The 60,948-nt window shown below is 38.5% G+C and overlaps 6 protein-coding genes and 1 long non-coding RNA gene across 10 annotated transcripts in view; 3 read left to right on the top strand and 4 right to left on the bottom strand.

Annotated features, from left to right (window-relative positions):
- The first annotated feature begins 3,180 nt into the window (after positions 1-3,180).
- LOC134626948 (adenosine receptor A1) lies at positions 3,181-4,967 on the top strand. Its single transcript, XM_063472852.1, has 2 exons — positions 3,181-3,533; positions 4,323-4,967. Exons 1-2 carry the CDS (start codon positions 3,181-3,183, stop codon positions 4,930-4,932), a joined length of 963 nt encoding a protein of 320 aa, XP_063328922.1. The 3' UTR covers positions 4,933-4,967.
- A 337-nt stretch (positions 4,968-5,304) lies between these two features.
- LOC134627452 (uncharacterized) lies at positions 5,305-6,987 on the top strand. Its single transcript, XR_010093904.1, has 2 exons — positions 5,305-6,221; positions 6,332-6,987. It is a non-coding gene; the product is annotated as an uncharacterized LOC134627452 (long non-coding RNA).
- Positions 6,988-8,023: 1,036 nt separating this feature from the next.
- Positions 8,024-10,064, top strand: rplp2 (ribosomal protein, large P2). The gene is made up of 5 exons (XM_063473532.1): positions 8,024-8,144; positions 9,316-9,439; positions 9,515-9,563; positions 9,655-9,750; positions 9,932-10,064. Exons 2-5 carry the CDS (start codon positions 9,317-9,319, stop codon positions 10,006-10,008), a joined length of 345 nt encoding a protein of 114 aa, XP_063329602.1. The 5' UTR covers positions 8,024-8,144; position 9,316; the 3' UTR covers positions 10,009-10,064.
- Positions 10,065-12,113: 2,049 nt separating this feature from the next.
- Positions 12,114-16,228, bottom strand: LOC134626947 (uncharacterized). Its single transcript, XM_063472851.1, has 6 exons — positions 15,918-16,228; positions 14,770-15,366; positions 14,532-14,642; positions 14,223-14,284; positions 12,991-13,251; positions 12,114-12,710 (listed from the first exon to the last, which is right to left on the bottom strand). The coding sequence occupies exons 2-6, from the start codon at positions 15,356-15,358 to the stop codon at positions 12,672-12,674; spliced, it is 1,062 nt and encodes a 353-aa protein (XP_063328921.1). The 5' UTR covers positions 15,359-15,366; positions 15,918-16,228; the 3' UTR covers positions 12,114-12,671.
- Positions 16,229-22,729: 6,501 nt separating this feature from the next.
- On the bottom strand, positions 22,730-33,510 carry LOC134626946 (potassium voltage-gated channel subfamily A member 10). 3 transcript variants are annotated; one of them, XM_063472848.1, is made up of 4 exons: positions 33,327-33,510; positions 32,696-32,789; positions 27,267-27,400; positions 22,730-26,024 (listed from the first exon to the last, which is right to left on the bottom strand). In XM_063472848.1, exon 4 carries the CDS (start codon positions 25,858-25,860, stop codon positions 24,169-24,171), a length of 1,692 nt encoding a protein of 563 aa, XP_063328918.1. In that variant the 5' UTR covers positions 25,861-26,024; positions 27,267-27,400; positions 32,696-32,789; positions 33,327-33,510; the 3' UTR covers positions 22,730-24,168. The 3 variants fall into 3 exon arrangements, with proteins under 3 accessions (XP_063328918.1, XP_063328919.1, XP_063328920.1); XM_063472849.1 differs by lacking the exon at positions 27,267-27,400; XM_063472850.1 differs by lacking the exons at positions 32,696-32,789; positions 33,327-33,510 and having other exon boundaries at positions 27,267-27,539.
- Positions 33,511-42,922: 9,412 nt separating this feature from the next.
- Positions 42,923-50,311, bottom strand: LOC134627442 (potassium voltage-gated channel subfamily A member 2). 2 transcript variants are annotated; one of them, XM_063473509.1, is made up of 2 exons: positions 49,685-50,311; positions 42,923-48,722 (listed from the first exon to the last, which is right to left on the bottom strand). In XM_063473509.1, the coding sequence occupies exon 2, from the start codon at positions 48,583-48,585 to the stop codon at positions 47,089-47,091; it is 1,497 nt and encodes a 498-aa protein (XP_063329579.1). In that variant the 5' UTR covers positions 48,586-48,722; positions 49,685-50,311; the 3' UTR covers positions 42,923-47,088. The 2 variants fall into 2 exon arrangements, with proteins under 2 accessions (XP_063329579.1, XP_063329580.1); XM_063473510.1 differs by having other exon boundaries at positions 49,839-50,311.
- An 8,986-nt stretch (positions 50,312-59,297) lies between these two features.
- The window catches only part of kcna3a (potassium voltage-gated channel, shaker-related subfamily, member 3a), a 2,281-nt gene continuing 630 nt past the window's right edge, over positions 59,298-60,948 (bottom strand). The window contains exon 1 of the mRNA XM_063472847.1: positions 59,298-60,948. This exon is cut by the window's right edge and continues 630 nt beyond it. Coding sequence (XP_063328917.1) covers positions 59,930-60,948 — 1,019 coding nt within the window. The 3' untranslated portion in view covers positions 59,298-59,929.

Genomic DNA, 60,948 nt, shown 5'->3' with positions numbered 1-60,948 from the left:
AGTTGGTCCGCGCAGGACCTGACGACCCTCGAGCTGATGCCAAAAGTCGAGACGAGACCAAGACAGAGACTGAGACAAAAAAGTCTTTAAACTGCAGCCAGATGCTGCTTCGTTTACGGGTGTCAGGCATATTTATGTGTTTTTGCGATGCACTCGCACAGCCCTCCTCACCGCTGTCTACTGTCTCACTCATTTACTGAGAGGACAGACGCACACTCCACTTGATTGTCGCGTCTCTCACCCTCTCTGTTTTTCACATAATGATAATATCCTATATCCTCGCATGTGATTGGCCACAATATGGAGGGATTGAAGTATAGCTGAGCCACTGTGTGAGAGCTGAGCAGCGAAAGGAAATTAAGTTGGGCTTTTGCGCATGTCACATTATCAAACGTTACGTTGTGTGTCATGGATACTGTTGACTCCAAATCTCCCGACCACTATGTCGATCTGAGACAGCAAGACCGAGACAGTGAGACCAAGACAAGACCGAGGGATCCGAGACCAAGACCAAAGTCCGTCAAGACCAAGACAAGACCAAGACCACGTAAAAGTGGTCTCGAGCCGGTCTCGAGACATCCAACTGTAGTGTGAGGCAAAGAAAGAAGCCTGTAAAACCAATGTGTGACAACTTGATGGGGATAGATAACCATGACTTTGAATAAATAAATAATGGAACCAAATACATGTTTCTTAGGCATGTTACATTAGCTTTTAATAACCACATTGCCACTAAGGATTAAATTTACTTTACTGGATTGTTTCACGAGAAAAAGAGGGAACAAGCAAACTGCCATAAGAATATGGATAAACAACAACAGGGTTCTATGTTACAGTACTCTGTATTGACCTTCACGGTTAATTCCTCAGTACTGATAATGTGTATAGATTGATTATGGAGTGACAGAGGCCTGTAAGTCTGATTCAGTGTTTTCTCACAAATGTCCTAATGCATACACTCAGGCCTGAGATCTTAGGCAACTGGCCAAAACAACATCCAGAGTCATCACTTTCTTTAAAGTGAAGTGATCTTACTGAATATACTTATGGGCAGACATTCAATCTGCTTCCTTAAGCAACTAAAGACCATCTCAGTGATTGCTCGCTCAGTAATGCTGCCAAAGTCTTTGCATCCTTGGATGGACAATTAAATTAAGCTTTATAAGTAAATGAAGTTTTTTCTACTACCTGTGGGTAATTCATGTTATAGAAAAGCAGTTCAAAAGAAAGACCTGGGAAACAGTTTGTGTTTTAAACTTCAAACAGTCAAATGTTTATTAGTTTATTTCCACATAAATGTGCATTCTTACATTTAAGCTGCTCTAAACTTAAGAGGCATTTGCAGTAGACTGATTGGAATTATATCTGTAAGTGAAATGAGCAATACAAGAGAACTTGACCTGTCAAAGTGTCTTTGTTTATATAAATCTCTCTTTTGAAACAAATGATAAGCATTTCAGGTGTTTTCTTTATTAATTTATGCAGTATAATAAATATACTATCAACTTAGCTTTCCTGTTAGCCAAATTTTGGATACTAATGTTGGCTAGTAATAATTTCTGCATTAGCAAACTCTGTGACTAATGCTAACTGAATGCTCAGACAATGTCATTGGTCAGTTGCAATGTTGATCCTGGACCAATGATGATGTAGGAACAATACAAACACAGGGATATCAGATCGTCCATATGTATTTGTATGCTAGCAATAATTTCCACCTATACAGTCTATGAATGCCCTTTGCTAAGCTGGCTAAAATAAGCTGATAATGTAGCACTCCACACCCTGATCCAAAGTGGGTCAAAGGCATGCCAGGTAGGCTTTATGCCAGTGTGCCAACACATGAAAAGCCAGAACTACAGACAAGACATTTCAGGCATTGCTGCAGTAGTATTTTCTGTAAAACTTTCCTACTCTCTTCTCTTTTCAGTTAAAAGGCAAAGGCATATTTGTTATAGAATAACGTTTCTTGAATTTTGCATTTGGCATTTTGTTTTTGTGCTATTTTCAAACAGTGCTTTTTAGAGGATTTTTATTACATTCTACAAAGCACTTCAACTTTGGTTGTAGGCTGATATATGTAAATCATTTTACAATACCATATTGTACCACTTCATTTATAAAGCACTTTTAGAAAACAACAAGAGGGCTGACCAAAAAGCAGAAAGGGTAAGAGATGCAGAAAAACAAAAGAGCTGTAGAAGTTAAACAATAAAATAGTACATAAAAAGTATCTCAGAATAACTGTTAATATCTCTCACTGGGTCAAAGGTCAGGGAGTAAAACTGTTTTTTTAAACAAAATTTAGAGAGTGAGAGTGACATATGGGTGCAGCAGTTCAGACAGATAAAATGGAGCATAACTGTTAAGAGACTAACAACTAAACAACTAAATGGATTTTAAAATGGATTTGTGAACAAACTGGATGTCAGTGAAGGAAAGCTAAAATTGGACTGATGTGCTCTCGCTTGCACCAGATAAATATTGAGTGGCAGTTTTTTTTTTTTGCACTAGCTCTAGGTGAGCAATACAGGGCTGGCTAATTTGAAAAAAAAAATTGCACTGCAGTAATAGAGATGAGACATTATGAAAGCATGCCTTAATGTTTCAAGGTGAGTTTCGACATAAGACCCTTAATTTTTGACAGGAGCCTCAACTGGAAAAAAGAGGATTTTACCACCATACAAGATAAGAAAAAATGAGTTCTAATGCAGAGCCATCTTGAGGTTAAAGCTCACTATTACTAACGCCCTTATGACAATATTTCCTGCCAGTTATTACAGACCACAGTTCCTCTCAAAAACCGCAAACACACACAGTCACACAGATACACACTTAATGCAAGTGAAACTCTTGCTGCAGGATGCTGCAGGAATCAAAGTCCCTCCCCTTGATTTTATGACTTGTGAGAGAGTGAGTTGGTGAGAGCGAGAGAGTAGAGAACGTAGAAGAGTGGTGATGCAGGGTATCCAGTCCTGTCCAGAGCTTGAATGACATTCTGAGGTTCAGTTCTTCACCATGCCACCATGAGCATAAGCTCCACTCACTTCAAAATGGCACAAATAGGAAATTCCTCCAGTCAGGTAAGGAGCATAAATAATGATAAATGGAAAGAAGTCTGAACTAAATGTATTTTTTTACAATATGAGTTAAGATAAGTGGGATCTGTGAAGTGTAATAATGACTTCCTGTCCTGTCCAACCTCACGAGCACATGGATATGATGTACATCTCCATTGAGACCACTATTGCTCTGGCCTCTGTGGTGGGGAATGTACTGGTGGTGCTGGTGGTGTATGAAAACCGGGCTCTCCGCAACGCAACCTTCTGCTTCATTGTGTCTCTGGCCGTGGCTGACATCGCTGTGGGACTTTTGGTCATCCCTCTAGCTATCGTTATCAGTGTGGGATATTACACTCAGTTCTACACATGCCTCTTCCTGTCTTGCCTGATTCTGATGATCACCCAGAGCTCCATCTTTTCCCTACTGGCAATAGCCATCGACAGATATCTGCGAGTCAAAATTCCTACCAGGTGAGGAATTGCTTTAAAAGCAATTGTTTGTGTGTTTGTTTTTTAGTGTTATTTGTTTTATCTGAAAAAATAAAAATAAATTGATTGGAATAAAGTAGTGAAAGTTCAGAATTACCGTATCAATGTAGTAAATGATGATCTGTTTACATTAAGAAGAACTCAATATTCATAGCAGAACACCATAGGAAACTGATGTCAGCATCCTCCTTGACTGATAACGACTGCCTGATCCAGTCCATTGCAGCTTTCCTGTCCAAAATTAATCATGCAAATTAGTCATCCACTGATCTAGGTTCTGTACAATATTCATCCTACTTATAAGCATAAATGTATTTCACAAACATTTTAATCGATATCACATTATATAGCATGTGTCTTTTGAACTTGAACTAGCAGAACATATGGTGTCAATCTCTTTTTAATTGTCTTTAGAGTCAGAGAGCCTAATATGTGCTCAATTGAGTGAATTAGGTTCTCCATCTTCATGACTGATATACAGCACCATATATCTTTGCAAGGTTTAATGCAAATAAAAAGCTTTTAAGCAAATTAAAATGTTCCTGTCTATGTAAACAACTGACAGAGGTAACATTTTTATGAAAGCTGGCAGTCTACCACACAACATTTTTATATATCAGTTGGATCCTAATGTCAAGTGTCAGTTGTGAAAACTTCTTTGAAAAATCTCAAAGGCTGACATTGGACCAATGAAACACTATAACTATAGTACTCATATGTGCATTTAGGTGAATTGAAAACCTGTCTTTTCTTTTTCATCATACTGCTCAGGTACAGCATCATAGTGACTAATGGGCGAGCGTTCGTGGCAATTTGTCTCTGTTGGATTCTTTCCTTCCTCACTGGATTGGTTCCGATGACTGGCTGGAATAACCGGGATACCATAAACCGCAGCAACTCCAGTGAGATATGCTGCCAATTCACCGCTGTTATAAGGATGGACTATATGGTGTACTTTAATTTCTTTGTCTGTGTGGCACCACCACTGCTGATAATGATCACTCTGTATGTGGAGATCTTTAGGGTAATACGGAAGCAACTTAACCGCCGTGCTGAGGCCACCTGTGATGGAGACAAGTACTTCCGGAAGGAGCTGAAACTAGCCAAATCGTTGGCCTTGGTGGTCTTTCTCTTTGCTTTTTGCTGGCTCCCAATACATATCATGAACTGCGTCACTTTATTTTGCCCAAATTGTATCAATCCGTTAGCCTCAAAGGTAGGGATTTTCATGTCCCATGTAAACTCGGCTCTTAACCCGCTGGTTTATGCATTCAAGATGAAGCATTTCCGTGCCACACTCATCCAAATCATTCGCCGTTGCATGTTATGTAAACCCGTAGAAGCGACTGCATACCCTACAAGCACAGTAGTTCTAAATTAGAAAGTGAATTTAAGTGTATAAAAAGGACTGCAATATTTCTGTGTTCTTGGCTTCCAGTGATGGTATATCAACAGTACTAATGGGATTACATGATATATGGAACTGATAAAGAAAATAAACCCATTAGCTGGAATAACACAGCACTTCACTGAGTCTTGGGAAACACCCATATCTTAACCATTTACATTTCTGTGAGTTTCATTATAATAAACCAAGGTTACAGCGAGAGGAAAGTTTTAACAAAATACATTCTACTCAGTGAGATGTTGCAGGTATGTCTTAGACATCGCCAAAGTTATTATATTTCAAGGACATTATCCATGTTTGTGCAAAAGCCAGTGGCATTCCATAGTGGGCCAAATGTTGCAATATGTGCCAAAGTGGTCGACTGACTTATAAATGAGATTAGATTCATTGCAAAGATTGAATTTGGAAAACCACATACTAGATGCTTGATGAGTCACATGAACACAGTCAGAAGAGTGAGGAGATTTACTGGCATAATATCAATACAGAGTGCAGTTTGTTCTCTGGGTTTCACATAAACAGTTCAATATATGCTGAGATGAAAAGGCTCTGCCTTGAATGCAAATTAATCAATTCAGGCACTACACCAAATGAGACAAAAACTCTGCCAACATCAAAGCCTTTCAGCCATAAGTCTTTATCACAGGATGCAGGGACTTCCTCAGCGAATTCACATAGTTGAGGCCATATTTCATAAGCTGTGGCAGAATGGTGAAAAGGCTCTGGCGCATTTGAAGAAATTAACAACAGAGCATTATGCTCAAGTGATTTATTCCAACTCCAAGGCTAAAGCTTCTGCTAAAGCCGCATCAGTTCTGCGTCGTCATCAGTTTGACCTCAGGACTACATCCACTCAGTACTTAATACATAAAAGCGGTATAATCCTTTTAGAATATTAAATGATTGTCCATTTGATATGCTCAGAACACCAGGCTTTGTGTTAAAACAATGGGGTTCAAAAAGGTATTTAATTATCGCTCTTTCTCTGCCTCTCAATCACAAACACGTCAATATGTACTATATATTACCATCTCTAACCTTCATCCTCGCTGAGGGATTTGAAACTGCTGAGTGTGGTCTAATCCCCAGCACTCATCTTAGAGAAGCAGGTACCGCATAACCAACCTGGCATTTACTGCCTTTGCACCACACAGCCCTGTGAGCACTGGCTTAACAATATCTACAGTAGAGAGGCAAAAGCATGCTGTAAGTGGGAAGTGTCTATCTTGACTTCATCATACTGAAACTGAAATCTTCTCAAGGTAAGACTATTCATATGTATTTAGAGAAACATTTATGGCTTCTACAAAACACTATTACTACATTCGTTTGCAAAATAATTTCTTACGTTTGCTTTTTTAACATTTTCAAGCAGCAACAGAATTTTGCATGCCCAACCAACTATAAGATGGCTGACACTCATAGAGAAGGAGAAGAACAAGGGGAAGAACAAGATCTGGAGGCTCCAGAAGAAGAGATGGATGACGAACATAATACCTTGCTACACTTTAGCAAATACCGTGAAGCTCAGTTTGCAAAACCTTGGGAGCAGTGGACCTTCAGAGATAAAGCAAACTATTACATGGACCGCATCTTCCTTGGGTTTTTGGTCACTTTTTTGGTTATTTTTATTGGAGAGTGTGGCTATAAAATCTGGTACGTGACAAACGTGAATGCGATTGTGGAGTTTGTTTCAGATTCGGTGGTCTTTTTGTTCGATTGGCTCTTCACGCAGGACAGACAGGAGCAGGTGGCTGAACTATAGGCTGCAATGAAAGGATTACTTGATTTTGTCTTTTTTGTGTGTATTTTCTGCAATGTTTAAAACACAAAAGATCACTAGAGATTTTGTCTGCATCTTAGCAAGGAATTTTTGTAATATTACCAGTACCTGAGCACTATTTCTGATCATTTTTGATGGAAGTACACATATTGAATGAGCTGTCTCACTGTCATGCACTTCAATGATTTGTACCATGTGGTTTTTTCCCCAAACCAACTATGTAATTAAAAAAATTATTAACTTCAGCTATGATTTATGAATGACAACTGCTATAACTATGTTAGTTTCTGTTACGGGCTAATTAATATGTTAATATATTTTAAAGTTGGAACATTGAAACATGCAGTGTAAATGCTTCGAAGAGTGCTGTAAAGCTGATTTAAAGGACTAATTTTTTAGGTGCCAATTCCTTTTTAATTCTCAATTTCCTTTACTCCTTAACATTTAGATGCATTTTATTAGATATCATTTTACATTTTTATTTATTTATATTTAGAATTGATTTATATTTACTCATAAATATTGAATGTAGATATGTGACTTAATTGTTACAAGCCAGTTAATTTACTATCCAATCTGTACATGGAAAGTGAATAATAATAACAACAATAGAATGTTTTTAGTGTATTTTTATGAAAGGTGTCATTCTGCTATAAAAAGTTTCCACTAAATCATGTTATAAATAAAAGAAAATTAACTTATAATGGAGCGAATACAAATGTAACTTAATTTTAGTTAACTAATAAAAAAGAAAGAAGAGACTATGCCAGGGTGATAAGGGACTATATAAATTATGCATAACTCAAAATATAGTATACTTTTAATGGTCCAAAACTGTACCATTGAATTAAACATGAATTGTTTGACTTCTTCACCAAAAATCAATAATAGCATGGTTTCTTACTTGTAAAGTTACATTTATAGGTGTAAAATTTGGCAAATTATAGTAGTAAAATTATAATAGCAAGGATCCAGTGCACAAAAATCATTTTCTGTGTGGTTTCCAGGAGATAAACCACCTAAGTTGTTTGCACAATAGAAAATACTTTCACCAATATCTTTAATAATAAAAACACAAAAGTTTTCCCAGAAATTATTCTCAGTTGGGCACTTCCAGAATAAATGTACAGTGGTCTTTAGATCCGAAAGTTTAGACCAGCATGTATTTAATATTTAACTTATAATAATTGTTACCGATTTATTTGGTCAGTGAGACGCTTGATTTCATTCTGTACCACATTACCCACGATCCAAGTCCAACAATGATTCTGACGTTTAAAGCTGTCATCAAGCAGACCAATGAAATCGACGCACTCCATCTCATACAACCTCCGGTACCGCCTCTCTTCCTCTTCCGGATTTTCTAGCGTGACCGACGTTTCGTGTCTATTTAGACTTAAAAGTAAGTCCAAATATCCGTCACATTATATATGTTAGTTTGTATCTCATTGTGATTTTTTAAGGTGACCCGTGTTTGATGGTTTATTTTAATCGGCAACAAATGTGTCGTTGTTGACTAAATTACTGTCAGTAATGGAGGACTGCTACAGACAAACACTGGGCGCCATGCTGCCTCTGTCAGTCCCAACTGATGTATCCCAGCTTACATGGTTTACACCAGCATAGAGGCTGTTACACCATGTGTTCTTGGCACTGAATACAAAGTCGAACAGCGACCTGCATATTTAATATGGTGGTTTTTGTCCGTATGTAATGTTTGGTATTTTTATTAGTAAAACATTAGCTACACTATAGCTAAACTGCTAAACCTGGATTCTCCCAACGTATTTAAAGACTCAAAGTAGAATCTTAAAAACAACAGAGAATGCAAAATATTCTTATTTAACTACTAATAGTTCTGGGTGCACTTCAGTTTTTTGCTTTATGAAAGTACTCATCGTTGTCCTTAAATAAAGTTATAAATAAGTTTACCGAGGGTGCGTGTCGGCCCCCTAGTGGCAAACCTGGAGTATTTCTGAATGTCAGACTACTCGATGAAAATACAATTTAGAAATCACTTGTTCCTGCTTTAAAAAAAGAAAGGTGCTAATCTAACGTATTTTGGCCTTCCATTCAAAGAAATATTGCCAAGACTATGATTTAGCATATTTTTAACCAGCTAGTAGTGCATAAAATACACGTTTGTCGATCATAGGGGCAGCAAAAACCCGACATTTCTGTTAGCAAAGACTTGCACTGCTTTAACTGTATATATGGACTATTTATGTTTGCATGCGTGGTCACCCTCTACAGGCCTATTTTGAGAGAAAAGAAATACAGTTAAACTTAGGCTTTCTGAAATTGTTGTTATTTTTACCTGTTTATCTTCTATTAAACCATTCTTTAGTAATATAATTAGCAGCACCAATGCTCATTATACACAAGTTATCTAATTATAAATTAATCTCATGATTTTTTCCTGCTAATTACTTAATGTAAAAAAAATCATCAGGCCATCAAGACTAACTGTAACACAAACCGGAATATTGAGATGGTCTTCTAAATGAAATTATCCAATTTACATTTGTAACTTGGCACACAGATTCTTCACTTCTGTTTTGTTATCACTACAGAATGCGTTACGTGGCCGCTTACCTCCTGGCTGTTCTCGGTGGAAACGCCAGTCCTTCTGCCAAGGACATCAAGTCCATCTTGGACAGCGTGGGAATTGAGGCCGATGATGAACGCTTAAATAAGGTTTGTTGCTAAAACGTTGAGCCTTTTTTTTTTCCTCTGAAAATGTGCCGTGGCTGAGTTGTCCCTTCTCTGCAGGTCATTAGTGAGCTCAATGGTAAAGACATCAATGAAGTTGTGAACTCAGGTAAAGGCCCTTCTTTGAAAATAACTGCAGAGGTCAAGATGACATACACTGGAGCTGGCTAACAGTTGTGTATCACTTTTTTCTTCCACAGGCCTCTCTAAGTTAGCCTCCGTACCAGCAGGCGGTGCCGTGGCGGCACCTGCTGCAGCTGCCGCTGGTGGAGGTGCTGGGGCTGCGCCTGCTGCTGGTATGTATATATTTATATATCTGTCATTCTAAGTGAAGTTTAAAGAAGAAAATGTAAGCTTCTGCAAGTTTGGATGATAATGTTGTACTAGCGTTGAAGAAGTTTAGCTGTGTTGGATCTCAGTGCTGGTAACTGTTCTCTGTACTTATCTTTTTATTAAACAACATCTTGTTGTTTGCAGCGGAAGAGAAAAAGGAAGAGAAGAAAGAAGAATCAGAAGAGTCCGACGAAGATATGGGCTTTGGTCTCTTTGATTAATCTGCCTTCTCTGTGTTTAAAAAGCAATAAAAATGTAAAAGGTTTACACAAAATTACCCTTTCTTACTGTCCTTTAATTGATATTTATTTTAAATAACCCTTACCTAATTGTGACTGGGCAAAAGTAATCATTCACAAAGATATTACAGTTGAAGTGTCTGGGGCTTGACGCTAAAGCTTTTGTTTCATGTTAAAAATAGACAAGACTAGGAAGCCAGTCATCATTAGGCAAACCAGACCTTCCGTGTGGTCTGTCTGTCGTATTGTTGGTAAGATAATTGAAACCACATAATGGTATGAGTGAGGGACAGTCCATGAACCAGACCAGACAAAGTTGACCACACAAAATAATAAAAAACAATACTGAAACTGGTATGTTTAAGGTTTAGGAAACAAACAAATGACCTGTAACAACAATTCGGTCACAAGGAGCAAAACAAAACATTATAGAAATTTGTGAAACAGGTTTTTTGGAACATGGGAAAAAATACCAATGAAATGTTGATAGTATTATAAATTGTATGATTTTTAATGCAGCTATACAGACACAACAATTCTTAGTTTTTAAAATTACTGCAAGACTTGTGAGAACAGGATCAATGGGAAGGGGGGGGGGGCGGATGGGAGAGTCAGTAGACTGGTAATGTGCTTCAAACAACAGCTAGTGTAATGTTCAGTGCTCTCAATAGTTATTTCCCATTGTAAAGATGTTTGACTGCCCAACAAGCTGAATAGTAATGGAGCCGGCATGGATGGACATCTTAGTGACCTGTCATTGATTACCTGTGTGGTTTCCCTGTTACAAGCCAAAATGCTGCAAGAGCATAAATTAGAAGTGAGTCATTAGTCACATCACAATATATCTTTTGCAATTGATTTTTTGAATTGCATGACAGCATAAATAGTCACTCAACTGTGACCTGGATTTTTCCACTACCTGCCATCTTCCACATCCTGCTTTTGCCTTACATAAGATACCCGAATTAAGGTCAACGAAGTAAGCAACTTAATCTCTTAAAGCTGCCTTTGAAATGACTAACTACTCAAAGAATTAACGCTGATGTGTGGGCTTACTTTGCTTCAAGTTTCACTAAATTAGATCTCAGAGGTTCATGTCATACACAACACTTATCACTCTGTTGTGTTCATCATGCAGTTCCATTTATCTTTTTCTCGTTTTTTGTAGAGCACAGCACAAAATCACACATGTTCATTATTTTTAGTAGGATACTGAGACAGTCATAGCACTTCATATTAATCATATTGACCGTTGATTTCCATTTAATATTTGCTTGTTCCAAATATATTAAACTCTTATCAAATGTATACAGATTTTTTATACACTTTGAATTGTCAATGTAAAGCTTTTTTTATTTATTGCAAAGCTGATGAAAACATACTTTATTTATAATTGCAGTAGTTTTAACAAGTCAGTTTTATTGTCAGGGTTGTACAGCTTTTAAAATATGTTGTTATATGTTAGCTGTAAAACACAAAGGTGTGGCTGACCCAAGGTCTTTTTATTGCTTCAGCTTGCGTTCATCTGTTAGAACAGTTTCTAAGTTTTTGTTACTTTGACATGAGGTCATGTCTAAAGTCAACCTGCAGCTGCATACATTGTATGGACAAAAGTAGCCAGCCACTTGCACATTATACCTACACGAGCAACTCCCGTTACAGTACTATGCTGGAATTCGGTGAGTTCTTATTTCCACAGAAGTTTGGAAAGGTCTACCGCATGGCTAGGTGCCTGATTTTATATAGCTGTGGCAATGGGATTGAAAACACCTGAATTCAAAGGTTAAGAGGTGTGGCCCATGTACGTCAGAAGCTGATGGCTTTATTTCTTGAAGCCTGCTTCCTAACAGGAATAAACAGAGATCTCTAGCCTCTCCTAAACAGGTTTGGGCAGGTATGTAATAGCCTCAGGCTGATGTTTGATTTGTTCTATTAGCTTCATTCTTCTGTTTCTCAGGTGGTGGAAGGATAATGAATTTTTTTGAATACTCTTCACAATAATTATTTTTCCGACAAATTAAGGGAGATGCAAGTCGTAATTTTTGCTGTTTTTATTGTCAAGTTGATCTTAAATTAAGCCAGCCTTTAGATATACATCAATTCTCAATGAAAAAAATATAAACATCTTTTTAGTATTTAATATGAATGCCAGCATTCATGAAAAACAAACATCAGTCACATTTTAGAATACCAAAATATTCAAGAACCTTGCACCAAGTTGTTTAGCTTATACATAAAAAATTGCACTGATCTTTCACATTTTTACAAATTCATATACACAATTCAACCTAGCAAAATGTCACAGTTTTTTCGTTTTGTGAAACCAGCTGTGTTTGTTAGTAGTTTACTTATATCTCAGTTGAACTTTAATGTGAAAGACAACACTCATGCAGTCAAACAACACCCAAACAGTTTTCTCATCAGTCGTTCTGTTGCAAATTTATAGTTTAACAAGCACTCAAAAACAATATTAAGAAAACATAACATAGATTACAGCATGTGTCTCTTTGCGGGCTTAAAGCATTTCTTAGCTAGCCCCTTTGTAAAAAGGAACTCAGGTGTGCAATGCATCCTTAACCACATCTGCAGTGCTAAGAGGGGTTGTCAAAAATTAATGTGCAGCTATGTTTCTGCTTGGCTGCTTCTCAGTCATCACTGTCAGACCATGGATGATCTGTGCATGCCTGTAAGAGAACATAAGAGTTTAAATAAAACAAACTTTTTCAATGTCATTTTTAAAAATAAACAATATCGTACACTATATTTAGCATCTTTTTTAGGGATATACATATATATTAGGGATATACATTCAAATATTGAAGCAAGGGAACATTTGCATTCCCATTTTAATCAATAATTAACTGATAACATGGTTTCATTATTATGAGAACAACACATGGAAGCTGTTTCTTTCTAATGTTTACTCTCTTTGCTTTATCTCTCTCCATTTCATCTGATTCTTACCTGTCTGTATTCAAATCGGTCCTGTAGATAACGGTTTCCCAGACCAGTAATGTGGCCTACATTTTGTTTGGAGAGTCCGGCTATCCTGGCCGTGAAGTCGAGTGTGAAGGCCAGTTTGACTAGCTCAGGTGCTGTTGGTAAGACAGTTGGAGGTTTTTGGGTCGATGAACCTTCTTTCTCAACATATGCATCAGCAAGCTTTTGGAAGGAAGAGTATGTCATCTGCTGAAAGAAGTAGCTCAGGGTGGGGTTATCTTTCATCTGTAAGACATAAGGAGAAGAGGACTGTCCGTTAATACAATCTGCTTTTGATTTACTAAAATAAACATGAAGTCAACAGCTACTGAACAGTTATACAAAATGGGATAAAAAGCCAATTACAATTTAATAGAGTGCAAGGCTATCTTATCAGGAAGCCTAAATAATCATTAGTTGTAGCTGACAGAACAGAAAGCTTTTAGTCTGATTCATGATGGGTGCAACTGATGATAATTTACATTATTGATTAGCAACCCATTTATTTTCTCTTTGTACTGATTGTTTGGTCTATAAAATGTCAGAAAATTAAAAATGCTCATAGCTCAAATGTGGATACTATCTCTAAAGGCCATATTTACATGTGCAACTGTTTTTGAAATATACCAAAAACAATTTATGATCCAATAATACAAAGAAAAGCAGCAAATCCTCAGACTTATGAAGCTGTAGTCATGAAATCTTTAGTATTTATGCCTGATCACATTTCTAAATAGTTTGCATTGTCAAATGCAGCCATACTTATTTAATGTGTGAACCTGTTGTATGAAAAAACAAAAAAACAACGGTAGTTTCGAAATGCGCTGACATGCTGCTAAGTAGAACTTTGCATATTTAACTTTACACCTCTTCCTGTTCTCATGTAGGCCTCGTTTACTACTATTCTTATTGCAAAAACAGAAAACATGCAGGAGTAAATGCCCATGACAAATTCACAAAAACCCATTAAGTAGTGCAGACAAACACAGGAACTTGAACATGAATTTGTGAAGGAGTTTGTACTTTTTCACTGGAGTTGGTAATGGTTATCTTTATAATAATTTGAGATTTATTAGTTAGCTTTTGTTTTCTGTTAAAACACATTTGATCTGTGTAATTAAAAACAATTTAAATTCAAGGCATTATATACAGGCCGACTATTTCACATTAAGTATTTCAATATTTTTATTTTTCCAAGACTGACAGTTAATACCAACCTTGACATCTATGGCATCACCCTGTTCCTTCATCAGAGCAATGATCCTGTTAATTACTTCCTCTGAGACCAAACAGAAAGAAGAAGTGTAATTAATGCTCTGAGCAGTTCACAACATTGTTCACACCACAGTCTGCTACATGTAACAATGTGGGTTTAAGTGTATAGTATAGTTACATTTTTAGCACAAACCTTCCATTTGGTTTAGGAGTTGTTTTACTTTTCTTTCATCAAATTTGTTGCCAATACTGAAGTATTTTCAGACTGACATGTACATGACTTAAATTCAGAGAACTAAACAGTTTCTTACCATCTGAAAGTGGTGCAACCTCTTCTTTTTCTTTGACCTCATGGACAATTTTTTCCAGTTCCTCTGACACCTTCTCATAATAAGAGTATGTTGGTGTTACACTGACAACAGCTGCAAAATGAAGATTGGGTTATTTTTAAATGTGTATTTTTTTTGTACTCCAGTGATTTGGCTTACTATAAAAATGTAAAAAAATGACATTGATTATTAAATAAGGTCAGTTCTCCCACAGGCATACCTTCAACTCCAGTGATGTCAGCAGGTTTGTTTGATTTTGTCAGAGATAGCTGCCTTTTTGAGAATCTTCTTCTTAGGGACTTTTTTCTTGTTGACTTCTTTGGTAAAGTGACTGGTGTAATGGGCAAGCAGTTAGTTACTGTCTCAGAGGAATTGGACATGTCTGGTGGACTGTCCTGCTCATCGTCTTTATCCTCATTGTCCTTCCGGGTGAAAAAGCCAATTATATTTTTCCAAAATGAGGTTTTCTTGATCTTCTTTGATTTTTTTGTCGATTTCTCTGGTTCTTCGGGACATTTCTCGGTTTGGTTTGGTACATGTTCGACCGGAGAGAACGCATCAATTTCTTTGCCATCCACATTCTCAAGTGAAGGGGCCAAGTGAAGGGAGGGGTCGCTGGAATGATGTCTTTGTCTTTTTGGCACCGTCACCCATTTTTCTTTCCTCCCAGCCACTTTAAGCCCATGAGTGCCATCATTTAGGCTGAGGCTACGTTTTACGTATACCTCCAGGAGACGGACTGTATCCTTGGGAGGCACGGAAATTAACTGGCTGTTAGGAGGCCTTTGTTTTTCCTTCTCTGTTTCCATGTTGGACTCTGAAAGGTGAAACACAACACCACATATACAACACATCCTTAACACTTTTGAAGGATACGATTTCAATCAAAATGACCTGACAATGGATGGTACAATCTTCTCAATTGTAACAAACAAAACAAAACTGAACAAAACTGAGAAAAATGTAAACATTTGTAACAATTTTAGACCCTCAAATTAATAAATGTAGCAAGAAAGTAGTCGGCACAATAATCATTAATTGCAACTAAGATGGCAAATGTTTTTTTTAGTCTGTTGTTAAATTGGAATAAATAATAGTAGGTAGCTCCATATAACCCGTATGGAGATATTTAACTTCCCTTATCTGATCAACAGCACAACCGAAAGCTAAACAGAAAAACAAATACGAATCTGGGACTTTCTGAAGCCAGGTTGCTATTAAGTGTTCGTTAAATGTTTTACTTGAAACTACAAGTAAAATTGTAGAGGCGGTTTATACCATTAACAAGTTGGAGGAAGAAGAAAGACTGCAAAACAACAAGAAGAAGCGCATTAGTACCATTAGCAGTAGGCCAAAATGTAGACTCACCTTCACACACCGCAAATATCTTAAATCTCTGCAAGGATCTGTGCAAGTCTGGCTACCACCACTCACGGTTCTTTTTAAAAACTTATATGGCTCCAAAGTCCGGCTGCCTGCTCAAAAAGCCTCCTCCTAACTCCTTCGCGGAGTGGGCGGGAAGCTGGGAAAACACCACCTGTCTTCCTGCTTGCATTCGTGTCCAAAGCCGACGTCAGACTCAACGTGTGTTTACAGTTTCACCCTCGCTCTCGGTTCTGCTGTAAAACAATATATCCACCGGGTGCTTTGGCCAATTTTTTACAGGAAGACATTTTGCTTCCTTTCAGAGGCTGCATTTAGAGGAAGCAGTACAAAACGCGACGTTTTTTAAAATGACGTAATCGTAGTGATTTTTTTGGTTATATTTAGGTCATTCAACCACTCTTAAGCGTGTTTTTCTTGATTTGTGATAATATGTGGCTGTCTCTTTATGTATTCTAATACAGATGTCTTGGAAAAGTAATCACGAAACTACTTGTATTATTATAATATTATTATTATTATTATTATTATGATTAGCAATAGTAGTAGTAGTAGTAGTAGTAGAGGAATAACATTGTTCTCATTTATTTGCCACTATGTCTTTAGTCCTGTGGTGGGATTCGTTTCCAAGGAAACTACTTAACTAACGATCAATATTAACTGTACTGTTCACTGTTTCCACTCTCTTTTTAAAGCATATATTACAAATGTTCCAGAATTTATTTTTTGTTGTTATAGTTTAAAACCGAGCACCTCTAACATTTCACTTGGATTGCACCATTTGCTTTTCTTTGCTTTCATTAAAACCTTTATTCCCATAAACTGACTGGATGCTCTTATGACAACATATGATAACACAGTTCCCAGGATTTTGTAATCACAACTTTTACCTTGCAGTTTTCCAAGCATAGAGCACTGTTATGCATTGCGGTGAAATATTTCCAGGAAGTGGTTGTGATCAGAAAAACTCTTTTTGTTTAATTGTAAAACATGCCTAGCCCTTATTTATGTGCTTACTTATCAACAGTCTTTCTGTCTGCAGCTGACTCTTATCAGTAGTCTGCTATCTGGATGATTTACTGGAAGTCCATAGAAGGTGCAACGTTAAGGCATGTTAGTGGCAGATACACAACAGGAGACAGTAGTTTAATAATCTTTCAGTGATTAATTGCCCCATAGATTCCTTCATTTGATCTTATAATAGAAGAAAAGGTTTCAAACCACGTCATATATCAGTTTAATTTGTGCAAGTTTTTGAGTTTCTCTATACTGAAGCATAGTCCATTCTGTGTCCTACAACAATCAAATACCTGTGCTTTACTGGTATGGTGGTCTAGGTTATAGAGCTCAGTTTCTGTTGAAAGTAATTTAGAGGGTAGTTAATTTAACTTTATGGTAATTTTGCAGGCTGCTGATAACCTTACTGAATTTTCTCTTTGTATAGGCGATTAAAGATTAACAGAATCCCAAACTGGAGCCTCTCATGCCGCTAAGCTACATCATGTTTTATGAGCCTTTAGCTCATCGGTGTGTTATTACATAATCTGAACAACAGGAAAGAAATTCACACAAAAGTTATGGATACCATTGTGGTACATAGACTCACCATGTGCATGAATGTCATGGCAATTTTGCACGTTGTTCTTTGTCCAGGGTGGAATGATTGATACATTTATACTGTTTGTAGTACCAAAGTGAAGCCACTGGGTGTCCCTCTTAAAACATGTTCTGGAGACTTTCACTGTCTACATTATTTCCCTGCTTTTCTTATAAGTATTTAATCTCAATACACATATGTAAGTATGTATTTTTGTATTCATACATTTCATGCTATTCCATGCTGCAGCACAAATTTAGTCACAAATAGTCTGCTTGACTATACTATATTTATTTTATGCTGTTTTCACTTGTTACCTTTACAGATTAAGGTTTGTTTTTGTTGTGTTTTCTTTAATGATAAATTTGACTATATTTTTGCATTCAAAAATATGGTAAGCCTACATAATTTGTTGTTCCACAGTATACAAAATAGTTTCACTTTTGGTATCCACATGTTTGCGTGACATTTTCAGTTCCACAGAACTGTGCCTTTATGATTGCATCATTTCCAGTAATTTTTCACAAACAGACTGCATCAGATCCCTAACCCGACTTTATGAAAAACCCTGGCTGTTGCAGATGTGCAAAGCACCATGTGGTCTTCAAGGCAATGCATTACTGTCTGGTCCCACATGATACTTCAGGTCACCTTTTTCATTTTTCATGGGTCTTAAGCTGGACAAATGTGAGACTCACATTTCATCCCACAAGGTCTGGTCATTGACCTCCAGGGCTGATGCAGTGCAGCGGAGCAGCCACAGCGCGTTTACCTGCTGTAAATCTTTATCTGTTTGAATAATTACTCATCCTATAGGGACTCTCCAGTCTTAAAATGATAGATGAGTATTACCCAGGCAATGCAGAGCTGTGCTAACAAAACACATATAAACAGATACTAGGGCATACAGTGATTACATTAATGTCTCTAGCCAATAATACTGCTGTACAATACACCCTAGAGGCTTTTTGATTAAATGGTATAATAGCGTATACGATGCATTGAAAGCTAGCCACCAGAAAGTGAAACTGAGTTATGTAGGTTCATCATCATGTCATTTAACAACTTAAGAGGTTTCTGAAACAAAGTCCTTATACTAAAAATGCTGAATCAGGAAGGAAATACAAACAGGTATGTGTAACACAGTTATTATAGATGTTAAAGGGGGAAGGAAATCCAGTTCACTTAAGACATAAATCTAAGCAGTACATCCAATTTTACTGCAAAGCTCAGTGATCTTAACAGTTGGAGACTACAGATTTTAGTAAATAAGAATAAAATAGAAATAAATAATTTATTTGTTTTTATATATGTTATTCAGTAGAGCAGTGTATTTTGCATAAACCGCCAGCTTCATGAAAATGGCCACTTGAGGCTAACTATGAGCCCAAAACTAGCACATCTACAGCATGGCATAACAACAATTTAGTTGCTATTGCTAATTTTCCTCATCCTTGAAATTGTTTTTAAAAACGCATCTATTTAAATTAAAGTGGACCTAATCTGCCCATTTCTGCCTCAATATTTTTTTAATTCTTGGACTCCACTAAAGTAGTTTTGCATAACTCAGAGGTCAAGCTAATTCTTATCAATCTTCTTTATTAAGCAGACCCTCATTTTATACTGTAAGATGCTTGAAACAGCTGTTTAAGCTCCTTTCCCTTTAGGACATTTTTCCTTGAAATCAGCTTTCTTCTGATTGGCTACCCCTTACAGACAGACAGTTTAAACACCAGGGGGTTGGGCTTAAGTCTAGGATTATTTTATTTTAAAAAGTGTAAACCACATGTATGTGTAAACTTCACTCTATTCCTTTTGGAGAATGTAAAAAACTCCTTGGTATATAGAGATATCCACAACACCTCGTTGTGTTTTGCCTTGGTTTTTGTTTATAATTTATTGTAGTTATATAATGTAGTTATATTTACATTTTTGAAATGAACTAGTCAATTAATAAAAATGAATAATCAGCAGAGATCTGTGTCTACACGTTAATCCTATACAGTCTAAAGCTAGTTTTATACTTTCCGTGTCCCAGAGTCCACGGGGGTCCACTTGGGTTCCAGTGACGTAAATTTCATCAACGGACGGTGAGTGGAAGGGTCCGTGGATAATTTACCTTACAATGCGCCAACTACGCATGCGCTGAGCTATCCGTGACTGTGTCGGCAACTAACTATAATCCAGGCTTAAAGTCCGCTGGGGTATGTTTTGTTTCTGAGTGACTTAAAATTCTCATTTGCAAACATGTCTGTCCCTGATATTTTCTTGTGGGCAAGACTTTAGACTTACATTAGTCGCATTACAACGCCCCAGCTGGTGGACTTCGAAGAAGTATTGTAGGGATGACTACTTGGTTGCGGTGTTCCTAATTGCTATTTTTTTTTTACGTTAACATTAAATTTGCTAATATTAACGTAAAAAATTAGTTAGCTCCAACTCACATAAATATGGTCGCTTCATAACATGGCTACATAAAACCCAGATGGTGGTCGCTAAATGCCAAACTTTGAGGATTCAGAAAGTACCAGAAATAACGTCACTTTTATATAAGAGAGTGTTGCTAAGTCTTGCTAAGAGGGAATTGTTTGGGTTATGTTAAATGATATCTGATCTTTACCTTATGATATTAAGTAACATTTACTATAATCCTTTCATTGTTTTAATTTTTTAATGACATTTATTGACAATCAGAAACATAAAATATCATCAGCCTTATCCAAATAAGGAAGAATGAGATATGAGGTTCTTTAATTATTACCTAGAAGTTGATTCATGTGTGATGATTACATTTTAGATGTAACATAAATGATCTCCAGCATAGGTGAACAAACAAAACAACAAAACGGTTGAAAGGACTTCCCAACAAAACCCCATCTGTGGAGCACCGTGTTATCACATAGCGTCAGGATGCCTGATCCCCTCTCCACTGAAAAGAGGTGTACGTCCACCTGTCTGTTCTTCATCCTCGAGTGCTGAGAGAGCAGATGGAGTACCTTGCAAGATTGGTTTGTCCTGTGCCAAAAATCTACTGCTCATTTGTTATAAAGCAGCTCTTCTTTGGTTTTGTTTTTCTAAGGTCATCATATTAGTTCTTTAGTTAATAAAGAAGCTATAAGAGTAATGCAGAAGCCATGTCTAAAAGTTCTCAGTCAGCAAACTCATGGCACAGAATCAATGATTCAAGTAATACCGTAGGTGAACGTGGCAGAACTTTAATCAATATTAAAGCTGTGAGGATTGCATTGCCACTCATTGCAGCACTGCCTTCACACTTTGATCAAAACTCTATAACAACAAGGTCATCAAGCATTGTTTTTACTGGGCTTGTTCCAGCATCCAAGTCACTGGAAGAAACTGGAGACTTTTTAGAGTTTTATTACAAACACAAGCTGCAGAGGTCCAAGTGACTTTGCCCTCAGGAGGGTGTGAACTACAGTCTGCTGTCTGTGCAGCTTTGAAATTGGCTTAACGTGTCTGCTGACAAAACAGTAACCCAATCTACTGATATGAGACTCATTGTCTGAGCTTTCATGTGAGACCAGTCCATTGTTTTCTTTTAAAGCAACGAGACAGAGCTTGTCACTAACTTGGAGAGTAAAAGGATAAACAGAGTCATGCAACAGTGATATTTTTAGATCCATTAAGGGGTGCAGTACAGTGTGCTGGGTCACAGTGACTGGACCATCTGCTTTGAATGGATTTCTTGGGGTGAATCTTTATGTAAGGCAGGATAGATGTGATCTCTTCATTAAACACCCAATGAATTATAAATGATAGCCTCACATTGGCTTTGACCTTGCCAGAGCCACCTGTCTGTTAAATGCTAAAATGCTACCAGACCTTGTCTTTGGGCTATCACTGTACAATCAGTGATCAGTGGGGCAGAATGGTGGCCCGCTGACCTGAGTGTTAACTAGAGACACGAACAGGACTCCAAACAGACGGTAATAAAACAGTCAGTATGTTTCAGCATGAAAACACTGCAACTACTTTTTTGATGGAGGCAAGACTTAGCACAGAAAATGCATTAGATATATAAAGTCTACACTCATAATACCTTGATATCGTTTACACATACCAACTGAAAATGTTTCCTTCCTGTGACTGTATAGGACAGTAAAACAAGTTAAATAGTCAGTGCCTAGCCTTAGAAGCCAAGATAGATAGTCTTATAAATGATTCATAAGGTCTGCATATTTAATTTGGTGCTTTTGCTTCAGAAACGATCCCAGTCAAAGGCATTGTTAGGCACACAGTATTAGAATTTCTCCATCCAGTGACAAGCTTTGCCAATAGAAAGGAAAAGCTAATCATGTTTCTATTTCACATTTCTGACTCAAAATCCCTCCATTTTTAGATTGCTCTATAATTTGATAATCCCTTTTAGATCTTCACACCTATTTCTGACAGAAATTCTATTCTTTATAGGCTTTTTTTAGAGAACACACAATGACAAACATCTGCTCCTCCAGTCTTGATATACATCAATATTTAAAACAGCCTGACTTTTTCTGTCTCGTGATGTGACACAGTGTTAGGCATGAGTTTTTATAGAAACCTGAAGATACAGAGAGGGATGCCATCATGATATCAGCAGAGAACCAACAGCGAGTAGGCGTTAATAACAGCTAACATGAGGCGTTAATGAGTATTCATGCCCAAAGCTATACACTGAGACTTACACCTCCATTCATCACCGTTATTATTAAACACGGGGGGGGGGGGGGGGGGGGAGATGTTTTAAACATTTAAATTTAACATGGGTGCATTTCATCCCAGAAAAGAAATTATCTAAGGAAACTTCACACTTTTAGAATACACGTTTAATGAAAGGCACTCTTTGCTGAATAAATAAAACAGCAAATTATGACTTGAACTGTACAATGTTGACACACACAGTAAGAGTCCTTAGATATTAAGTGCTTCATGACATTGTAAAGTGCTGAGTACCCAGGTGACGCTGATGTCACCTTATTGCATTTTAATTACAGGTATTGCTCTTTGCATGAGTTAAAAATACATTTTTTTCATCCACATGTCACATCAATATTGCATATTGTGAGGTTATTAGAAAGGTACCAACTGTTTTTCAACTACATCCATTTACACTTTAGTACAAGCTGTATTTATATGTTTCATAAACTTACATACAGTACATTTTTAAGGTCAAAATGTGGCATGCATATATAGTACCAATTCAAATAAACTGTGCACATTTATCATTTGTTCTCTTCTTTTCTCAAATCCACTTAAGGTATTGGCTTTTCCCATCACATGGAATACAATGCTCATTACTATTATGGTTAAAATACTACAATGCATTCAACCACAGTAAATATTCAAACGTTCATTTGCTGATAACAAGAAGTAAACCTCATTCCAGCACACTATGCCATGCAGTAAAAATGAGAGAAAAAAGGCAAATGGAGATATGTTCAAATAAGAGTGCAAAGTCATTTTTTTTGCCTTTGTCCTTTCTCCAGCTCCCTCAGATACAAACTGAATACACAGGTTCTTTCACATTTTTACACATTTTTTTCCCCCTGCCAACAGTGGATGGTGCAAAATTCCAAAAGTGCTTAAGAGATATGTGGAAAAAAGCATTAAGTGCATTGGATTGATGTGTTTTTTAAAGGGTAAATTCACATTACACTTTAGAAGGTGATCCATATATCTAATGTGCATAATTTGGAGCAAAATCCCAAATAATAAAAGAAAAGTTGATTTTAAAAGCTGAAACTTTTTCATGCAACTACTGCATGTACTACATTATACTCTATTATATTTTAGTTATATCCTTCAGCCATCTAGAACATTTATGGCGGACATGCAAATTACTCCAACTGTTTATCACACAGATATTGTTATGCTGTGTCATATGGAGAAGTGCTGCTTCTCCACAAGAATAGATTTGCTGATAAGTCACTGTGTGTGCTGATGTCCTCTTGCCTGGATACATTCATCTGCCCTTGAAAATCATGCCAAGTCCTCTCAAGATTCTGCTGATTATGATGAAGTATAGACCGACATGGGACTGTGATGTAATATGAGTACTGAATATACTTCCAGTTCTACTGCTGCTCAAAATAATTTTGATTTGTTTTCTTCCGTCACTTAGTCTGCTAATACAGTCCAGAAGGACATTATACAACTGCCTATCCCGGCGTTACAGTATTTACTCTAACAATAACATTTTCCAAGATTAAGTATTTGCCTCAAGTACATATAAGCTATGACATTTTTCTTCAAAGTGCACTGAATGAAAGATAATGTGTTATACCTTTCAGTAATTCTCATAAAGGTAACTGACAGTAGTTGTAGTAATTGCACTTTGACACATCCACATGCAGGCAGACAACTTCTGCAAAAACTGTATCGCCAAACATACATCCATAGATTTATCCATAACCATTTATCTAAGTCAGAGTTGCAGGGTGGCTGGAGCCTATCCTGGTTGCCACAGGACCACACGGTGCTTATTAATACTGTAATTATCTGCACAAATGCTGCCATGTTTGTTGTATAAAACAGAGAGAAAGATAAACTGATTATCCAGTGTATCTTATTAATGAATATGTTTGTTTTGTCCATTTGTTTTTCATGCCCTTTATATAAATAATTACTTGAGTTTCTTTATCAGTGCATGCCATTCTTTTCATTCTGCCAGGTGCTGTTACTTTTGTTTAGTGAAAGTGTGCTTCCACACTTATTTGCAGCTGACATTTTCTGGGCAGCCTCTGCTGCTGCATCCATTACCTGTTTCTCCTCTTGCTCAGTCTCACGGTGGTAAAAATAGTTAAAGTTGGACACGATGACAGGGACGGGCAGGGCAATGGTCAGGACACCAGCAATGGCACAGAGAGTGCCGACCATTTTGCCTCCCATGGTGATGGGGCACATGTCGCCGTAACCCACAGTGGTCATCGTCACCACAGCCCACCAGAAGCCATCAGGGATGCTAACAAATTGTGTCTGGGGCTCATCCACTTCTGCAAAGTAGATGGCACTTGAGAATAGGATGACTCCTATAAATAGGAAGAAGATTAGCAGGCCCAGTTCCCTCATGCTGGCTTTCAGGGTCTGCCCCAAAATCTGAAGTCCCTTTGAGTGTCGGGAGAGCTTAAAAATTCTGAAGACTCTCACTAGTCGGATGATTCTTAGGATTGCTAAAGACATGTTCTGACTAGAGTTCATATCGTCATCAGGTGTTGTAGCCAGCTCTGTTCCCAGGGTTACAAAGTAAGGAATAATAGAGACGATGTCGATGATATTCATGATGTTATTGAAGAAATCACTTTTGCTGGGGCACACTACGAAGCGGACACCGACTTCAAAGCAGAACCAAATTATGCAAATAGTCTCCACTATGAAAAAGGGGTCAGTGAAATATGCCAGCAGGTTTTTAGTGGTCTGATGAAGGTTAGCATCTTCTCGGGTGCCATTGATAAATTGGGTTACACCCGGAATAAAGTCATTGTCCTCCCTGAACTCTGGCAGAGTCTCTAGGCAGAATATGAAGATAGAGATGACAATAACAAGGACAGAAACCAGAGCAACAGATTTGGCCGCACTGGAGCTCTCTGGGTATTCAAACAGTAGCCAAAACTGTCGCTGGAGTTCATTGGTGGGCAAAAGAACTTCTGGCTCTTTGATAAACCCTTCATCTTCACGGAACTGCTCCATTGCTTCATGACCCAATTCATAGAAAACAATTTCATTTGCAAATACATCTAAAGGTACATTGGCTGGTCTGCGGATTCTCCCTCCTGACTGATAGTAGTAGAGAATCCCATCAAAAGATGGACGGTTTCTGTCAAAAAAGTACTCGTTTCTCATTGGGTCAAAATAGCTTATCCTCTTCATAGGGTCTCCAAGCAGTGTCTCTGGAAACTTATTCAGGGTGCTGAGCTGGGTCTCAAACATCAGTCCTGAAATATTGATGACAACTTTCTCATCTTTTTCTTCCATGTAGTGCTTTTCAAACAAATCTTCACTCTCGTAATAATCCCTCGGCATCTTACTGAAGACACTGTTGGTGGGAGACTCACTGTTGATCAGGAGCTTTAGATTAGAGATCAAACTGCCACTGCTGGAGTTGGCTTTAGTGGTCAGTGTAAGAGGAGTGGAAGGTGAGAGCCCCTCTGCACCAGACTGATGGCTGCGTCGTCTTCTGTGTGGTGACTGTTGAGGAGAAGTCAAACGCTGGGTTAAAAGGTTCTGATCAGCGGCCTCTGATGTGGGTGAGGTTGGGTACCCAGAATCACTTGGGTCTCCCAGGTTGATGCCAACATCATCCATGTTCTCAAAATTAACAAGTGGCACCTCCATTGCCTGTCTTGTCACTAGCCACAGCTCTGTCTATCAACGTTTTTTTGTAGACAGAGGAGACACCACAGCCAGTGCCACACGGAAGATCCTGGCAGGGGCTCCCTCCTCCTGGTTATCATTCAGGCAGCTGTACACTACTTTTTGGGGTCAGACCTCTGTGTAATCTGTGAAATAGGGGTGGGAAAAAGGAATGTTGTGAAATTGGACAAATGCTGCAATACACCTCTGTCAGCTCCTGTTTAGATAAGCAGAGTGCCAGCCATCTGATACTTTGCTTGTGCAGTTATTCCCCCCACCCCCCAAATTCTCTCCAATAACCTAAATGAAAACACAAACTCGGCAAATTCGGCCCTGAAAATGCTTACATGGAGTATGGATGGTATTATTGCTGATGTGTATGGCAAAGCTGTTTCATTATAGAAAAACATCTGAACTTTCATTTATGACTGAAAACAGAGATTCATCAAAACCAAAGCACATTTATTTTGTCTCAGTATCTAAATGTTTGTCTGTAAGTACCTAACTAGTGACTTGTTTAATCCATCCAGACGCTGTTCAGCCTCAGGATAGTCTATCAGCATCACATTTACCTTATCTCTAAGAGGCTGTTTATCATTCCATTTGTCTGGTTCGGACAGGTAACCAAATCCTGACACACGCTCGAAGGCTGCAACCTCTGTGTCCACTAGACACCAAGGGCCCTGACAGACTTGGGACTCAGTTTCCACTTGCAATGTAGCAGATAATGTAACAGTCTGTTCTTATGTAAGAATATTATATAGAGGTTATGCAAACAACTGAAATGGTATATTGATATATGTTTGGAAAGGAGTTACTGAGCCCAATAAAAAAACAGACAAAAAAGTGCTTTTTGGACAACATTCTTGGATCTCAGACATTTGCATCAATTATTATTATTATTTTTTTTTTTTTGCTGCAGAAACCTTAAAATTGAGTTAACTCAGCATTATCTCACACCAAGATGATACTGAAAGACACAACAAATGATATTATTACCTTAACAAGGTCTGAACATCAAAGCGCTCCCAAATCACATCCAAATTTTCAATTAAAAAGTTAAAAGTTTAAATCCAGCTGTGTGCAGATGCCTGTACCACTCACCCATGTCCCCGCTCTGCAGAAGTTATTGTGTCCTCTCTAATCCTGCCTGGCAGCTCCGCTCTGCTCCCCTTCACTCCCTTCACTCTCCCTTATCCAGACTCACAATCAAGAGTGTCTCTAGCTCTATTAAAGCTCCCACTGGGTAATTTAACACCGAATACGAAACCAGAGATGCCAGAGGTACCCACACATACTCACAAACATACACAGTTGCACACACACAAACACAGACAAACTAAAACACACGTAAAGCGAACTCACTGTACTTTAAATGTGGGGGTCACCTGGCTTTGTTCTCCCTCCTCCCTCCTCCACCACTGGAGATAGGTAAGCTCTGTGATAGGAGATTTACTCCGCAGGAGCCAATCGCTGTTTGATGAGGCAAAGGGAGTGTGGGACCCACTCTTTTCCGCCTTTCCTGCAGAGTAAGCACCCACATACAGGATCATCCAACCCACCCTCACCTTGGGATTTAATCATATTTTTCCCCTGTTACAATACTTGCCATAGCTCTCATTACCCTAAGCAGAAGAACACATCATCCTAGGGGCTTCACCTTCCTTTTATTTACACATGTACACAGATGTGAACTGTTACTTCACCTGCCACTGACAAAACTGTCACAACTGTTTTCTAAATCTTAACAGAAATCTGCTTTTTACAATGGCTCTGCAAACATGTGATGCAAATCTATAACGTGCTAATTCTAGTGTGTGAAAAATATGAATTACAACACATATTTTAATTAATTCTATTGATAAATGGTTGAATTTTTCAAAGGGGTGTGAAGACTTAAATACCTCTACACCTTCTGCAAACTGAGATTTTGTCAGATTAATAAAGCAGCTAAAGTCCAATTGAAATTGAAATACTTTAATTACAGAGATGCTATACTAGTTAGTATAGTTTAATTGAACATAACCTTGCACTTTCTCAAAATGTCATCCTATTTGGCAGCACAGTTTGTTTAATATGTTACTGGATATAAAACCAGTTGATGGAAACCAGAAATCCTTCCTTCATCTCACTTTTGCTCTGCTGCAGCCAGGAATCGGCTGTCTCCTGAGCCCCTGTAATACTGAGCAGGACTACTTCAGGTATAGGCACATGGCGTCAAGGTCACAGAAAACTATTAAGACTTTACAGTCTGTGCTTTCCCATACATCATCAACACTCACCTCTTGGCATGTCATTATGTGTTCTCACATGAACATCATGCTCATGTACATTCATAAATATTAACTTAGGGGAAATTCATGCACATAGAGCATGGCCACACAGAGACTTGCATGTGCAAACATCACCCAGCTAGGTCAACATTCTCAATATGTAGGGATCTTTTTCTTGTGTGATCCTGTTATATCCTGGACATGTCATTGAGAATGCAGTCAGCCGAAGCATGACCTGTCACTTAAACACTTCATAATAGAATTTGCTACAGGCAAAGAAGGACAGGAAGATGGACAGCGAGGGGTGTTCATATACTACATGAGTCAGGCTGAGAGGGTAAATAATCGATGCATTCCTCTGCAAAACGATTTGTCACTGAAATGAGGAAAGGGGCGGTAAATGCCTGAGATATGAGCTCCAGGATGACGTGGACTGCAGCTGCTGCAGTGTTACTTGTCTCACGAGTACCGACAAGGTACCAGAGGGATAACGTCCCTCCCTCTGCCCTTTCATGCAGCCCTCAATCCATCATCCATAGCTCCTCCCTCCCAACATTCAGCCCTCTCCCCGATGACACTGTCACCTTACCGATAAACACAGTGTGTTGACAAAGCATTTTCTCCAACGTGAAGGCTTGTGTGAACCATACTGACGCTGCATGGGTACAAATCACCTCCTGCACACCTTTATGGAGCCTGACTTTGAGCCATGGACACCTGCTAGAAATAGTAACAACTGCTTATGAAAGCTTAAAATTTGCAGTATTTGAAAGAAGTGAAAGAAGTATCAAGTTTCTTTAGTAACCGTAGCAATGCCACACCCTGAAAATACTGACATAGCTAAAAATCCAGCATTTACTTTTTAATCTAATGAAGAAAAGTAGTATTTACTTTAACTAGCACTAGGAAATACATTATAAGAATGCTTGATTAATCTGTCTTTTGCTCTGCAAAAAGTATACTTTTGCAGAGCAAATATGTATGTGACTACAGTGACTACATGCCAAAAAGATAGTTATACTTCCATAGAGATTAAGATTAATATAGTTGATTAACTGATTATCAGCAAATGTGAGCCCCTCTATAAAAGCAGAAGATTTGGCAGTTTGCTGTCTAGAGCATTCAGCTGTGTGTTAACACATTGCAGAGAAGAAAATACATCAACAGTGATCTTAGAGAAGCAACTGTTGCTGCACATCAGTTTGCAAAGCAGTTTAAGGCCATTTTCAAGCATTTGGAGTCCATTATTTTACAGTGAGAAAGTTTATTCACGTGTGGAAAATATTCAAGACACTTTCCAAAATCTTCCTCGGAAATTTGGTCAGACTGTGGAATGCTGAAAGAAGCTGCACAAAACCCTAGTGCTTCATCTCACACTTTATTGGCCTCAGTTAAATGTTTGTTAAGTGTGATTTGGTATTTATCAGCATCAGCTGGGCAACTCCTCCGTATGCCAAATTATTCTAGAGTCAATGTGAGACCATCTGTCCGACAGCTAAAGTTTGGCCCAATCTGGGTCATGCAACATGACAATGATCCCAAGTCTACAACAGAATGCCTGAATAAGGAGAGTCAAGGTATTGTAGTTGTTCAGGTAAAGTCCAGATCTCGACCTGATGGAAATGTTGTGATGGGACCTTAAGAAAGCTGTGAATAAACAAATGCCCACAAACATTACTGAATTAAATTAATATTATATAGAAGGTGCTGTTGAATCATGGGCTGTTTTGTTTCTAACAGACCGCAAAGAATCCTGGGAAAACACATTTTTTTCCCCACATGACTATTTGTGAAATCTCACAGGTAAATTTACCTTCTGACTGATAGAATTTTGTGCCCAAACTATATTATAATTTATTGGGTAGTTTAAATATATTATAAGTGTAATTTCTCAACTCTTTTGTTCAACAGGGACAGCAGATATTTAAAAGGCGAAATGCCAGAAAGGAAGTATAGCTGAACACTAACAGACTGCATGGTCAGTGTCTTAAATCCTCCATCCACCAGGATGCCCCAAGGGTTTAAAACAATAATGCAGCAAGCTTATAAAGCTGTCAAATAAACATTATGTTCTGGCAGGTTCAATGTTTTTGAAATGTATACTTGCTTTAACTTGAAACCACTGACTTTTTTTCCCCAAATGCTCAACAGCAAACATTTTTACAGCGTTATACATAAAATAGTTTTCATCTCTATAGCAAATTCCCCTACTTATGACAGCTTGCTAGCAAAGCTTTATAACATTTGCTGATAACATTAATTGCTCTAACACCCATAACCTGCCACCAGAAGAATCTCTCAGTCTTTCTCTTTTGGCAGTTGCTCCACTATCTTCAACGACTACTCCTCAACTGCTTGCTGTTTGGAAATGTTTCTCCCTGCCTACAGCAGCCTTAAAACAACACCACAAGGGGGATAACAAACAAAGTAAAGTTGTGGGGGCAGAAGCTAAACAACAAGCTGAAAATTAATTAATGCTGAGCAGGACCACAGATTCAGTTGACAATCTGCTGTTCTATGGTGAAAGAAATGTGCTTTACACTGTAATTTGAAACACTGTAAATAAAAAATATTGATTTTAGCTTATTTAACTACTGTTTTCTAGTGAATGTTCTCAGTTGCATTCAACAGCTACACTATTTACTCACTGCTAAGAGACTAAATACACCGTTTGAAATGACAATGAACATAAGCTGGGAACTACTCATCTTGTGCACATGATCTAGGTAATACTATCTCAGAAGCCCATAAGCTCAGAATGCATTGGCTTGCCCATTAAGGGTGACAGGATTTCAATGTGCATGTCAGGTAGCACGGATTAGACATTCCAGCCTCGTAATCTTATAGCGAGGTAACGACATCTGGTCTAGTAATCCTATATATTGCAGCAGAGGTGTCTTCATTGCAGAGTACTATATATAAAACCCTTACACAAGTCAAAGTATAATGTTAGGGAAGCTAAAGTGACATGCCCATCCAGGAGGTTTTAAGATGCAGATCATATGACTGCTGTATCCCCCTATGTTGTATCTTTGTTTAACCATGGAAAAAAAGATTAAAAATCAAATTTTCCAAGATTCATTTTCTTGTGAATATAGGAAAGGATTATTAATCATCTACAAATGGCATAGATTTCAAAATACTGACAATTTGCGCAGTACTGGCCGCCCACACACATTCAGATCAACAGAGGGCCATTTGATGCAAAGACTCCAAAAAGCTCCAAATTTAATCACAGGCTCTGTAGGTAAGATTGAAACTGTTGCTGTCAAACTGCAATCAGAGAGCCTGCACAAATTCGACCTGCATGGGAGGCACACCAGCAACAAGAAAGCTTGGCAGTCTGCAAAATCCCTCAACACAAAGCCCTTTTGCCAGCAAACACATTCGCAAATTCTAACATAGCTACTCTAGAAAGATGAATGAAGACAGGAATTTCTGGCCACAATAAAATTAGATATGTTTGGTGCAGACCAAGGATACCAGCTGTAAAGCCTTAAACTGGAAATATTGTCATTTGGGGTTTCTTCACAGCCTCAAGAATCAGGTAGCTTCAAGTTTTCAAAGTGTTGCAGATGAAGCAATGCACCTTGCAGTATGGGGCACCAAGTCAGTAAAAGACTGGTAAAGAAGATCTTGTAAATATATAAATATCTAAAAGAACAGATTCATGCTGGGGTTATAATAGCTTTTTAGGCCAAAGGTACTCAGTTTTTCCAATAGAAGAATGATAAATCTTTGTTGTTTTTTCTTGAATTAAATGATTAAATAAGCCACTTTCTTTGTGATGCTTTCTTTGTGATGTCATCTACTACATTTTCCCTTGTCTGTATGCACTTTAGAAATTGCTTGTCAGATGATTGTTTAACCTATTTTTTCACATAACTGAACATACAGGTCTTGAACTGAGGTTTTAGGTGACGAACGTGCTAGTAAATAAGTCTTTATTCCACTGTACACACTTCCCTTCAGTAGACTAAGGATTTGGTCTGGATTGGATGATAGAGAGACTCCAGTGTTCATTCTGTGGACTGAGGACTCCACTAAGGAGATTATGCAATATAGAAGATCAGCCTGGAGAATCACCCTCACAGATAAACTGTGATGACTAAATACTACAGACTTAATTGAAATGTCTGGATTGTTTCCAGCCAGCCTCACTAATCAAACGACAAGTGCTAATCTTAACTGACTCTTTGGACCCATCATAGCAGGAGGAGGTTAACACTGACAACAAACCAGTCATGGTGCAGCCATGACTATTAACACCACAATCCTATGTGGTGGCTTAAACTCACTGGTTAAATTATAATTTTCCTTTACCAACACATCTTTCCTCTATTCCTTTTTTTGTTGTTATTTTCAAGTACAAAAACATCTTTTTAAAAAAATGTTTTTTTATAACTAATGCATACTATCATTTTGAAACAAACAGCAAATTCCTTCAAAGCAACATAACACACTGTGGGAAGAATTATTCTGAAATCATACAGCAAGGATGAATGCCACACACCACCCACTGTTTTGATATCAGCATTGCTCACCGTTGGACAGGGAGGTTCCATAGCTGCAGGCACTATTTGCTCATCCAAAGCCTCCTGAGTTACACCAAACCTCCTCCTCATGTTCCCATATGGCCTGTTGATGTGTACAAAACATTAGAATGATGAGATTGATGAGTGAGATTCACGAGAGAGAATCCTAGCTGAGATTTTTTAGCATTTAAATATTGTTGTGATACAAAAACAAGTATTTTTATATTCACTAGTGAAATATTTCACAATCAAGACTCTCATCTGTGTAACTGTAATACTGTTCAGTATTCTTACTAATAAAAAACTTCACTGCTAAACTGTAAAAATGCAAGCTAGCAAATGTTGTTGCCACGAAAGTTTTCAAATGTATTTTATTTGATGCAAAAATAAAGATTTGCTATTGGCAACAAGCAAAAACATGTCAGTCCAAATATGTCGCCCTATAGTTGCCCTAATACATTTTTCTAAGCCATAAAACAAGAATTACTGAGTTACCCAGGAAACTAAGCTACAAAATAATCTTAGAATTATGTTTGTTTTGCTACTTTTCTCCAAAAATAGTACAAAGTCTTCTTATATTAAAAACTGTGTAATAGTAACACACTTTTTCAGTGAAATGTAAAGCCTCTATTTAATTTACCTCTTCATCCAGCCGTGAAAGAAGCTTGTCTGCACTCCGTCACGCACAGAGTTTGATTAAATATCTGACCGGGCATTTGCAGAGTCTTAAGGAGCAGTTGTAAATCTCTCCAAAGCGTGAGGTTTCGACAGAAGGGAGGGCAGTTACAGTTAAATATACAAGACAGATGTTTTGAACAACAACAAAATTCGAGTCATTTAGTCTTGTGCAGCATGCAAAAATAAACACAGTAAACGTTATCTCATGTTGATAACGTTCATTAAGCTTTTTGCACAGGAAATGCACAGTGTGTAGGGAGATATCAGTGAATGTAACACTGTAGTAATCAGCAATAGCAACAAAATTACTGCACACAGGGACAGTAGATGTCACTGTAAAACTTCTTTGTGATTTCTTAGTGGAAGCTTCTTCTTTTCAGTCGTTTGTCTTGTCCATCTGTCCTCCCGTCGTCAGTATAACAAGCCTGAAAGGAAAGCACACCTGTGTTTATGCAGCATTGGGATCGTTTTTCTCATTGCTAGTAAAGTCCTGAACCTGTCTGTCTGCCTGCCAGGTGCTCTTGCGTGGCTCACTATCAAATTTCACACCCGTGCGTAGGATTCACTGGTCACATGCCAGTGTTTTTTCTCTGTGTGCTCACCTTTTTGCCCTCACTTTGGTCCATTTAATGTTTTTTTTTTTGAAAGTCAGTTGGGGTTGATAGACTTAAGGGAGAAAAAGAAAATAAAACAAATGAAACTGAAATTTTATTTATTTATTTTTTGTTTTATTTTCATGTCTATCTGTGTGGGTTGAGCCACTACACAGACACAGGTTCATTTCGTATCATTTAATCTTGATTTTATATGACTAAAAATTGCTTTTAACTCTTAGCTGTGCTAACCTTTTTGCTCTAGTAATAGTAATTTTGTTTTACTAGTCATTTGCCCAGCCTAGGAACCCCATAGTGTAGTGGGTTACACATTTGCCTAATGAGCACCCTGGTTCAGTTCCACATGGTGACACAAAAGCCCTTGTGATTTGCGTCAGGAAGGGTATCCAGTGCAAAAAATCTGCCAAATCAAATACACAAAGCTGCTTACTGTGTTAATAAGGGAGTGATCAAAAGCATCTCTCTCTCTCTCTCATTTTGGGTCAGGTCTGTGTTAACACAACTTTACAATGTTTCCAGGAGAGGATATCCTTGCAAATTTCCCCCAAGGTCAAGCTGTGTAATGCTCAGAGACACTGCAATAAAAACCCAAGTGCTTCATCACAGACTTTACAGGCCTCAATTATCATGTTCAGGGCTAAAGTTCATGACAGTACACTTAGAAAAGGACTGAACATGTATGGGTTGTTTGGACGTATTGCCAGCAAGACTGGAATGTACAACACCTCTTGCCAGCTGTCAAGCATGGTGATGGAGGAGTGATGATTTTGCAGCCACATGACAGAACAGAGCATGACTTTCCTTGTATTAAGTCAAATGTGAGGCAATTTGTCTGACAGCTAAAGCCAAAACTGGGTCATGCAACTGAACAATGATCTCAACCACAGCTGCAAATTAACAAGAGAATGGCTGAAAGAGAAAAGTATCAAAGTGTTGCAATGACCCAGTCAAAGTCCAGGCCTCAATCCAACGGAAATTCTGTTTGGCACACCACTGGGACAAAGTTACAATGATTTCATGGCCTGAGATTACTTGAATTCATATTCAATATTCTAATAACTTGGGTTCAGTGATGGGGAGCAGTGAACTAGTAATTTAACTATATTTTGTCATAGCTTAGTAATTCAGATAATTGACACAATGACTGAATTTCTTTCATTTTTTTTTCATTTTTATATAGTTAAATGCAGAAAAAACATTTTTGTTGGAAAAGGAATGTTTTTTAATGTTAATCTAGTAAAAATAAGACACAATATCTAATAATATTATCAAAACTGAAGCTTAATAAAATAATTTCACCCAGTCTCAGATACTGCGTTTGGACACTTTAAAACAGCTTAACTTAATGATACAGACAAAACTGTATCATACGACTTTTTGCTTAGCGATTTATTCTTTTAGAAGGACTGTTTTTCTGTTTTTTTTTTTTTTTAATAAATCCAATCTGATCATGCTCTGTTATTCATCACATTTCAGTGTAAACATTGCAATGCAGTAAACTGTTCTATCCCTAATAAATGTGATTAACATTCAGCACCTGTCTTCCACATAATGCAGGTTCTTGTCTCTGGAGCCAACATAGGCCTTATCACCACAGTACAGCTCTAAAACTCACACAACATGCACGGTGCAATCCTCTGCTTCTAATACACTCTCCTGGAATACCACTTCTGTTTGGCTTATAAAATATTTCTGTACCAAACTCTTGTCTTTAATCCTCGTGAGGTCTCTGGTTGCTTTGTTCAGCCTCCGTGTATTCGTATGTGTAGGAATTAGATACCTCAGCGTGTGTGACAGAGGTGCTGAAAAGCCTTGCTTGCGGCCATGTTGGTGGGGACAGATGGACAGGTATTCAACTCTAAACACTGGGTATCTTCTTATCCAGTGGAAAGCTGTTGGCCATTGTTGCCATGGTGTGGCTGCATGGGCTGCTGCTTCAGGAGAATAGAGCAGCTAGCCTATAAATCTTTCAGCCTGCAGAAGTCAGAGCGGTGGTTTTCACACACCACTGTGGTTCTAATAATGAAAAACTAGCTAATGGCAGTTTATTGAGAAGTGCTGTGTTTACACTTCTATATTTTCCTTTATAAATGACTGAAAAACATCCCAGTTTAACCTCTACGTATCAAGTACCATCCATCATAAAACACAATTTCACCCTACTATTATGACTTTGCATTCCTCAGTGGTACTTGATCACTCTCTTTGATCAAACATGAATAATGAATGAAGGCAGCCTTCTTCCACCTGACATGAATGCCCCACCCTGGAACTCAATTATGTCAGCAGGAACCAGCTCCAATTTCTCAAATGATAATACAGCCATTTAGGGTCAGAAGGCATAGAAAATACTTCTCTGTCTTTTAGTTCACTGCATTAATTGCTTATTTTTCAGCAATCAGCAATCAAATCAGTTGATTGCTGATTGCTTCAGGTTTTTAACATATTTAGTCACTCTTACCTTTTACTACTAATTATTCTGCTGCCTCAAGTAGCAAATAGCTGGTACTGGCTTAAGGGATAATCCAGTTGTTGTAACATTTTGAGTATTTTCAAGTGTCGAACTGGACACCTTGGCAATATTTGACAGTCTATTGGTTACGTGCTCTGAAAGCATTATGTCTAGAAATCAGCAATGAGGTGAATTAATTTTTTATCCAGATTATCTACACTATTAGATTTGGCACTATATCTGTGGCCTAATTGCACTGGAAGAGTGTACACATATAGCAACATACAATACAATGGGTTGAAAGATAGTGAAGAAGTTGGTTTATACATAGATAACACTGTCTGTTTACCACAGATAGTTATGTAACTGTTTTACCTTTAAACTTCATTTCCCCTACATTTTGTTTACAATAAGTGTAAATGTGGGCTGCCTTCTTCATTTGTAAGATAAAATTAACTTGATGATTAACATCTTTTACAAGCAGTGTAAAGCAGTAAAAGTTGTTATTAATCTGAGTTATCTTTTATAGAAAACCTATGAGTATTTTTAACTGCCACTGCTCTTAAAACCCCTCACATTTCATTAAACTCCATAAAAACAAGTAGCGTTGTCGGAGTGTTTCTGGGCAAAGAAGCACCAGCAGTGCCATCTGTACAATGAAGATGATGCTTTGTTTCAGGCCCCTTCATCAAGAGATCATTGCATACATAATGAATAAGCTCAGTGGATGCAGTGGGACACACTGAACCACACATGGAGCTGCATTCTTCTGCTTAGCTCATTTTCTGTTTGCAACTCTAAATTAGATTGCCTATTAAGCACATTTGAATGCCCTCTTTTCATCAAGATTTAATTTCCTTCAAATGATTCCTCTCTGCTTGATTCCATGTGATAGAAATCGTATGTGCTGAGATAAGACAACCAACATTTTCTATAAGGGAAAGGATTGCATTTGCAAACCCATTAGCAGGAAAATACATTTTTGTTGAAAAATAGAAAGTGCACAAGCTGTGAGAATGTGAAGGGAAGGCAGTGAGAAAAAACTGGTAGGTTTAACCTCCTAAGACCCAAACTCTTTCATGGCATGCATTTTTTATTTCTCTTTGCTATTTGGGTTGATTGGGACCTGATGAATGTAAAAACAAAGAATTACCAGATTTTTTTTTCCACATATGAGGACATTCGTTTTAAATTTTGATAGAACAGTCGCAGTGTAATGTCCTTGTAAGTGGATATCAGGCCCTTGTAGAGCAAAAGTTAGTATATTGGTCTAGACAACCTAAAATGTGATGTCCACATATGTGGACGACAGGGCCTAGGAGTTTAAAACAAAAAGTATACCGTTCCTGCTTTGTGCACAATCTCAGAGTAGGATGTGGGATGTAAAAGGGGTAAGAGGCCTAGGGACTGAGATGTTGATAAAATATTAACTCACACAGGATATTTAAAGCCTCTGACATTCTTTCATTGCTCAACATGTTAGAAATGGCCTCCACAAGATGTGTACACAGCCAGCAGCAGGGATGGACTTTTCCCCTTAGGTTAAGTAATCAAGAAAGATCAGCGATTGATCAGAGTGGACTGGACTGATTAACATGGGGTGACAGCAAGTTTAATGAACCTACAGTTTAAATGAAAACTGCTAATTTAGATCATTGATATCTGCCATTTTAATTACAATTAAGCAATGCTGAGCATACTGTGTTCACTTATTGCATTCAGTGAGTATTATTTCTCAACTTCGATTAACATTCACTGAATTGCAGTGACTGCATAAATGTTTTATGGACACATTGCGTGGTGTATTTATAGCATTTATTGGTGCTCCATTCTTGATCATGGCTCACTCCAATGGCAACTGTAGTTCAGATACATCACACATATTTGTACACGAATTACTTTCTGTTTTTGCCATTTATATATTGTTAAATACAGAGAAATAATTTTGGTAACTAAACGGAAAATATATATATAAAAAAATATTAATCTAAACTCTAACTTGGTGAAAGTGATTGGACAGGGATTTGTGCCAGTCTGTTTTATACTGTTAAATATTAAGTAATTGCATGGATAGCTTTAAAAAAATAACAAGTAATTAAATTTTTTGAGAAACAAATCTATCACTAGATGTCACCCATTAGTCAGAGAGCTCCTGTTTTAAAGCCTTTGACATTAAACCCCAATGTGATGAGCAATGGGCAACTCCAAGAAACTGCAGGATCCCCATTCGGTAATCAGTTATAGTAGACCCTAAAACACAATCTTCTTTATTTTCACTATCAGTTTGAACATTATTTGAAAAATAAACATTATTATGGAATAATCTTTCGATTATATCTTAAGATAGACTTTAAACTAGCAAATAACACAATAAACTCAGCAAGACTTCACTTTTCAGACTTTGAAGCTACACCCATCCTGTCTGTATAGTTCATGGGGGTAACAACATTCCTAGCTCTGCTCAAAAGTTAGAAATATCCAAAACCAGTTCTAATTTCTAATTATCAGGAAAAAGAAAAACTGGAGGTTTTAAATTGAACTATATGGAAGAAAGCGATTAACCATCTTCTCTTGAAAAGTGACTGATGAAAGATTCCATTTAAAAAAAAATGATTAGAGTTGCACAAACTCTTGATAAATGATTTTTTTTTTAAAATTTAGATTATGTAACTGAAAAATATATAGATATAATTAGTGAAAAAGCACACATTAAAGAGCCATTAGTTACAGTTTATAAGCTGTGACATATCTCTGGCACATTTACCTCCCTCTGTCTGTTACATTGTGCCTCTGCTCTTTCAGTGATAAATTTTGCCTCTTCAGACCATCTTCGGACAATGTAACATTAAGATATAAACAGCTCAGAGCTCCTAAACATCAACTTCCTTTATCTGTCACTGCCTCAAATGATAGACTGCCAAACCAACTTGTACAAAGATTAAACATACTGTAGTCTACTGTGTTTAACTGTTCTGGTGTATCTCAAGTTTGTGGATTGTTGTGCATGCCCCAACACAATACACAACAAACTGAAATTTATCAAGGTCATTAATCACTGGTTTCTATGTGACCTACACCCCCGTTCTTCATTATGTAAAATCTTTTTTTTTTTTTTTTTTAAATTGAACACAGGTCCGTTGAGTTTGTTTAAATCAGTTGGCTTCAGAGTATCTGGCCATCAGTAGGATGTTTTTAACCCAGCCCATCTGTTATCCCAGATAAGTGGAGTGTGCGGTCTAGTGTATGAATGTATTGATTCTCCATTGACTATGAAGGAGAACGGTTAGACGGTCCTACTCCATCTAAACTCCCAGGGCTACATTATGTATCTCATTAGACTCAATTACTGATTAGACAATCAAGAGTGTTTATGCAGAGAACAGCCTAGTATTTTTATTTCAAGCAGCTGTTTAAGCAAACTCAAGTCTAATCTTGTGGTACTTAGATTTTACACTTTTTATTTCTCTATTTACCTTTTTTGTTATCTCTAGTTTCCAGATGTCAGATGTAGGGATGTAAAAGATTGCACATAAAACAAAACAATGTTTTATATTTTATTTTAATATAGAGTGTATATAAAACCTTAATCAGGGCCTTCCAGCCTTTATCTCTCTTAAAATTTACAGAAAAGCATTTCCCACTGCTGCTTCAGTTGTTCAAGGGCAAAACTAAATTTGAAAAGTTTGAAATATTTGGTATATGTGAGAAAACAATAATAAATTTTGATTTTTTTTACTGGCTTTGATCATCTCATGATCCTTCACAGGGAGGTTGACCCTTCAGAGGGAGCTGTGAACCACTAGTCCAATTTCTTTTAACCCTGACACACTGTTTGTGCCCAATTTGACACATTTTGAGAATTGACAACAGTATAAATTACTTAAAATGTTACTTTTCAGTCAGAAATTTGATTACTTTTCCTAAAGTGACCCAAAATGTACAAAAAGAAAAACATATTGAACCTGTTACAGATCAAATAGACCTTATATCTATTCAGATGGACTTTAGAGCCACCATTGTGAGTCAAATGAAGGAAAATGGTAGTTTTAGGGAAATCCTGAAACTGTCAAACTATAAAAGGCATGTCTGTGTGTATTCTTATGGGGCAGTGGTGATAGAGTTAATATGGGACCTTCATATTGTCACAAGAACTGCCTGTCTTTCCACCACATTTGCTCAGGTTCCTGCAGAAACAAGCACTTGCTGGTCTTTGGAACAGTGAAAAAGTGAAGCACAGGAATGATCGTATATGGGGCACAGAAGGAAGTCAGACTCAGAAGGTGTCTTGACAGAGACACTGCACCTTGACCTAAGACCTATGATCTATGATAGACACGTGATATTGTTTGATATTACAAGTTTTTCCTTAAAAGCAAGTATCCTCCCTGCTCGCTGGAACATTTTTTAAGACTTAATCATCCATTTATAAATGTCAGGCTATTTATGCATTTTGAGTTTAAAAATATAGCACAGAATTTAATGCATTCTTGCGTTAAATTCTTCTTTGTCTATATTATACATAGAGTTAACTTTGTACAATGTATACAGTTAGGTCCATATGTTTTTGAACAAAGACACCATTTTTGCACATCACCACAGTGAGTTTTATATAAAGAAGGAATAAAATATTAAAATGAAATAAAAAAATAAAAATAAAAAATGTGCTTGTAAGAATGGCTTTCGGCTTTTATTTTTAGTCCTTTATTTATCCAGGTAAAAAATCTCATTGAGATTAAAAATCTCATTTTCAAGAGAGACCTGAGTCCTTTAATTCAAGGGGTTTAACAAAAAAATTGCTTTAACTGTTTAGGAATTAGATTAAACAGAGCTGCCATTCTCAGAGGCTTAAAATTTTCTAATATGATACAATCATATTTTACATCACTCACAGAGGTATTCATCTGCTAAATTAATATTTAACTTTTAAATCTTTGGAATTCAGTCTCAGGCTCAATTAAGAATCTCAATACTTCCACAAGGTGTTTTTAACAAATTGATTACAATTACAGACTTCATGTAGTTTCAGCAATGCCACCCTAGAGGGCAGTAATCATTTCTTCCATCGCAAAATGGTTTTACAACTAAAACTGAATGCAAAAACCCTTCATTTAAAAAAAAAAAATGCTAAAATATAATAAAATGAAATAAAATAAGCCAGTGACTTGTACAGTGCTCTAAACAGCTAAATTTAGCAATTTCAAGACTCATGACACTATTTCCAGGGATGGATTTAATGAGAATAAAGCTTAACACCTTGCAATAACAGGGTGTGGTCTGATGCTGGGCAGCCCTGTTGGATTAGCTCCAAATCCCACAGCACTCGTCTCCTAATTACAAGCTGGTAAGCACAGTGCAAGCCTGTATGACTACTCATCCATGCTCCTGTGGGTATGCTACCATCCCTGACAAACAACACACAGTCTCACTCGTTGCTCCCTCACAACAGTTCTGTGGCAGTGGCAGCCACCTGCAGCAGAGCTTTGTTCCTGCTGCCTGTGTCCTTGCTCAGGCTGCTCTGTCCCATCTGCCTCTCACTGTTTGCCCCGGTTTCAGCAAAGAGGCTGCAGAGAGCTGCACTGCATCACTGGATCAAAGCAAGACTAATGACTAAAGCAGAGCTGTAGCTACAGCACCAAGGCCCCAAGTGCTCCTGTTCACAATGCATTGCTGTAGTTAAAGCACAAGTGGACCAAAGATAGAAGAGCACAAGGCAGCAGCTAGCAAAACCACTCAGGTGTAGATGTGTCTGGTGAGAAGATAACACAAGATATCATAAGAACTCAAGAATAAAAGAGTACCTCATAGATATATAGGAAATTTCAACGGCACATTTTATGGATCTAAACGAAGAAAATAAAAACTCAAATAAATTTTAAAAAAAAACTTGATTTAACTGCATACAAAACAAGCTGTTTTTATTAGTGCATTTTTTTTCCTAGTATGGATTTTTACATTTGGATGTCAAGACCAGAGATCCACAGAAAGTTCACTGAATGATTGAAGGATTTCTTTAAAAATCTTTCTTTCTCTCCACCTTTCTGTGTCTCTGCTCACATTCTCCTCCTTCTCCTATCTCTTCCACCAACAAAAAGCTATTAATAGAACACCCTGCTCTCTCTTTTAAACTGCAGGGAGCATATTCCGTGCACTTAAAGGGAGGCAGAAACTGAAGATACCAGGAGGCGTCTGAAAATGTCCTCTATACTGCCCGTGGCTACAAAGATGCTGGCTGTCCTAAGAATAACAACAAAGAAGCCTTTGATCGATTTACGGCATTTTGTATCAGCACAGATGCTCTTCAGCTAAAATTAGCACCTCAAATCATTTTCAGACGAAATACCTTGCGAACATTGTGACGTGTGGGAAAAAAGGGTGGATAAGCAGTTAAAAAAACACCTCTGCTTGTACTGTGTTCATGCCAGAGTCAATAAAACACATGATTTTATGACCAAAAAGGGGCAGAAATGACACACAATAAACACACACAACACAATTTCAAATGAGTTATTATTGGCTTCATTATTGATATTACTTTTTCATGGTTATGATCATTTGGAAGGATTATATGCCTTTTTTTTTTAATTCTGCATGTTTTTCTTGTCCATAGATTGTCCTTTTTGTTGTAAAGTGCAGATAATACTATGTTTTAAATTCAGACTTCACATACAGTATATAGTACATGGTTTTTACTCCATCATCCATTGGTTACTATTTACATTATTCTGTCATAGTTCATTTCATAGAAAGAAAATCCATTATCCACTGTATCAACATTGATGGATGTTTTCAGGCCTCTATGAAATGGGGAGGACAAGGGAAGGGGGGGTGAGGTGAACAACTGTACAAATTTCAGTGGATGCCACACTATCAGGCTCTGGGGTCAAAAGAAAAAAAAAGTCTTAAACACACACATGCATTAAGATTGCATATTGACTGTATTGTTTCCTGTATGTATGAGCCTTGTCACACAGAGCTGACATCGCGGTTAAACAAACCCCAAAGATCAGAGAGCTCATATTCACATTCAGCTAACATGTGAGTGTTTGACATACAGCAGCAGAATATTGCAAAAGTGTTTCATTTTTGCTTTGAGGTTTCTTTCAAATGCTTTGTCAGCTCTTGGGATCGACATGGAATTTATGCCCGATAAAACAGAAAAAATGTACTGAACCTTCTTTCCCCCCCAAACTACCAGCTAATAACCAATCTCTGCATAGATTTCTCAGTGTATTCACTGTTGGGCACCCTTCTCATGGAGTGGATTTGCTGGTGGGTCCCTCAGCAGGTGAGAGATGAAATTCTTAGAGGCTGTGGTGCTCCCCATAAAACAACACAACTTCATGTATAATTGACTTTGTTTAGACTGAAAATTTAAAAAAACATTGTGCAGATTAAATCTGTAGGTTTACAGATGAGCATGATTCTACTTCTCTTTGTGCTTTAAGCAGAAATAATTGCTGATATACAACTACAACATTGTGAACTCCAGTAAATGAGTTGCTACAGTGAAGTTGGCTGAGGTACAATAGCATGCCTACTGTCAAACAAATAGTTAAATGCTAGCGTGTAACATTTATGTTAAATTTCTGTCCAACAAAATGGTAAAAACAAAAAAATGACAATAGGATTTGACGCATTGGCATGCATAGACATATTTTTTGGTCAGACTGTGAGTGTTTTCTCTTTTCCCCACATACAAAGATATGCAAATGGCTGTTGCATAAATGCAGCTGTACAACCAGGCTAATACACTGACATTCAGCAGTTCTCCTTCTCTCTCCCTCTCAGACTCACAGAGACACACTCACACACACACATGCACACAACTCAAACACCCAAACCAATACTCAACTATTGATCAATAAGCTCTTGGTTAAATTGTGGAGCTCCAAAGAGGTTAATTCTTTCTTTCTTTGCGTTTTTTAAGAGATAGCGTGTATGCTTTTCACACCACCACCTCTACCATATGATCTTGAGAATGTTGCTAATCAGCTGTTTGTTTGTTTTTTTCGGTCCTACTTTGAGTTATGACCTTTTCAGGATCTCAGTCCACCTTCAAGCTACTCTTAAAAAAGCAACACATGCAGTTTACTTACTAAAATCCCCTAAAAATGTTTTGAAGATACAGAAAAACAGATTTGGACAAAGAGAGGATGTCAAAAGCCTCGGGTCAGGCAGTTGGACGAGCACATATTGGCAGCGATGTTGTTAAATCACTTTGCTCCTGCAGTTTGAAACTGCAGTGAGCAGAATGAAACCCTTAGAATAAAGATGTACATCCTGACATGACAGAATTCATCAAGACAGTTCTTGCTACAGACCTCCTCCTAATTCATCACCTTTCTAATTACAGAAGACATCTGTGAAAAGATGTAGAAAGACAAGAGACTCGGATATGAAGTCTGAGGACCCTTAGGTTAGACAGTATCTGCTACACTACTGCTAATTATCACTTCCCATATTGATGTTACTGCCTTTGACTGTTACCTTGGCAGTGTTGAGCAAACAGTGGAAAATCTTACCTGGAAACAAGAATCAGAACCTAATTCACATTTGATGGTAACTTTTAAAGACAGATTGTGCTTCTGGCATCAGAGTGTTTTCAGCGGACAGCCAGACTCCATTTAGATTCTGGCCAATTTAATGTCAATAAAGGCTTTCTGAGAAAAGATTCTGGTTAGGGCTGACACAGTTCAGTACCACACGCTGCCTTTCAACAACTACTTCACAAAAGGCAGTTTTGTATAAAGTGAAGCAAACGTCTAGTGTCTAAATCCAGGACGTGTATCAGGTTTGCTGAGAACTCACCAGCAAAGAAAATGGCTAGTGGAAGTGTGTCTTTGGCACTCCAGACAGGCTCCGACACAGGTGAACAACAGTGTTCATATTATCATTTAAAAAAAAAAAAAACATGGCAATGATCTGCACATTGTGGAAAGACTCTTGCTTTCTCTTAAAAGTTTGATATTTTAGGTTTTTTTTAAATTCTCATAAAAGTATATGAGCATTATATATATATGTGTGTTTTGTCTGTATACATTTACTGTTTTATACATAAGAAATAAATATGTCTATTGTAATAATTATACTCTTTTTGTCTTAGAGGCTTCTTCTTTGAGCTTAAACACATGCTAGGAATGTTTCTGAGGTCATGCAACACTAGGAGAGTAGCGTAAACCCAGATACAAGGCAGTTTGGGGGGAAGCATTTTTCTATACACTAGTCCTTAAAAGTTAGTATTTTGATCGTGAGGACGTGATCATGTGACAAACCTGTGAGAAAAAACACCACTGCAAGTCTATCACATCTGCAACTGCGATAAATGTCCAAAACTAGGGTGTGAGTTAACGCTCAAAATCACAGCTCGTAGCTCAGTTTACAGCGACCTGGCAAAAGTTAATTGGTAATGACTTCTACGTGGAATGTTAATATTGACAAGGATACCGTATCCTGTTACATGTAGGATTTGGCTTTATGATTATTTCTTAAGAAATCCTCCGACATAGAGTTTTAGGTTCTTGTAACAGCTACCTGCAGGCATCCTTTTAAAAGTGTGGATTTGTACAGAAGGCAGTGTGCAAACAAATATACAGTGGTGTGATGAAGCAAGTGGCAGTCGAGAAACAAGTGGAAATTTCTCAGTCAGATAAAAATGTCATGCAATTATCTACTGACTACGTTTACTAATAACAGCACCTACCTACTGGCTATCAGATAAGTCACAGTTAGTCTACCTATCTATATATGAATAAGTACTTTATGTGTGAAACTGTGGAAAACAAACAAAACAAGAAGAAACATTCAAGTTGTCCTCAAAGCTCTGCAATAAGACCAGTTTGGGTGAATGGAGGGAGAAAGCTTGCATTGCAATACGTACAGTACATGTAAGACCAAAGCAGTGAAAATTCAAGGCCATTCTCAGTCATTCATCAGATACTGATGTCTACTGGGAACAAAGGTGTCAAACCATGAGCTTAGTGCTGATGGCTGTCATTCATCCTTGAAATTATGTGGTGTACTTAACCACCAACCTCGTCACAAGTCACCCATAGGCCGTGCCAGCGCTGGACTGGGCTTGCTTTATGCTTACACGTCCTTTTTATCTCTAAATAGTGTAGCATAGGACAGTTTTGTTTCACTGGCTCCAGGAAGCAGCATATGTAGCGCACAAGTAGGGCTCTTCAGAAGCGCATGGCAGAGCAGTGTGCCTTGGGAAATGAGGGATCAAGGGACAGGGGACTTAAGCGGGACTTGTGTGACTTTTTTTTTTTTCATTTTGAAAGCGATTCTTTTCTCACTGTGTTTTCTCCACTTTCTTTTCTTTTTGTGCACTACTACTGTGAGCGGGAAATTTGTAGGTCTTATCATTTACTTTTCAAAACAGTCACACAGAAAAAAGCCAACTCCATGCAGAAATGCTAAATTTTCAATTTCCACTCATTAATAAGGAGTTTTAAGGACAAGCTGTGACGAGTGAAGACAGGATGGGCGCAGAAGGAGTGAATGGTATTTGCAATATTTTTCAGTCAATCATCAACAGCATGAATTCTATTGCCTTGATATTTTCAGCACGCATAAGATGGGAGGATGTATGCCTGTCCCACCCAGATGCTCAGCTCCACATTTCCCACTGTGACAGGGAGGAAAATATAAGATGACTACACATCTGTAAGCATTTTGGTGATGTTTACATAGTTTGTGTTGGCCAGCGTGCAGTTGGCTGTCTTTAGGTTCTCCTCCTGAAAGTCCTCGTTGCTGTTGTTCACAGCCTCCTGGATCTCCATGTAGTCCGATTTACTGATGGTGGAGCCACTCCGACTCTTTTTCAGCTCCTCCGCCGAATCAGCTTTGGGCACGTTGACCTGCAGATACTGCGCCTGTTCTTCACCTTCAGTCTCACGGTGATAGAAGTAGTTAAAATTTGACACAATGACAGGCACGGGCAAGGCAATGGTCAGCACACCTGCAATGGCACAGAGGGAGCCCACAATCTTGCCACCAATCGTAGTTGGGACCATATCACCGTAGCCGACTGTTGTCATTGAGACCACAGCCCACCAAAACGCATCTGGGATGCTTTCAAACTGTGACTCTGGCTCATCTGCTTCAGCAAAGTAGACAGCGCTTGAGAATAGGATGACTCCTATGAAGAGGAAAAAAATGAGGAGGCCAAGCTCTCTCATGCTGGCTTTCAGGGTCTGACCCAAAATCTGAAGCCCCTTAGAGTGACGAGAGAGCTTAAATATTCTGAAGACTCGCACCAAGCGGATGACCCTGAGAATGGCTAAAGACATGGCTTGCTGACCTGCTTGACCATCCTCTGGTCTGTCTGCTAGCTCTGTGCCAAGAGTGATGAAGTAAGGGATGATGGCAACAATATCAATAATGTTCATTATATTACCAAAAAATCCTGCTTTGCTGGGGCAGGCAAAGAAGCGCACTAGAAACTCAAAGGAGAACCATATAATGCAAAGAGTCTCTAGGATAAAGAAGGGGTCAGTGAAGTAGGTGGCTGTGTAGCTGATGATTGTGGTGTTAGTCTCAGGCGAAAAGACTTCTGCTTGAGACTTATGCATTTCCTCTTCATCATTACGGAAAATGGGCAGCGTCTCCAAGCAGAAGCTGACTATAGATATGAGGATGACCATGACAGAGATTATGGCAATAATCCTTGCAGGACCTGAGCTCTCTGGGTACTCAAACAGTAGCCATACTTGTCTCTGAAACTCGTTGTCAGGAAGAGGCCGCTCCTCCTCCTTGATAAAACCCTCGTCTTCTCTGAACATCTCAATTGCCTCCTCACCCAGCTCATAAAAGCGAATCTCCTCTGAGAAAATATCTACGGTGACATTGACTGGCCTTCTTAGTCGGCCTCCTGATTGGTAATAATACAATATGGCATCAAAGCTGGGTCGATTTCTGTCGAAAAAGTATTCGTTCCTTAGTGGGTCAAAGTACCGCATCCTCTTTTTGGGGTCCCCCAGCAGAGTCTCTGGAAATTGGGAGAGCGTTTTAAGTTGTGTCTCAAAGCGCAGCCCTGAGATGTTGATGACCACCCTCTCACAACACTCATGGTCAGCCTCTGGGTCATAGTCCTGCGGGTGACCCGGGTGCGCCGCCGCCTCGTCAGAGGGGTCGGCTGTGGCAACAGTCATTCTGCGGGGGGAGGAGGCCTGCACTTTTCAGTGAGTCTGGGTCCTGCAGCCTGAAGAACTGCAGGCGGAGGCCAGGAGAGGGAGGGGGCTCAACACTGTAAAGACCTGACGGCCACAGGATGTCACCTAGGATCTGACTGCATATAGAACAGAGAAAGCAAAGACAGACAGCAAGGTCAGGTAAACCTGAGACATGATTCAGCACTCAATACTTCTTACGTTTAGTGCAGAGATGTAAGGAGTTTGCGTAAGCCTGAAGATCAAACAACTCAAAATAGAAGAAAATGAAGCCACCCTCTAAAAACTGTCATAAGATCTGATATGAAATTATGTAAAGTTAGACTGTCATGAGAAAACTGTCAGAGCTAAAATGAACAAGTGGAAACTTGAGGCTGTCACTCCTGCTCTTGACTTTGGAAAATTAATATGTAAATAAGCAACCCGCCTTGCATATAAATTACTTCAATGCAGGTAAATGCAGGGGCTAAGGGGCAAATAACACTTACAGGAGCTCATAAATTAGGACACTGATCTGCTGCAATGGACAATATGTATTGAAATGAATGGGAATACCTTTTCTAGTGAAGCCAAGCATGAATATGGCAATGCAGCAGACACCAAATTCATACAGACAGCTTCCTGTCTAGAATATCATCGAAAACCACTGCAGTCTAAACACCAATGTATGTGACATGCTTAAGATTCACTGTTGTGCCAAACAAATGCAATACACAGCTGCAACATAGATATGACTTCAGTCTAGTTTTGATGGAGCATTTTAGTCTTGAAATGGTGCCTGTTACTGAAATATTCAAAAACATCTATAAATAATTTATCCATAGAAGGAAAAAGGTTCCAAGAGAAAAACTGTATCTCTCCTCTGCATCATCTCCACTCACAAAGTAGGAGCACAGTTTTATAAAATAAAATAATAACGCTTGTGACACACACAGCAAATACATAACTACAGGTTTACTGGTCACTATACATTCTTCTGCTGCAGCGCAAATCATTCCGCCAACTACAAAATGCTACGACTCATGTTCACATTTAATGGAAATGGAAATGATAGGTAAAGCTGCTTTAATTTCATACATACGTGCAGACATCTTTTTTCCCATCTGGATGTGATTTGATGCTCCTGCTGGACGCTGGTATTAGGCAAGTGAATAACCAGCTGTGCTCACCGGGGGTTCTGATTCCAGTGCAGGTATAAAATGAATTTCCAATTTGGGACAGTCGATGATATTCACCTCATGTTGTCTGCGGCATCCTTGCCGTGTACACCGGGTACAGTATGTGCGGGTGTGTCCTCGCTTTCCCCTCCCCGACTCCTTTCCTCCGGGTAGGCTGTCGTGGGATGGCGATTGGCAAAAAGAAAAAAAAAAGAAAAAGAAAAAAGAAAAAAGAAAGGAAGAAAAAAAGGGAGGAGGGAACCGATCAAGGAGGTGCTGGTGCTTCCCTTAATAACCAAAGGTGCTGGGATCAGCAGAAAAAATCTTCCACCACTGTTCTCCTCCACGCATGTATGACTGTGTGACGAGCTGATGGCTGCAGACAGCCTCAAAGGTAAATAGTCCCCATAAGGTGTTTAGAAAGGCAACATCTGCAAAGGGGGGGACAAGCCGAGGCGCGGGGGAGGAAGGGAGCTTAAAAATATAATCTTATTACCACGATTTAATAATTTGAAGGCGTGTGAAAATAATTCGGTTGCTCAGAAGAGTCAATCTATGCATGCGTCAGACAGTCAATTTACATTTTTATTTATAATTTAGGCATAAATTAGCATCTCCACCAGATTCCAGACTGAGATGCAGATATGCTCAGGCAGTGCATCCCAGTATCTAATGCAGAGACAGTCCTGAGAATCTCCTAATAGCCTACATGGTGAGCAGAGCAGCCTCCTCAGACACTGACTTGAAACGACATGCGTGAAAGAACCGCCCTACGTAGTGGGCTAGAAGATTATGCAATTTCACTGAGCAGGAGACCCACGCACACACATAAACACACATGTAAAGTGGCCTTTATGGCCCCTGCATGGTGTCAGCACGGTGGGAGGCGAGAGATTTTTACATGAAGAAAAAAAACTTTCTGGGCAAAATATCTCTGTTGTCAGCTTCGGCCGCAGGACTGGTATATAAAGCGTAGTCAAACCTGCAGTCAGGCATTGCTATGCATACCAAGAGACGGGCTGGTGATGGAGAAAGGCAAGGGCGGAAAAACGCGCTCCCCATCTGCACTATAGCTTAGCGCTCACCTTATCTGCAGTATGGGCAATTTAAAGGGGTACACAGCTCCACCACTATTCAGCAGCACTGCTGATGGTTAAAAGATGCGATCTTTTCAAATTGCAATGCCAAAATTAAGAGTAAAAAAATATTCATTTCTGCATATTTAATTTATCTTCGAGATGTTTTCAGGCATTTGATAAAAAGCAATAACATTAGTATGATGATATATCAACCTGTGGCTACTGTTTTAGGAAATATGTGAGCATGTTCATGCATGACTGTTATTGCAGAAACAACATAAATGCTTGTGGGAGGAGCTTTTTTGATCATCTTTGTTCTCTTGTGCGTTATTAGTATAGTGGAAGTAATAACAGCTTTACTTCTTTTTTAATGCCTGTTCATGGCAGTTACACTCGCAGTCTTTCCTGGCAACACAATTCATGAATAATAGATAGAATAGAGGGACTAAAATAGAGCAAATCCTCCATCATTGCCCCTTGCTATATTCAGAATAAAGAACAAACTCTGTCCTTTCATCACTATTGATACCTGAGCTGGGAATCGATACTGGAGCTGGGAATGAAAGCGCCGTGGCCAGAAGTGACCTCCTCAGAAGCCAAAGGTCAGTGGGATTCCCTTGGACGAGCAAGGGAGGGAGGTGATTCAGGAGAAACAGGCAGTGGGGCAGACAGCAGGATGATTTGTGTGAGACCTGACTCTGCCAAGGCTTGTCCTGCCAGACCCCGAGACCATCATGGCTCCCAACCTCTTCCCTGCTGTCTGTCTGCATGCCTTCCTGCTGCCACACAAGCTGATACCTCTCTGTATCTCATAATGGCTTTCCCAGGTTACTTATGACAGCATGGTCATTATTTATGAGCTGGGGGCCTGTTAGAAAGACTGCAAATGCTGCCTTTGAAACTCATTTTCTTACTATTAGGTGTTTTTCTTAAATTAAAAAGTGAAGGTTGTCTACACTCTAAATGCTCTGTGTGCCTTAATCATATGGGGAAGTTCAAATGGCTGGCTGGCTGTATAAGTTGGCAGGCGAGGGTGTCAAGAATGAATTTGTTACCAAGAGGTATTGATTTCAGCATCTCCATCAGATGTTTTTTTTTTTGGCTCAGTGACATGCAGAAGAGAAAATAAACCTGAGAACTGACAGACTGAAGGGTCATTCTTACTGATGGATTAGAGGAGCAATATATATATATATATATATATATATATATATATATATATATATATATATATATATATATATATATATTTCAGTGACGAGAATGGCCATATTTTGTGACACTACTGGTGAAGCTTTTGCTGATTTCTAAGTGACTGTAAAGACAATGAGTGGGGTGTGTGTGAGATTTGTGATTTCTGAATTCTAATTAAATTCAGAGCTGCCATTTTCATACTTTATTTTAAAAATAAACCGTATATTGCACAAATCCCATTCTCTAAAAATGTAGCCTTTTAATGGTTTTTTTTTTTTTTTTAGAAAGGTAGGTAGCTTCAGAAATACTGGAAAATCACTGGAAGATTAGCTGTATTTAGTGTTTCCAGGTGACACAAAAGTGAGCTTACAGTGTAGCAATTGTTGCTGCCATTTAGCCGGTACAGTCCCTGGAGTGCAGTGGTCTTTTTTATTGATGCTGGAGGTCTGTGATGCCGCCTTACTCCTTCATACTGCATTGCAGCAGCCACAGGTTTCCAGCACACACACAGACACACACAGGAACAAGGTTTTAAACATAGTGTCCACCATGGATCTCTTCAAAACCCTGCCCTGCCTATTACAAGCTCCATAATAACCAACATAATGTGATAAGATAGAAAAGAGGAGGCTGCATATCGCATTCATGCTTGGATTTTCTGCTGCATTAATACAGATTTTCTGCTTCCAGATATGATGATGCAACACTCTCCTGTGTAATTCCTCATTAACAAATTCTGTCATGCAAAATCATCAACAAGACTCCTAGAACAAGAACCTTGCACTAAATCTTATCCTATATATTTTGTGAATTTTCTACTGATTCTTTTCACTCCTTGGGCTATAGAGCAGTCCAACAATTTTGCTGCTAAAGACATTTTTCCAGTGCATCTTCAGTGAGACTCAATTTATTTGACCCTCTGGGAGATGAGTCATTTCAGCATTGCTGCTCAGGAACTGAGTTGCCCTGCAAAAGAGGCAGGTTACACATACAAATATGGGACCAGGAATGTGGACACAATAAATAAGTGGCTATGGTACATGGCTATAAAGCAGTATAGCCCCTTTTGTCCTTAGTGTCCCCTGGAGCTAACAGTACATCTGAGGTAGAAATGGAGAAAGGGAGGATAGGGAAGACGGAGGACTCTGTAAAGAGAGGGAGGAGAAGAAAAAGGGAGGGAAGGAGAGAGTCATGCTCGTCAGATTGAGGCCCAGCAGGAAGAGGGCAGATGCTGGAAAAGAGCCAGACAACAGGAGAGAGACAAGGACACTGGCCCACTGCGGTATACTGCCAAGCTCCATCACTCTTAGCCAGATACCATCTCAGAAATATGCACATACGGCCACTACACAAGCTCATTTCTCAAAACTTACAGGCTTGTAGATTACCTGTAGAAGTTTGTAACGTAACAAAGCATGTATACTGCATGAGTTATGTTTCAGTCATGCAAGACAAAAGTTAGTACATGCATCATTTTGCATACACAAGAACACCTGCAGAAATGACAGCAGTAAACTGACCAAAACATTTTGACTCCATTCAGTTCTGTAAGCCACCCTGCTGCTGAAAGGAAGGTCTATGAGTCAGTAAATGAGTGAGTCAGTGTCACTGTTGCAGGATACTCTGATGCTGCATTATACAATGCTTCTGTATGACAAAGTGAAATTTAAGTCAAGGTAAGAGCTTGCAGGAGCACTAGGTTATATTACACCAAGGTCAGAGAAGAAATAAGATACTCTGTGTATCGGGGTAAGAGGGTAAAAATAAAACTTTATGTCAGTAAATGTAAGCTTTCTTTTACATGCACAGGAAGGCTCTGTAAATCAAAGTCGTTACTTTGTTATCCACCCTTGAATTTTTTTTGCAAAAGTGAGGTTTTGCGCCCTTTTTGTAAAAGTTGAAACTGTGCATGAAATAATTTGCTTTTTAAAAAACGTGTGTATTAATGTCTGACTTCCAGTGCTTGACAAAAAGTGCAGCACAGGTGACCATTATCAAATGTGTGGGATTTACAGTGACAGCTACTATGTCACTGATGATGCAATGCCCTGGTTTTTGTTTGCAAGTGAACCAAAACATGTGCCCCTGCCTTAAGCAGGAGTCTGGTCTGCAGTCGACAACGCTGCTGAGGGATGCAGCAGCCACTCTGAGTCACAGGACACCTGAGCGGTGAGTCAGGGCTGCACAGTTTCCGGGGTCACAGTGCTTCAAACTTCGAACCTCACTCAAATGTGACTATTCTTTGTTGATCTAATTCATCATAGATATGTTGAGATAAGGACAATCCTAGAAATAGTATCAATACCAGAAGAAATTGTCCCAAGTCAGCATTGTCGCTGTAGCTGGGTGAATCGTTTGCACAGCCTCCTACGGTTGCTACAGAAACCATTTCTAGGGGCAGCAGAGGGAGGATTTGGACTGTGACATCACTACAGCATTTTTGGTGCCAACAAGATATTTCAGGTAAAGTTACAGCATGATGACAAAGCACATTTTATCCGCTTGCAGTCAGGTGCATTAGTTAAATATAAATGTGTTTAGGAAAAGTGTGAAGTCTGTATTTTCCATCTTTCCTGTTTCACACTTGCACATCTGGTGCATGTTTTACAGCATATGGTGCAGTACCCTACATTACACTACAGTACTTTGACTCCTAGCTTTCTGTGTGGCCTGTGGGGGGACGGATATACGTATGCTTTCTCTAATATGCTTTCTGGGCTTTTCTTTGTCTCACTGAAAGCTCTGAACACTGAGTCTTGATGCAGAAGAGTGAACTTTATGAATAGCCCCCAGAGTGCCATTATGTGTTCTCAAAAGAGCAGATGGATGAATGGCACCGAGAGAAATAATGGCAATATGTCTCATAGTTTCTATTTTTGGCAACACTGAGTTACAGTTTTAGGGCAAATACCGTACTATATAAAAATATCATCAGCGCAGGAAGGAAAATGTCCAGTGCTGTGAGTAATTGTACCGGACACCGCCATTTCTCATCTGGGTGCTTCTATAAAGTTCAAGGATGACATGAGGCAGCTCTCCTGGCAGACACTCCCCATGTTGGCATGCTGGGTATCATCAGAGGTAGCACGCTGCTGTGAGGCATGACTCCTCTCATGTGGAGAATGTTGGCATGATGAGGGCAGCAAAGAGATGAGAGAAAAGGGAAAGCCCGGGGTCTCCTCCAAACCCCCCACCCTGAACTGAACACAATCCTGGATTTGCATCTTTGAATCCACCTGCAGCAGCAGTGTCGGAGAGAACCAGCTGTGGAGATGTCTGCGATTTTCTGTCTGTATGTGTTTGTGTACTATGCATGTAAGCTCAGGTGTATGTACCTTCCCCTCCCCAGTGCTTTCTTTTTTCTAATGACCAAGATCCCACTACTGAGTGCACTGAGGTATACCAGCTCTCACTGTCTTACAGCTGTGGAGTACTCCAGCATGCTCATTCCAACCACATGGACATCCACAGAGGAGAAGTGACACAACTTGGCACATATATCAAAGCCATAAGTGTACATTAAGGCTGAGTAATTATTTGGATTTTAATTCTTGGTCTGCAGTGAATAGAAAAAGAAGATACAATGATACAGAACAAGATTTTGTGTTTGGAAGTATTTAGTTTTTGTTTTGGCATCTTTGGCTTTTTTTTACATTTCATTTAAGTAAAAAGTACAAATTTAAGTTCAATAAATTCAACCCCAATTTGCAATCACAATTCTAACAATAGAAACAACATACAGCCCAGGCAACTCAACTTGAAGATAACTACAGAGTTAAGTACTAATTATTTACTGCCTTATCTCTATGAGTAACCTCTTTAGAGTTACCTGTAGTGTTTTGGTTTATCGTTAATAAATATCCTGCGACATGTATTGAAAAAGGTCCTGAATTGTAAATAAATAGGTTGACATGTTAATCTTTATGTATTTGTTGTCATGTTGCTATATTCTTAGCTCTAAATGCAGAAATGAACAATCCAGTGTTTTATCAATTTAGAGCATAACAATACCGATCTCCTAATAAGTTAATCTCTAATGTCGTTCTTACCTTTCACAAAAACAAAACATTAATAGAAGATATGTTGTACTGGAGATGTCTCTTGCAAGCACAGCCGTCGAGCTCTGTAGATGATTAATGGTAGTGGGTAAATCGCAAGCATCATTTCATTTTCTCCTGGTTAAAAATACATTAAAGAAGGGGGAGATAGAAGGTACAAAACCACTCAGCAGTTCTGAGGCAATGCACCTGGAGCTGCAGGACACATGGTATCTTGTCTGCAGAACTGAGAAAACAGAAAACTCAGCAAAGAAGTGTCTAATGGTTAAACCAAGCCACCTTACTTTAAAGTATGTTTAAGGTGACTTTAAGTCATCTGTAGGTTTCTGTACCTTTTCAGATGTTAGGTTCACCTTTGTTACACATTTGTGCTTGTGTTTCTGTGAAATCTCTTACAACAGCTTTGAAGAGAAATGAACTTGTTAACATGGATCAAATTTTATGATACCCGGCGGTTTCAGTCAATTCTGTGATAACACCATTACAAAGAAATACTTTTGTAAATCCCTTTAGAAAACATTACAAGCAAGAATATATCAATTCCATGATATAATCATAGCAACCTTTCTGCAAGGCATTTCACAAAGCTATTGTTACATCCCTTTGCTTTTTCTTGGTTAATGTTTCATCACTTTGTTTATTTGTTTCAATGCTGCACTGGGAACACAAGATATGGCTTCAAAAGCAACAGTCCTGTAACAGGATAGCATACTGCAATTTCAAGTAACCTTGGTGTCCTTTTTAGTGCTTGTGCAAAGTCCTGTTAGGTGTAAAAAAGTTTTTTTCCTTTTTTTCCCTAGCTCTAGCTTGCAAACTGTAATTCTCTTTGTCTCATGGGAAACATGAGAATTATGGGTCACACTAGATGCCTCTAGCTGGATTTTAAAGTAGTTTCCTGACCTGCACGACAAATCCCAGATGGTCACAATTGCTGGTTCTAGGACAAGACACTGTATCTTCCTCAGCGGTGCACGTGTAACAATAGTAAAAATAACAATAATCATTGCTAGATTCACAATTTCGTCTTCAGCAAAAATAATATTTTTATCTTCCACAGATTGAATATAATCCATAGATGCACATACAAAGTACTTGTAAGTGGTTCTTCCTCACTTTACCACAAAAAGGGTTTGCAGATAACATGAAGGCAATAAAATTCTTCAATGACAATAAATTATTGTTCTTACCATAAAGTCTAATTTTATAAGGCCTATCATTTTCAATGTCTGTTGACAAGATGATGTGAATATAGCCTTGAGGTCTTAGTGTTGACTTTATACAAAAGATGATTAAACCTTTAAATTTATTATGTTATGCTAGTGTATGGAAAAATGGAAATAACACCCCTGTAATCAGTCATAAATATATATAACTGAATATTAATGTTTCTAAAAATGTTAGCAGAAACATTTAATCTTCTTAAAATAGTGGCTCGGCATTTAAATTCCAAATAAGTGCTGTCAGCCACTTAATAAAGTGATTATTTACTGCTTCTTATTTCATTCACAGAGAAAAAGGCACCATAAATTTAAACCTTTAATGAAGTTACTTCTTTTTTGGGATCAGTTCTTCACCTGATAGATCAAAGTCTCTGCCGGCTTCTTATGACAAGTTTCCATAAATCTCCAGTAAACATAAACATAAATAGACTCGTTTAAGATTTTGTAAGGGTACTGGGGCTTAAAACCCACAATCAAAACCAGTCACAGATACAAAACGTTCAAAAGGTTTTTTTGATTTTTTCAAAGTTGTTAAAAATGCTGTGAGAGGACAATATTACATACAAGTTGGTCAAAAGAACACACTGACTATTTGACAAATCTTTAAATTTGTATAAAGGCACCATATACTACATATTCACCCCTCAAAACTCTATCTTCCAAGTTCAATGTTTAAGCCCTGCCTGAAAGCAATAATTGTACTGAGCCACTAGAGGGCAGTACTGAGCTATTTACAGGTCTATTTCGTCTATCAAGGTTCCACACCACGCATCAATTTTAAATCAAGCATGACTCCACAGACTGTTCAGAGGCCTTACAAACAAGTGAAGTACTTAAAGATACATGACGCACTTGATGAAACTGGTGATTTTTAGTTTGATGTCCCAGTACATATTAAAGATGCCAATTACATGATACTGAGAGAGCTCCAGATCCTCCAAATAAAAATAATTAGATGTTAAATTTTTATGACAAGACTGTTTAGCCAATGTATATATTTTTCAGACCTTTGCTAAAAAAAATCGACCTTTAAATGTTAAGGCGTCACATTTTAGTTATGCTATTCTAAAGATTAAATCATTAATCATTTAATATAGAAAATGATCAACAAGTGAATCTATATGAAAAGAACTACAACTCAGCTCTAAAATTAACAGAAGCAAAGTCATAATTGAACTTTTGTAACTGAACTTTTGTAAACTTCTCATTTATGATGCAAACACTCATGTATTATTAGAGAAAATGCAACTCTGTAACGAATTGTTGGACTGATTTTTTTGGACGGAGTTTTGCTTTCTGGTTGAGCTACACTGTACCAAAAAGCTCACGTGCACAGTTCTGCAGGTGGGAGATGAAAGGCAGCTGACATCCGTTGGTGTGCCAGCTCAGATAATGGCGCTTTTACATCTGAAAAAGAGAGCAGCATTCAGTAATACAGTGAGACTGTAGCCTTTCATTATGTTCATGTAATCTGAAGCTGTGGGCTTCATTTTCCCTAAATAGTTACAGTAATACTGCTGCTTGGTTGATTCTGCCTTAACCATCTTTAAGGGAAGCGATGAATCGCCAAACTCAACCCAAAATAATATGCACCATTTTCCCCTCCAAGGACAAGAAAGCAAAACAACAGTTTGTGAAGATGCAACACAATGCCACGGAAGCATGAGAGGGGGTTACCCAGGAAACCACCGTAGCCATGGAGACTGCATCACAAGGCGGTTCAACAAGCGGAAGGCGGCGATGCGCCGCGCGTTCTACCTCCCTTTATCCATTCTGTCATCACTGCGCACATGACCTCAATCACACAATTATTCACAGTTTTCTTGTTTTCATGCTCCTCCTGCTCGCTTTGGACAAAGTTTGCTAAGATGCAGCACATTTATTCTAAAGAATATACCAGTGACAGGTGGGACCTGAGTCAGTTCATTTGAGTTTTATTCAATATAGGCTATAGGCAGTTCTGAATAAAAATACACTGTACGAAAAGCTCAACTCATATTTTATGATAAGCGTTTCCATTAACAGCACTCTGCGTTTTTATTACCTGAATAATAATCCGAACAACATGTGGACAGGTTATGATATTAAATATAACCGAAACAGGCATTGGGCTATATAAATTACCATAGTCTATTGATTTCCACGAAGCACAAGACGTCGTTTTTGGACTGGTGGGTAGATTCAGTAGAAGACTATATGCTACACGTCTATCCCAGTCATGAACACCAACAACGGTCGCATTATAACATCAAGATATGTAGGCATCGTGTGGCTTTATACGCTGAAAAATGTCTGTTTTAACAAGCTTTTTTACTGTTATTATTTCTTCTGATTTGAAGCAAACACTTTCTCTGTGCGTGATTTTTTTTTTTTTTTTTGCTCAGGTTAATACTTGTTGATCGCGGAGAAACATTGAAAACAGAAAAATCTTCACTGAAGTATTTTTGTATCGTTTCCATTTGCTTTGGCGCAAATAAAAATAAAGATTAATACCTTGTTAAAACAGAAATTTGCAGCATTCATCCACAGATATGGACTGACACGTTACGAGTGGCTATATAAAAATATTATGGGTACTGTTTCATCATGCTTCATAAATGATCCATGGCGGGGTTCATTTACACGTCCGTGAAGATCTTTTTGATGTTCACGCAGTTCTGGTTGTTTTCGGTGGTGAAGTTGGGTTGTTTGAACGCACTGTTGATGCCCTCCTCTATCACCATGTACTCTGACTTGCTGAGCGATGAGGAGCTGCACGACCTCCTCAGCTCCTCTGAGGGGAGGTGCTCACAGCTACCTGTAGTGTGATACTGTGGGTACTCCTCTCCATCAGTCTCTCTGTGGTAAAAGTAGTTGAAGTTGGACACAATCACTGGCACGGGTAAGGCAATGGTCAGCACGCCTGCTATTGCGCACAGAGAGCCCACTATTTTACCACCAATAGTGACCGGATGCATGTCTCCATAACCAACTGTGGTCATGGTGACAACTGCCCACCAAAACGCATCTGGGATGCTGGAGAAACTTGAAGTGGGGTCGTCTGCTTCTGCAAAGTAAACTGCACTGGAGAAGAGAATAACTCCGATAAAAAGAAAAAATATGAGCAAGCCAAGCTCCCTCATGCTGGCCTTGAGGGTCTGTCCCAAAATCTGAAGTCCTTTTGAGTGTCGGGAGAGCTTAAAAATACGAAAGACCCTCACCAATCTTATCACCCTCAGGATGGCGAGGGACATCGCCTGCTGACCGCCGTTGGTTTGCCTCTCGGCCAGCTCTGTCCCCAGAGTGATAAAGTAGGGGATTATGGCGACGATATCAATGATATTCATTATGTTTTTGGAAAAGGTAGTTTTGCTGGGACAGGCAAAAAACCTGACCAGCAACTCGAAAGAAAACCATATAATGCACAACGTTTCGATGACAAAGAAAGGGTCTGTGAATGGACTTGACATGAAGGGAGCAGTGCCATTAACTGCGGGTGCCACTGTGGCTTGGTCTCTGTCATCCCGGAATTCCGGCAGAGTCTCCATGCAGAAAATAACAATTGAAATTAAAATAACAAGCACTGAAACGATGGCTATCCCTCTTGCTGGCCCAGAGCTTTCAGGGTACTCAAACAAAAGCCAAACCTGCTTCTGGA

The sequence above is a fragment of the Pelmatolapia mariae genome, linkage group LG5 (genome assembly GCF_036321145.2).
Source record: "Pelmatolapia mariae isolate MD_Pm_ZW linkage group LG5, Pm_UMD_F_2, whole genome shotgun sequence".
NCBI lineage: Eukaryota > Metazoa > Chordata > Actinopteri > Cichliformes > Cichlidae > Pelmatolapia > Pelmatolapia mariae.
The sequence above is the reverse complement of the archived record's forward strand: the minus strand, read 5'-3'. Positions and strand labels throughout refer to the sequence as shown.

Excerpts from the sequence above, each read along its gene's own strand:
- LOC134626948 (XM_063472852.1), top strand. The coding sequence starts at position 3,181 with ATGACTTCCTGTCCTGTCCAACCTCACGAGCACATGGATATGATGTAC. Across the intron at positions 3,534-4,322 it reads CGAGTCAAAATTCCTACCAG|GTACAGCATCATAGTGACTA; the intron begins GTGAGGAATTGC and ends CATACTGCTCAG.
- rplp2 (XM_063473532.1), top strand. The coding sequence starts at position 9,317 with ATGCGTTACGTGGCCGCTTACCTCCTGGCTGTTCTCGGTGGAAACGCC. Across the intron at positions 9,440-9,514 it reads ATGATGAACGCTTAAATAAG|GTCATTAGTGAGCTCAATGG; the intron begins GTTTGTTGCTAA and ends CCTTCTCTGCAG. Across the intron at positions 9,564-9,654 it reads CAATGAAGTTGTGAACTCAG|GCCTCTCTAAGTTAGCCTCC; the intron begins GTAAAGGCCCTT and ends TTTCTTCCACAG.
- LOC134626947 (XM_063472851.1), bottom strand. The coding sequence starts at position 15,358 with ATGGAAACAGAGAAGGAAAAACAAAGGCCTCCTAACAGCCAGTTAATT. Across the intron at positions 14,643-14,769 it reads TGACATCACTGGAGTTGAAG|CTGTTGTCAGTGTAACACCA; the intron begins GTATGCCTGTGG and ends TTCATTTTGCAG. Across the intron at positions 12,711-12,990 it reads ACCGATTTGAATACAGACAG|GCATGCACAGATCATCCATG; the intron begins GTAAGAATCAGA and ends GTTCTCTTACAG.
- LOC134626946 (XM_063472848.1), bottom strand. The coding sequence starts at position 25,860 with ATGGAGGTGCCACTTGTTAATTTTGAGAACATGGATGATGTTGGCATC.
- LOC134627442 (XM_063473509.1), bottom strand. The coding sequence starts at position 48,585 with ATGACTGTTGCCACAGCCGACCCCTCTGACGAGGCGGCGGCGCACCCG.